This window comes from Arvicanthis niloticus, chromosome 10, assembly GCF_011762505.2.
Source record: "Arvicanthis niloticus isolate mArvNil1 chromosome 10, mArvNil1.pat.X, whole genome shotgun sequence".
Lineage (NCBI taxonomy): Eukaryota > Metazoa > Chordata > Mammalia > Rodentia > Muridae > Arvicanthis > Arvicanthis niloticus.
The window spans coordinates 7,421,633-7,493,721 of NC_047667.1; the positions used below are offsets into that span (position 1 = coordinate 7,421,633).

The window sequence follows — 72,089 nt, forward strand, 5'->3', positions numbered from 1 at the left end:
CAGTTGCAGACTTCAATTAATTCTCAGTCCATCTGTCCATCTCTCTTGTCCCTCCCCACACCTGATTCTGAACATCTCTATTCTCACTCATCTCCTCTCCCTCTCAGGTCCCTCTCTCCATCTCCTTTCTTATTGAGAATTTTATGATTGGCAAATAAATTCACATAAACACTGCTGAATAAAATAACTACTAAAACTGTGGTTTTCACTGGGTAACTTTTAAAATATTTAATAATAATTTAATTAATATATAATATAGTTAAATGATATATAATTCAATTAAATTAACTATAATTTAATTAATATTTAATATTCATTTACAAAAACCAATTAACAGTACTTAATCTTGGTTTGGAGTCATGACTAACTGGATAAAAGCATTATTTAAAGTTTTAAAGTACAGGGACATAATTTTGAATGTTTGAGTCTCTAGATACTAACAGACCTCCAATATGGCTTCTGAAATTTTGTCATGTGTGTGTGTGTGTGTGTGTGTGTGTGTGTGTGTGTGTGCATATGTATGTTTTGAGACATGGTTTCTCTGTGTAACAAGCCCTGGCAGTCCTGGACTTTGTAGTCCAGGCCAGACTTGAACTCACAGAGATCCTCCTGCTTCTTCCTTTCAGGTCCTGTGATTAAAGGTATGCAATGTCACACTCTACACCAGAAACTCCAGAAACTCTATCTTAAAAGAAGGAAGTGAACAGGACATTTACATCTTAACTGACCTCTATGCACAGGCACATCAGAATACCAACTTCCTTTGAGTTGAAGCACATCAGATTTAATGGAAGTTCTTTTAGCATCTGGATGTTCTAAAGGGGGTAAAACACTCCACCCTCCATGGAACCATTTTAAAACTCAGAACAAACATATTTCAAAAACTTCAGAATGCCCCTAAAACTGACCAGATTCATTAGGTTCCTCCTTCCCCAAGCATATAAGCAGCAAATACTAATAAGAGATACTTTCAGACAAGCACAGATGTCTAGAAGATCCTGAAAGCAGCTGAATTTTATAGTAGAGATACTATGTGACATGTTGAACTGCCCACAAGTCATACAGTCAGGTTCAAGTTTCAACTTTTCATGAGCTACTCACATCAGGGTAAGCTTTGGTTATACAGCTGTCTTTGAGGTACTTATGCCCATTTAAGTAACTCCACACCCACATACCTCTAAAGAATTCCAATAAAAGCCATTTGTTTAGCAAGCTGGAATTTGTAGTATACTTAATTTGGTCTGTCCTTGTTTCCCTACCTTAGGTGTGTAAACCTCTGTACATGTCTCCCTAGGGATAGTGTTACACAACAACATACTGGCATGATCACATACACAAACAAACAAATGCACATACCACATACACATGCATATACTATACATATATACTACACTCCTGTGCATATAACATTTAAAAATATGACACACACATTTGTATGCTACACATGCATTGTTTCCCTGACACAAGAGCAATACTCAGTCTTATAATGTAGTAGATGAGAATTGATAATGTAATAAAGATCATGGCTTTAACTAAAATAACATTGAATAAAAAAGTACTGGAATTTGTCTTTTGCCTTCCTTGTTTCTTGGAGGAGGGGTAATTCTAAGACCCAAAGACTTTACAACAGTCTGAGGGCCGAGAGGTATAATTATGCTGGAGACATTAAAATTATGCCTACTTCCCTCCATGAGTTATAAGTATACCTGCTGACAAAAATATTGTTCAATTTGTTTTGATTACTTTACATCCAAAGTTGTTAAAAATGAGATGCTTTGGATTCCTCTAATATATGTAACAATTATTAGAGGATAAAGTTGGTTTTTATCCGATATTCTCACTCAGCTAAAAAAGATTGGTTATTAAATTAATCCAAAACAAAGTTCAAACTTAAGATTTATGAAACTAATGGGGCAATACAGCCTGACTTGCCTACTCCAGCTGCCATTCCAGTAAGTGCTTATAGAATTATTATAGATATAAAAGATATTTTTTATACCATCCCTTTACATTTCTGGTAAAGGTGAGAGGTTTATATTCAATAAATTTGCTCGTAATTTTTGAGAGCCCATGAAGCGTTAGAAATGTTTGCCTTAAAGAATAGTTAATTGCTTTACAATATATATTATATTGTTGTTGCTTTAATACAAAATATTAAGAGTTTAAATCTTTTAGTGTATATTATTCATTATGGGATACTTTATTGGCGAATTTCTCTGAAGAGGTTTTTCTGCAAGCCTTTGCTCCAATATAACGAGCTTTAAAAATTTTTGGAGTACTCATTGCTCCAGAAAGAATTCAAAGGCAGTATCTTTTCAATATTTGAGACCTCAGTTATATCCTAGGCAGATTGTGACATGGAAAATCCTAATTTAAAAAAAGATAGTTGGGGCTAGAGAGATGGCTCAGCCATTAAAGGCTAGACTTAAAATTAAAAATGGAAAAATTGAATTCCCAGCAACCACATGCGGGCTCTCAACCATTTGTGTTGGGGATCTAGCACCGACTTCTGGCTTGTAAGTGTACATGCAAAACGAAAATGGTTTGCTTTTAACCTTGATTTGTGTTTAATGATTTTAAAAACTTGTTAAGAGATATTAGCCTTCCGCCTCTGGTCCGGATACCAGTGGCTCGAGCAGTCTCCCAGCTGATCTGCTCCCCTCTGGAAACTGAGTTCGGAGGCACCCTAGGGAAGGCACAGACCACAGAGCTGCAGAGGCACCCAAGAGAGGTCAAGGACCTTAGAGCTGCAGGCATCCTAGTGAGGACACAGCCCTCAGAGCAGCAGAGCAGGGAACACCATAACTCTAAGCATCCTAGAGGAGCAACTACATTCAGAAGAGCAAACACCTAGCTGGTCTACCACTGTGGAGACTTCATATCCTGAAATATCCTAGAAGAGCCACTGATCCCAGAGCAGCTGGAGCTCAGGATCATAGAGTCATCCATACCCCGAGGAGGTCTGATACAACAAAGATAACTGAAAAGGCAGACTCCAGTCAGAACCAGTGAGTTCGAGTAGAACTACAGCTAACCAAATGGATACAAAAATGTGGTACATTTACACAATGGAATATTACTCAGCTATTAAAAATAATGAATTCGAGAAATTCTTAGGTAAATGGATGGAACTAGAAAATATCATCCTGAGTGAGGTAACCCAAACACAAAAGAACACACATGGCATTTACTCACTGATAAGCGGAGATTAGCCCAAAAATTTGAAACAACAAAGATTCAACTACCAGACGACAAGAAGCTCATGAAGAAGAAAGAACAAGTGAGGATGCCTAGGTCTTTCTTAGAAGGAGTAACTAAATACCCAAGGTAGCAAATATGGACACAAAGTGTGGGTCAGAATCTGAAGGGGGGGTTGTAAGGAGACCATTCCATCTGGGTATTCATTCCATGGGCAGTCACCAAAAATAGACGCTGATAGGGATGTCAGAATGGGAAAGCTGACAGCAGCCTGATAAGGCTGTCTCCTTAGAGGTCTCCCAGAGTCGGACATACCCAGAGACAGACACCCACAGCTATCCATTAATCTGATCAAAGGTTCCCAATGGAGGAGTTAGAGAGTAAATTGAAGGAACCTTAAGGGCTGGTGGCCCCGTGAGGAGAGCAACAATACCAACCAGCCAGAGCTCCCCAGGGTCTAAACCACCAGCCTAGGAGCACATATGGAGAGACACATGACTCCAGCTGTATATGTAGGGGAGGATGGCCTTGTTGGGCATAGGTGGGAGACAAGGTCAATGGTACCCTGAAGGCTGAGCACTGGGGGGGGGGGAATCTGAGGGTGGGGAGGGGGCTGGGGGTAGGTGGATAAACACCTTCATAGAAGCAGGAGGAGGGGGATAGGATAAGGGGTTCCTGGGTGGTGGGGGATATATGGTAAGGGGATAAAATTTGAAATGTAAATATTATATCCAATAAAAGAGGGGAAAAAATAGAAAAGCGGGTAGAACCAACATTCTTAATAAAATGTCAGCCCTCTTTAAAAAAAAAAACTATCTTGATACTAAAATTTGTTTTGAGAATTGTATATTGCAGAATGATCAGCCTTGGTATATCTACTCAACAAGCAAGCTGGGCAGACCTGCTCAAACCTCTGAGGTCCGTGAATTCCATCTGGAGGCAGCATCAGAGGATTGTCAATTTGCTCTCCACCACCCCCCCCACTCCTCTTCTAATATCTCAACGCCCATAATCAGCTTGAAGAAGCTAATGAAGAGTCAGCACCCCTATTCCCTGGGCTTGGGGACTAAGGTGGTAAATGTTGGGCTGTTTCTCTAGGGAAAATTAGTGGTTTTGTGGGAATAGAGAGGATTACCTAGGGCTTATTGCATAGCCATAACCTATTAGTAGAAATCTGTATAATTAATATCAAGATGAAGATATAAATTCTTAAATAGCACCAATTTACTTTGTTTTCAAATTTTAAGGTTTTCATTGGCATGAGCTTCTTAGTGATATAAGAGTGAGACGAATATTGTTACTCTCATAGGCATTGTACCAGTATAACACATTTAGGAATACAAAGCTTAGACCCAGTCCTTCTTTAACTTTTTTTAACTGATTTGAGATGGTCAGCCTGTGAGTTAAGGAACTATAGCAAATTCATGACTTGGAGTTTATTATAAGGGTGTTCTCTATGTTTTATTTAGAACTAGCTGAGTGGAGTTAACAGACAACAGTCCAGATTACCTTACATGGATAGCTGGTTTTCAAAACATCAGAAATCCTTAGAATTGACATGACAAACATTTGAGTATTAATGTTCATTTTGATTAGAGACCTGTCTGCTCCGGACAGCTTCCTATATTGAAATCTAAGAAGAAATTGAACATCTTTGAAGTTACTCCAGTTGTGGTGAGACAGCCACTAGACAAGAATTGCCACTCTCCTTCTACAGACAAATTACTGTCCAGAAAAGGACATACTTACAGAATAGTCGACTGATTATATTTGCCTAGACAGAGTAATCAGCCCTTAATAATTCTGCAGCACTAAGGTCTGTCAGATGATCCTGGGCCAGAAGGCAGAAGAACAGATGCTCCAACGTTTTGAAGTAGAGCGAGTGTCCAGGTGTTCAGAGGTCTCTATAAATTGGCTAAGTTTTAGAAACTACGATTTGTACTTCCCACATTTATAGTTAACTCAGTCATTATGGATTTCTGATGGGGTTGAAAACATATAGCTATTGACCTTAAGAGAAAAGATTTGAGTGTACGGTCGTCAGCTGACATTCATCCTAAAGCCAGGTTCAGAATTAAATGTTCTAGTTAGAATAGATGACAGAGGAGCTGGTTAGTCAACAAAAGGATGGACTGGGTATTAGGACTATACTGTACCTCACTGGCACAAATTGGCATAATTATGCTCTAATTGTATTTTGAGAGAAAAGTTTCATTTTAACAGGAAGAGTGATGTGTAGGAGGAGCTAAGGTAGGAGGAGTACTGAGAGGAAGAAAAGGAGTAAGAAGAGGAGAAGAAGAAGGAGAGGAGAAGCTAGGTGATGAAAGAGAGAAAGAGTGGGGAGACAGGGAGGCAGATATTCATGTATCTCCACCAGTCAAAGATAGTTGTTATATCTAGGTCGGTCAGTGGGTTACACCTCTGATTGAACAATTCCAAACTTATAAAGCCTATGATTAACATTTTTTTTAAAAAATGTATAAATGCAAAAAGGAAAAGGGGGCATGGGATAGGGGTTTCCTAAGGGGGGGGAGGAGAATGGGAATAGGGGATGCCATCTGAAGTGTAAATAAAATATCTAATTAAAAAAAAAGAATTTGAGGAGAACACAGGTAAACAGGTAGAAGCCCTTAAAGAAATGCAAGAAAACATAACCAAACAGATGAAGGAATTAAAACTGTCCAGGATCTAAAAATGGAAGTAGAAGCAATAAAGAAATCTCAAAAAAAAGAGACTACTCTGGAGATAGAAAACCTAAGAAAAAGACCAGAGGTCATAGATGCAAGCATTACCAACAGAATACTAGAGATAGAAGAGAGAATCTCATGTGCAGAAGACACCATGGAAAACATTGACAAAACTGGCAAGGAAAATGCAAAATGAAAAAAGCTCCTAACCCAAAACATCAGGAAATCCAGGACACAATGAGAAGACCAAACCTAAGGATAATAGGTATAGATGAGGATGAAGACTCCCAACTTAAAGGGCCAGTAAATATCTTCAACAAAATTATAGAGGAAAACTTTGCTAACCTAAAGAAAGAGATGTCCATAAATATACAAGAAGCCTACAGAACTCCAAATAGACTAGACCAAAAAAGAAATACCTCTCATCACATAATAATCATAACATGAAATGTGCAAAACAAAGACGAGATACTAAAAGCAGTAAGAAAAAATGGCAAAGTAACAAATAAAGGCAGACCTATAAGAATTACACCAGACTTTTCACAAGAGACTATAAAAGCCAGACGTTCCTGGACTGATATCATACAGGCCCTAAGAGAATACAAATGCCAGCCCAGACTACTATACCCAGCAAAACTCTCAATCAATATTGATGGAGAAATTAAAATATTCCATGACAAATCCAAATTTACACAATATCTTACCACAAATCCAGCACTTCAAAGGATAATTGGTCGAAAACTCCAAAACAAGGAGGGAAACTACAACCTAGAAAAAGCAAGAAAGTAATCTTCCAACAATCCTAAAAGAAGGTAGCTATACAAACCTAACTCCACTGCCAATAACAAAAATAACAGGAAACAACATTCATTTTTCCTTAATATCTCTTAATATCAATGGACTCAATTCCCCAATAAAAAGACATAGATCATCAGACTGGACACATAAGCAGGACCCAACATTTTGCTGCATACCGGAAACGCACCTTTGTGAAAAAGACACACACTACCTCAGAGTAAAAGGTTGGAAAACAATCCTCCAAGCAAATGGCCCCAAGAAACAAGCTGAAGGAGCAATTCTAGTATCAAATAAACTAGTTTTTCAACTAAAAGTAATAAAAAGAGATAAAGAAGGACACTTCATATTCATCAAAGGAAAAGTGAACCAAGAGGAACTTGCAATTCTGAACATCTATGCTCCAAATGCAAGGGCACCCACATACATAAAAGAAACTTTACTAAAGCTTAAAGCATACATTGGACCTCACACAATAGTAGTGGGAGATTTCAACACCCCACTCTCAGCTATGGACAGATCATGGAAACAGAAACTAAACCAAGACACAATGAAACTAACAGAAGTTATGAATCAATTGGACTTAACTGACATCTATAAAACATTCCATCCTAAAACAAAAGAATATACCTTTTTCTCAGCACCTCATGGTACCTTCTCCAAAATAGACCATATAATTGGTCACATAACAGGCCTCAACATACAAAAAGATTGAAATAATCCCTTGTACCCTATCAGACCACCATGGACTAAGACTTGTCTTTGACTTGGACAAAAACAACGAAAAGCCCACATATACATGGAAACTGAACAATGCTCTACTCAATGGTAACTTGGTCAAGGAAGAAATAAATAAAGAAATTAAAGACTTTTTAGATTTAAATGAAAATGAGGACACATCATATCAAAATTTGTGGGACTCCATGAAAGCAGTACTAAGAGGAAAACTCATAGCTCTAAGTGCCCACAAAAAGAAAATGGAAAGAACGTACATTAATAAATTGACAGCACACCTGAAAGAGTTAGAACAAAAAGAAGCTAGTATACCCAAGAGGAGTAGATGACAGGAAATAATCAAACTCAGGGCTGAAATCAACCAAGTTGAAACAAAAAGAACTATACAAAATAGCAACAAAACTAGGAGCTGGTTCTTTGAGAAAATCAACAAGATAGACAAACCCTTAGCCAGACTAACCATAGGGCGCAGAGACAGTACTCAAATTAATAAAATCAGAACTGAAAAGGGAGACATAACAACAGAAACAGAGGAAATTAAAAAAAATCGTAAGATCCTACTACAAAGGCCTATACTCAACAAAACTGGAAAATCTGGATGAAATGGACAATTTTCTAGATAGATACCGGGTACCAAAGTTAAACAAGGAGCAGATAAACCATCTAAACAGTCACATAACCCCTAAAGAAATAGAAGCAATCATTAAAAACCTCCCCACCAAAAAAGTCCGGGACCAGATGGGTTTAGTGCAGAATTCTATCAGACCTTCCAGGAAGACCCAATACCAATTCTCTTCAAACTATTCCACAGAATAGAAACAAAAGGAACAATACCCAACTCATTCTATGAAGCTACAATTACACTCATACCTAAGCCTCACAAAGACCCAACAAAGAAGAACTATAGACCAATCTCTCTTATGAATATCGATGCAAAAATACTCAAGAAAATTCTCGCAAACCGAATCCATCAACACATCAAAGCAATTATCCATCATGATCAAGTAGGCTTTATCCCAGGAATGCAGGGACGGTTCAATATTCGGAAATCCATCAATGTAATCCACTACATAAATAAACTCAAAGAAAAAAACCACATGATCATCTCACTAGATGCTGAGAAAGCATTTGACAAAATACAACATCCCTTCATGTTAAAAGTCTTGGAAAGGTTAGGAATCTAATGTCCATACCTAAACATAGTAAAAAGCAATATACAGCAAGCCAGTAGCCAACATCAAACTAAATGGAGAGAAACTTGAAGCAATCCCACTAAGATCAGGGACTAGACAAGGCTGCCCACTCTCACCCTACCTCTTCAATATAGTACTGGAAGTCCTAGCTAGAGCAATTAGACAACAAAAGGAAGTCAAAGGGATACAAATAGGAAAGGAAGAAGTCAAAATTTCACTATTTGCGGATGATATGATACTATACTTAAGTGACCCTAAAACTTCCACCAGAGAACTCCTAAACCTGATAATCAACTTTAACAATGTGGCTGGATATAAAATCAACTCAAACAAATCAGTAGCCTTCCTATACTCAAAAGATAAACAGGCTGAGAAAGAAATTATGGAAATGACACCCTTCACAATAGTTACAAATAATATAAAATATCTTGGAGTGAATCTAACAAAGCAAGTGAAAGATCTGTATGACAAGAATGTCAAGTCTCTGAAGAAAGAAATTGAAGAAGATCTCAGAAGATGGAAAGATCTCCCATGCTCCTGGATTGGCAGGATTAATATAGTAAAAATGGCCATCTTGCCAAAAGCAATCTATAGATTCAATGCAATCCCCATCAAAATTCCAAAATCAATTCTTCATAGAGAGAGAAAGAGAAATTTGCAAATTTATTTGGAACAACAAAAAACCCAGGATAACAAGAACTATTCTCAACAACAAAAGAACTTCTGGGGGAATCACCATCCCTGACCTCAAACTATACTACAGGGCAATAGTAATAAAAACTGCATGGTATTGGTACAGAGACAGGCATGAAGATCAATGGAATAGAACTGAAGATCCAGAAATGAGCCCACATACCTATGGTCACTTGATCTTTGACAAAGGAGCTAAAACCATCCAGTGGAAAACGGACAGCATTTTCAGCAAATGGTGTTGGTTCAACTGGACGTCAACATGTAAAAGGATGCAAATCGATCCATTCATATCTCCTTGTACAAAGCTCAAATCCAAGTGGATAAAAGACCTTCACTTATAACCAGATACACTGAAACTAATAGAAGAGAAGGTGGGAAAGACCCTTGAATACCTAGGCACAGGGGAAAAGTTCCTGAACAGAACACCAATGGCTTATGCTCTAAGATCAAGAATTGACAAATGGGACCTCATCAAATTGCAAAGCTTCTATAAGGCAAAGGACATTGTCAATAAGACAAATCGGCAGCCAACAGATTGGGAAAAGATCCTAACCAATCCTACATCCGATAGAGGGCTAATATCCAAGATATACAAAGAACTCAAGAAATTATACTCCAGACAACCATATAACCCTATTAAAAAAATGGGGTACAGAGCTAAACAAAGAATTCTCAACAGAGGAAACTCGAATGGCTGAGAAACACCTTAAGAAATGCTCCACATCCTTAGTCATCAGGGAAATGCAAATCAAAACAACACTGAGATACCACTTCACACCAATCAGAATGGATAAGATCAAAAACTCAGGTGATAATAGATGCTGGTGAGGATGCAGAGAAAGAGGAACATTCCTGCATTGTTGGTGGGATTGCAAGATGGTACAACCACTCTGGAAATCAGTCTGGCGGTTCCTCAGAAAGCAGGACATAGCATTACCTGAGGATCCAGTGATAGCACTCCTGAGCATATACCCAGAAGATGCTCCAACATATAATAAAGACATATGCTCCACTATGTTCATAGCAGCCTTATTTATAATAGCCAGAAGCTGGAAAGAACCAAGATGTCCCGCAACAGATGAATGGATACAAAAAATGTGGTACATCTACACAATGGAATATTACTCAGCTATTAAAAATAATGAATTTGAGAAATTTTTAGGTAAATGGATGGATCTAGAAATTATCATCTTGAGTTAACCCAATCCCAAAAGAACACACAGGGTATTTACTCACTGTTAAGCAGATGTTAGCCCCAAAGCTAGGATTAGCGAAGACTCAACCAGCAGACCACATGAATCTCATGAAGAAGGAAGACCAAGAGGGGATGCCTCAGTTCTACTTAGGACAAGTAACAAAAATGTTCAAGGGAACAAATATGGAAACAAAACATGGGACAGAAACTGAAGTAGGGGCCATCAGGAGACCACTCCACCTCTGTATTCATCCCATGTACAGCCACCTAAGCTAAACACTGTTGTGGATGGCTGGAAGTGCATAATCTGAGGAACATGATATAGCTGTCTCCTTAGAGGTCTGCCAAAGACTAACACACTCAGAGGAAGATCCTCACAGTTAACCACTGATATGATCAGGGGGTTCCCAATAGAGAACTTAGAGAGAGGACTGAAGGAACAGAAAGAGTTTGTGACCCCAAGAGGAAAGCAAGAGGAATACCAAACAACCAGAGCCCCCCAGGGTCTAAACCACCAGCCAGGGAACACATAGGGAGGGACCCAAGACTCCAGTAGTATATGTAGGGGAGGATGGCCTTGTCGGGCATAGGTGGAAGAGGAGTTTCTTGGTCCCATAAAAAAATAAACACAGAGTGTGGGGGGGAATGTGAGGGTGGGGAGGGGATAGTGGGGGGATAGGTGCAGTCACTGCCTCATAGAAGCATGAGGAGGGGGATGGGATGGAAGGTTTCTGGGTGGTGGGAGGAAGTGGGGTTAGGGGATAAAATCTGAAATATAAATATTACAAACAATTTTAAAAGGTGGGAAAAGTTGTTAGAACCAACATCTTTTAAAAAAATATCAGTCCACTGGGGGGGGGGGAATTCTTTTTTCTTGATACTAAAATTGTTCTGAGAATTGTATATTGCAGAATACACAGCCTTGGTGTATCTACTCATCAAGCATACTGAGCAGACCTGCCCAAACCTCCAATGTCCTGGAATTCCATCTGGATTCAGTGAAGACACAGCATCAGAGGCTTATCAACTTACTCTTTCCCCCACCCCTCTTCTAATATCTCAACGCCTGTAATCAGCTTGAAGAAGTTAAAGAAGAGTCAGCGCACCTATTCCCTGAGCTTGGGGACTAATGTGGTTAATAATGGTCTGTCTTTCTAGGGACAAGTAGTGGTTTTGTTGGAACAGGGGGGATTAGCTAGGACTTATTGAATAGCCACAACCTATTGGTAGAAATCTGTATAATTATTATCAAGATGAAGTTATAATTTCTTAAATGGTACAAAATTTACTTTGATTTCAAATTTAAGGTTTTCATTGGTACAAGCTTCTTATTAATATAAAAGTGAGATGAATATTGATACTCTCATGGGCAATGTGCCTGTATAACACATTTAGGAATACAAGGCCTAGACCCAGTCCTTCTTTAACTTTTTTAACTGATTTGAGACGGTTAACCTATGAGTTAAGGGACTATAGCAAATTTATGGCTTTGAGTTTATTGTTAAGAGGTTTCCCATATTTTATTTAGAAATAGCTGAGAGGAGTGAACAGACAACAGTCCAGGTGACCTTACATGGATAGTTGGTTTTCAAAACATCAGAAGTCCATAGGATTGATGCTACAAATATTTATATATTAATGTCCATTCTGATTAGAACCTGTCTGCTCCTGACAGCTTCCTGTTGTGGATTCTAAGAAGAAATTGGGCAACCTTGGAGTTATGCCAGTTGTGTGGTGACAGCCACTAAGCAAGAATTGCCTCTTTCCATCTACAGACAAATTACTGTCCAGAAAAGGACACACATGCAGAATAGTTGACTGATTATATCTGCCTAGACAGAGTAATCAGCCCTTAATAATTCTGCATCACTAGGTCTGTCAGATGACTCTGGGCCAGAAGGCTGAAGATTTGATGCTTGAACGTTTGGTAGTATAGGAGCTCTTCAGGTGTTCAGAGGTCTCTATAAATTGGCTAAGCTTTAGAAGCTACGTTTAGTGCTTCCCATAACTTCAGTTAACTCAGTCATTCTGGATTTCTGACGGGGTTGAAGACCCATAGTCTCATAGCCAATCCCGGCTATTTACTTTGAGAGAAAAGATGTGAGTGGATGGTTTTCAGCTGACATTCATTATAAAGCCAAGAAAAAAGCCAGGTTCAAAAGTAAGTGTTTTAGTTAGGAGAGATAACAGAGGTTCTGGTTAGTCAACAAAATGATGGACTGGGTATTAGGACTATCTTGTACCTCACTGGTACAATTAGGATTAATTATGCTCTAATTGTATTTTGAGAGAAAAGTTTTATTATAACAGGAAGGGTGATATGTAGGAGAAGCTAAGGGAGAACGAGTTCCAAGTGGAAGAGATGGAGTAAGGAGAGGAGGAGATGAAGGAGAGGAGAAGCTAGGTGATGAGAGAGAGAAAAAGAGGGGGGCATGGAGGCAGATGTTCACATGTCTCCACCAGTCAAAGATAGTTTATATATCTAGGTTGGGTATTGGGTTACACTTCTGATTGAGCATTACCAAACTTATAAAGCCTTCATTAACATTTAATAAAAAATAAAATAAAAGATATGGATGATACCATCCAAGCATAAAATAGATACTAATCCAATAAGGCAATATTAATAAAAGACAGTTGGAACATATTTATTAATAACTGTAAGAAAGAAGAGACTAGTTTTAGGTTAAAAATTAGTCTATAAAAGCTTAAAGACTAACACCACAATAATCATCACAAAGTATATATCTCACAAATCACAGTATTCTACCAAACTAAATTATACAGAACTTTATGCAAGAGGTTTGTATAAAAATGTACAATGATATTTTTTGGCTTAAATGCTTACCATTTAAAATACAAGTTTGAAAATTTATTCTATATCACCATTAATCAATGATGTCAGATTAACACTGGGTGAAAGATATTTTCATATTTTATAGTTATTAAAACAATTTAAAATGAATATTTGTCATTTCTGAGTGAAAATATTTCCAATTAATACCAAGTATAAGACTAACCTGTGGGAATTGTCTGATAATGAGTAAGGTATCAATACTGATTACATACTTACAACAATATTTCTCTTTTTAAATAACATGTTTCTATATAAATATTCAGAAAGCAACTACCTATCAAGTTAGTCTGCTATATTGATGGATTTCATCCAAAGTTTGAGCTTGTGAACTAAATGATTTGCCATATAGTTGACATTTTTAAGGTTTGTCTCCAGTATGCATGTTGTGCTATGTTTGAGGACATGATTTCTGTGAAAAAAAATTCACAACCTTTAAATAGTAATGCTTGTCCCCAAGATATATTCTGTGGTGATCTTGAAGGAATGGGGACAAGAAAAGTATTTCACACATTCATTGCACTTGGAATAGGAAAGGCTGCTTTCCAGAATAGATTCTTTGATGCACATGGAGAGTTGAAGACCAGGTTAAAAAAAAACTGACTACTTTCTTATTCAAGAAGACTACCTCTTGTATGGATTCTGTAGTGAACTTGAACATTTGAGGATGGGATAAATGATATTCCATGTTCATTATATTTGTAACATTTATGTCCAGGAAGGATTTGGTGTTAAACTTTAAGATCTGAGAACTGTGTAAAAGGTTTGCCACATTCAATGTATTTCTAAGGTTTATCTCCATTATGGATTCTATGTTGAACTTGAAAATTTGAGGAATCTGTAAATGATTTCACACACTTATATATTTGTAAGTTTTGTTTTCAGTGTGAATATTTTGGTGAACTTTAAGTTGGAAAACTGATAAGTTATTTTCTACACTTATTTTATTTATATGGTTTATCTCTAGTATGTAATCTATTGTGAGTTTTAAGACTTGAAGACTGTGTAAAAGTGTCCCCACACTCATCCACTTTTTAAGGATTGTTTCCAGTATGGATTCTATGGTGAACTTTAAGATCTGAAGACTGTGTAAAACATTTGCCACATTCATAACATTTGTAAGGTTTGTCTCCAGTATGGATTCTGTGGTGAACTTTAAGTTTTGAGGACTCCTTAAAAGATTTCCCACATTCATAACATTTGTAAGGTTTGTCTTCTGTATGGATTCTATGATGAACTTTAAGATTTGAAGAGTGAGTAAAACATGTGCCACATTCATTACATTTGTAAGGTGTGTCTCCAGTATGGATTCTATAGTGAACTTTAAGATTTGAAGACTGTGTAAAACATTTGCCACATTTACTACATTTGTAAGGTTTGTCTCCAATATGGATTCTGTGGTGAACATTAAGTTTTGAGGACTTGTTAAAAGATTTCCCACATTCATAACATTTGTAAGGTTTGTCTCCTGTATGAATTCTGTGGTGAACATGAAAAGTTGATGATTGTATAAAAGATTTCCCACATTCGTTACATTTGTAAGGTTTGTTTCCAGTATGGATTCTATGATGAACTTTAAGACTTGAAGACTGTGTAAAGCATTTGCCACATTCACTACATTTGTAAGGTTTCTCTCCAGTATGGGTTCTGTAGTGAACCTTAAGTTTTGAGGACTGTTTAAAAGATTTCCCACATTCATTACTTTTGTAAGGATTGTCTCCGGTATGGATTCTATGGTGTACTTTAAGTTTTGAGGACTGGTTAAAAGATTTCCCACATTCATTACATTTGTAAGGTTTGTCCTTGGTCTGAATTCTATGGTGAACTTTAAGTCTTGAAAACTGTAGAAGCAATTTTCCACATACATTACATTTGTAAGGTGTCTCTTGAGTAGAAATTCTGTAGTGAGCCTTAAGATTTGAGGACTCAGTTCTCTCAGGAGAAGTATCTGGAACTTCCTGATCTGTTTCAGGAATGAAACCATTTTTTCTTGCAAACAGATGATTTCCATAATCACATATATCACACCCTTCACTGGCATCTCTATATTCCCAGAATTTGTTTCTATGTAGAGGTGAAAGTTCAATACATGCAAATTTTTGTGTTATTTCCTTCGAAAAATAATCCTGTGTAAATGCCTTTGTGAATAGGTTCTTGGTATGATCACAAGATAGACCTGAAATTAATGAGATCATGTCATTATTTGACATTTTACAATTTGCTGAAAATGATACACATGCATAATTGAAGAAATAGCAGTAACCTGAGGAGAATCATAGCAAAAGCATACAACACAGAACTGCAGTAATTTTATTCCAAAGAAACAAATGCCAAAAATATAATATAATGTGTTAGGAGATATTTCATGATATATATATATATATATATATATATATATATATATATATATCCATCATCAATAATTATTCCGTATAACAGATAACTTGAAACAAACTTGTTGCAACTATCATGCAGTAATAACAAAAGATATCTACTCAGTATGAAATTCAATTACCAATATAGATGCAAGTAATTATTCCAAAGACAGATTAATAAAGAAGGAACTAGAATAACTTTATTGGAATTGAACACTACTGTAAAAGTAAATAATAGATTTAGTATCAATAAGACTATATATTAAAAATAAGGTAATAAATATAATAAAATTTTTAATGTTTCAGGTAAAAAGCATGGCACATGCATGAGAAAAAGGATTTTAAAATGTGCACAAACCTTGTGGAACAAAATACAACATACAGAAAAAGCAAGTCATGCCTTGGGTGAGCAGTGAATACAGAGCAAATACAATAGAAGAAATTGATAGATTAGATAAAGAAAAGGTAGCATATAAGAAATTTATGACACATAACATCCTGGAAATCAAGGATACTATGATAAGACCTAAGGTAAAAATTATAAAAGTAGAAAATTGTGTTGAGCCCTTCTGCCCCTCTCCGGATCCATCCTGGTAGAGGGAGCAGACACCCAACGGGGTCTGCACCCTTGGGGAGATTGTATCCTGAGCCATCCCTGGAAGTCCAGTGCCCTCAGGGAGACAGGTAAGGCCAGTGGCGCACCACTCTAAGAACCAGACCCACAGCTTGGAGTAGGAAGCTCGCAGTACCTCCCCACAGGTACCCAACCCCCCTCCACGAAACTCCACTCCCCTTCCCCCCCCCTCCAGATCCATCCCGGTAGTGGGAACAGACACCGAGAGGGTCTACACCCTTGTGGAACCTGTATCCTGAGACATCCCTGAGAGACCAGTGTCCTCAGGGAGGCAGGTAGGGCCAGTTGTGCACCACCCTACGCACCAGAGCCACAGCTGGGAGTAGAAGAAACCTCTAAGGACCCCCCAGGTACCGAAACCCTGCCCTTGTTGAATTTCACTCCCCTTCTGCCCCTCTTTGGATCCCAGTGACAAGAGCGGGCATCCAGTGGGTCTGTACCCCTGTGAAAACTGCATCCTGAGTCAGTCCAGAGTGGCCAGTGTCCTCAGAGAGGCCGACACCCAGTGGGTCTGCACCCTGATGGAAACCATATCCTGAGACCTCAGAGCAGGGGACACCGTACCCAGAGTCATCCTAGAGAAGCCACGGAACCCAGAGCAGTAGTCACCTTATCCTGAGACATTCTAGAGGAACCACTGAACTCAGAGCATCGAACACCTAATTGGTCTGCTCTCAAAAAGACACCTTACCCTGAGATATCCTAGAGGAGACACTGCACTCAGAGCATCTGGAGCTCAGGATCATAGGATCACAGAGACATCTGGACCCTGATGAGTTCTGATACAAGCCAGATAACTGGAAAGACAGTCCCCAGTCAGAACCAATGAGAGAGGGTAGCACTAGAAATAACCAAATGGCAAAAGTCAAGTGTAACAATGTAAACAACAGAAACCAAAGTTACTTGGCATCACCAGAACCCACTTCCCTTACAATAGCAAGTCCTGAACACCACAACACACCAGAAAAGCAGGACTCAGAAATAAAATCACTTCTCATAATGATGATGGAGGACTTTAAAAAGGACATAAACAACACTCTCAAAGAATTTGAGAAGAGCACAGGTAAACAGGTAGAAGCCCTTAAAGAAATGCAAGAAAACATAACCAAACAGGTGAAGGAATTACACAAAACTATCCAGGATTTAAAAAATTGAAGTAGAAACAATAAAGAAATCTCAAAGGGAGACTACCCTGGAGATAGAAAACCTAGGCAAAAGATCAGGAGTCATAGACTCAACCAGAATCTCATGTGCAGAAGACACCATGGAAAATATTGACACAACTGTCAAAGAAAATGCAAAAAGCTCCTAACCCAAAACATCAGGAAATCCAGGACACAATGAGAAGTCCAAACCTAAGGATAATAGGTATAGATGAATGTGAAGATTCCCAACTTAAAGGGCCAGTAAATATCTTCAACAAAATTATAGAGGAAAACTTCCCTAACCTAAAGAAAGAGATGTCCTTAAATATACAAGAAGCCTACAGAACCCCAAATAGTCTAGACCAAAAAAGAAATACTTCCCGTCACATAATTATCATAACATCAAATGTACAAAGACAAGATACTAAAAGCAGTAAGGGAAAAAGGCAAAGTAACATATAACAGCAGACCTATAAGAATTGCACCAGATTTCTCACCAGAGAATATAAAAGCCAGAAGATCCTGGACTGATATCATACAGGCCCTAAGAGAATACAAATGCTAGCCCAGACTACATACCCAGCAAAACTCTCAATTAATATTGATGGAGAAACCAAAATATTCCATGACAAATCCAAATTTACACAATATCTTACCACAAATCCAGCACTTCAAAGGATAATTGGTCGAAAACTCCAACACAAGGAGGGAAACTACAACCTAGAAAAAGCAAGAAAGTAATCTTCCAATAATCCTAAAAGAAGGTAGCTATACAAACCTAACTCCACTGCCAATAACAAAAATAACAGGAAACAACATTCATTTTTCCTTAATATCTCTTAATATCAATGGACTCAATTCCCCAATAAAAAGACATAGACCATCAGACTGGACACATAAGCAGGACCCAACATTTTGCTGCATACCGGAAACACACCTTTGTGAAAAAGACACACACTACCTCAGAGTAAAAAGTTGGAGAACAATCTTCCAAGCTAATGGCCCCAAGAAACAACCTGGAGTAGTGATTCTAATATCAAATAAAATCATTTTTCAACCTAAAGTAATCAAAAAAGATAAAGAAGGACACTTCATAATCATCAAAGGAAAAATGTACCAAGAGGAACTTGCAATTCTGAATATCTATGCCCCAAATGCAAGGACACCCACATACATAAAAGAAACATTACTAAAACTTAACGCATACATTGCACCTCACACAATAGTAGTGGGAGATTTCAACACCCCACTCTCAGCTATGGACAGATCATGGATACAGAAACTAAACTGAGACACAATGAAACTAACAGAAGTTATGAACCAATTGGACTTAACTGTCATCTATAGAACATTTCATCCTAAAACAAAAGAATATACCTTCTTCTCAGGACCTCATGGTACCTTCTTCAAAATAGACCATATAATTGGTCACAAAACAGGCCTCAACATACAAAAAGATTGAAATAATCCCTTGTACCCTATCAGACCACCATGGACTAAGACTTGTCTTTGACTTGGACAAAAATAATGGAAAGCCTATACACGTGGAACTGAACAATGCTCTACTCAATGATAACTTGGTCAAGGAAGAAATAAAGAAAGAAACTAAAGACTTTTTAGAGTAAAATGAAAATGAGGACACATCATATCAAAACTTGTGGCACTCCATGAAAGCAGTACTAACAGGAAAACTCATAGCTCTAAGTGCCCACAAAAAGAAAATGGAAAGAACGTACATTAATAAATTGACAGCATACCTGAAAGAGTTAGAACAAAAAGAAGCTAGAATACCTAAGAGGAGTAGACGACAGGAACTAATCAAACTCAGGGCTGAAATCAACCAAGTTGAAACAAAAAGAACTATACAAAATAGCAACAAAACCAGGAGCTGGTTCTTTGAGAAAATCAACAAGATAGACAAACCCTTAGCCAGACTAACCAAAGGGCGCAGAGACAGTATTCAAATTAATAAAATCAGGACTGAAAAAAGAGACATAACAACAGAAACAGAGGAAATTTAAAGAATCTTCAGATCCTACTACAAAGGCCTATACTCAACAAAACTGGAAAATCTGGATGAAATGGACATTTTTCTAGACAGATACCAGGTACCAAAGTTAAACAAGGAGCAGATAAACCATCTAAACAGTCTCGTAACCCCTAAAGAATTAGAAACAGTCATTAAAAATCTCCCCACCAAAAAAGTCCCTGGCCAGATGGTTTCAGCGCAGAATTCTATCAGACCTTCTAGGAAGACCTAATACCCATTGTCTTCAAACTATTCCACAGAATAGAAACAGAAGAAACACTACCTAATTTGTTCTATGAAGCTACAATTATGCTCATACCTAAGTCTCACAAAGACCCAACAAAGAAAGAGAACTACAGACCAATCTCTCTTATGAATATTGATACAAAAATACTCAATAAAATTCTCACAAAGTGAATCAAGAATATATCAAAGCAATCATCCATCATAATCAAGTAGGCTTTACCCAGGAATGCAGGGATGGTTCAATATTTGGAAATCCATCAATGTAATCCACTACATAAATAAACTCAAAGTAAAAAAACCACATGATCATCTCACTAGACCCTGAGAAAGCATTTGACAAAATACAACATCCCTTCATGTTAAAAGTCTTGGAAAGATTAGGAATTCAAGGTCCATACCTAAACATAGTAAAAGCCATATACAGCAAGCCAGTAGCCAACATCAAACTAAATGGAGAGAAACTTGAAGCAATCCCACTAAGATCAGGGACTAGAAAAGGCTGCCCACTCTCACCCTACCTATTCAATATAGTACTGGAAGTCCTAGCTAGAGTGATTAGACAACAAAAGAAAGTCAAAGGGATACAAATAGGAAAAGAAGAAGTCAAAATTTCACTATTTGCAGATGCTATGATAGTGTACTTAAGTGACCATAAAACTTTGGCCAGAGAACTCCTAAACCTGATAAACCACTTCAGTAAAGTGGCTGGATATAAAATCAACTCAAACAAATTAATGAAACTAGAAATTATCATCCTGAGTGAGTTAACCCAATCACAAAAGAACACACATGGTATTTACTCACTGTTAAGCAGATGTTAGCCCCAAAAGCTTGGAATAGTGAAGACTCAACCCGCAGACCACATGAAGCTCATGAATAAGGAAGACCAAGAGGGGATGCCTCAGTTCTACTTAGAACGAGTAAAAAAATTCTCAAGTGAGCAAATATGGAAACAAAACATGGGACAGAAACTGAAGGAGGGGCCATCAGGAGACCATTCCACCTGGGTATCCATCCCATGTACACTCACCTAAGCTAGACACTGATGTGGATGGCTGGAAGTGCATGCTGTCAGGAACATGATATAGCTGTCTCCTTAGAGGTCTGCCAAAGACTAACACATTCAGAGGACGATGCTCACAGTCAACCACTGATATGATCAGGGGTTTCCCAATAGTGAACTTAGAGAGAAGACTGAAGGAGCAGAAAGAGTTTGTGACCCCAGGAGGAAAGCAACAATACAAAACAACCAGAGCCCCCCCCCCCCCGGTCTAAACCACCAGCCTGGGAGCACATAGGGAGGGACCCGTGACTCCAGCAGTATATGTAGGAGAGGTTGGCCTTGTAGGGCATAGGTGGGAGAGGAGTTTCTTGGTCCCATAAAAAGCGAACACGGAGTGAGGCAGGGGGTAATATTAGGGTGGGTGGGGTAGGTGTGGGCACTGCCTCATAGAAACATGAGAAGGGGGGGTGGGATAGGAGGTTTTTGGGTGGTGGGAGGAAGTGGGGTAAGGGGATAAAACTGAAAGGTAAATATAATACCCAATTTAAAAAATAAAATAAAAGAGATTAAAAAAAGGGGGAAAATAAAGAAAGAAAAAATAGGAGATTTAATAACACAAAGGGAAGGATTTAGAAATTTAGGAGGCAGTTTATGTTAATGGAAACAGCATCATAGAAACTGGAAAATCACACACTCAAAGAAGCACAAGGAGGGGGAATGGGATAAGGGGTTCCTCGGTGGTGGGGGGAATGGGATAAGGGGATAAATTTTGAAATATAAATATTACAACCAATTTTAAAAAGGGAAAAAAACAAAAAGAAAAAAGAAAAGTTGTTAGAACCAACATCTTTTTTAAAAATGTCAGCCCTCTAGGAAAAATTTTTTTTTTCTTGATACTAAAACTTGTTCTGAGAATTGTATATTGCAGAATACACAGCCTTGGTGTACCTTCTCATCAAGTATGCTGAGCAGACTTGCCCAAACCTCTGGTGTCCTGGAATTCCATCTGGATTCAGTGAAGAAACAGTGTCAGAGGCTTATCAATTTACTCCCCCCCACCCCCACCCCTCTTGTAATATCTCAACACCCGTAATCAACTTGAAGAAGTTAAATGTTAGGAACCACACTAGTCCCAAGTTCGGGTGCCAAAAAATGTTGAGGCCCAAGCTGCCCCACTTTGGGTAGCCAAAAATGTTGCAGCCCTCTCCACTCCACGCTTGGTGGCCACTGTATCCCGGCCCAAGCTGCCACTCCAGTCCAAGGGTCGGGGTTCAGCAAGAGAGAGAGTGAGGACAGACTCGAAGAATGGAGATCAGACAGTGTTTCAATCCTGTTTATTCTTCAGTCTCTCTTCCTAGTCCAAGTCCCAAGTCTTGAGTTCCTAGTTCCTAATTCCTAGTGGTACTCCTTGTTGTTCTCTTCCAAGTGTCTAATGTCTATTCCTACTCCTAGTGTCTGAATCTCTGTTACTCCAAATTATTCTATGTTGTAATCTCTAAAGTGTCTGATTCTCTCATCTATTCTGTCTGCCTCTCACTTTTATATGTCTCACTTCTAAGCCATGCCTCTAAGTCACACCTTTAATCATGCCCTTAGGTCTTGTATTTAAATCTGATTTCTAAGTCACACTCTTAAATTACACACCTTTAATCTCACACACTTTTAATCTCACACACCCAAGGTATCTAAACCAAGATTATCAGAGTGTTCTCAGCTGTTGTAGGCTATTGTAATACAAGTCTCACATCAGGGTATTTGGCTCAAGATGGCTGCAAAGCTGATAGCCGCTTTCTGCTAAAAGTCAGTTCCCAACAGTTAAAGAAGAGTCAGCGCCCCTATTCCCTGGGCTTGAGGACTAAGGTGGTTAATATTGGTCTGTCTTTCTAGGGAAAAGTAATGGTTTTGTTGGAACAGGGAGGACTAGCTAGGACTTATTACATAGCCATAACCTATTGGTAGAAATCTGTACACTTAATATCAAGATGAAGCTATAATTTCTTAAATGGTACAAAATTTACTTTGATTTTAAATTTATGGTTTTCATTGGTACGAGCTTCTTATTGATATAAAAGTGAGATGAATATTGTTACTCTCATGGGCATTGTGCCTGTATAACACATTTAGGAATACAAGGCTTAGACCCAGTCCTTCTTTAACTTTTTTAACTGATTTGGGATGTTTACCCTATGAGTTAAGAGACTATAGCATATTCATGGCTTTGAGTTTAATGTTAGGGTGTTTTCCATATTTTGTTTAAAAATAGCTGAGACGAGTTAACAGACAACAATCCAGGTTACCTTACATGGATAGTTGGTTTTCAAAACATCAGAAGTCCATAGAATTGACATTACAAATATTTCTATATTAATGTTCATTTTGATTAGAGACCTGTCTGCTCCTGACAGCTTCCTGTCTTGGATTCTAAGAAGAAATTGAGCATCCTTGGAGTTAAGCCAGTTGTGCGGTGACAGCCACTAGGCAAGAATTGCTTCTTTCCATCTACAGACAAATTACTGTCCAGAAAAGGACACACTTGCAGAATAGTCAACTGATTATATCTGCCTAGACAGAGTAATCAGCCCTTAATAAATCTGCATCACTAAGGTCTGACAGATGATGCTGGGCCAGAAGGCTGAAGATTTGATGCTCCAACGTTCGGTAGTATAGGGGCTTTCCAGGTGTTCAGTGGTCTCTATAAATTGGCTAAGTTTTAGAAGATATATTTAGTGCTTCCCATAATTTCAGTTGACTCAGTAATTCTGGATTTCTAAAGGGGTTGAAGACCTATAGTCTCATAGCCAATCCTGGCTATTTACTTTGAGAGAAAAGATCTGAGTGGATGGTTTTCAGCTGACATTCATTATAAAGCCAAGAAAAAAGCCAGGTTCAGAACTAAGTGTTTTAGTTAGAAGAGATAACAGAGGTTCTGGTTAGTCAACAAAATGATGGACTGGGTATTAGGACTATCTTGTACCTCACTGGTACAATTAGGAATAAGTATGCTCTAATTTGAGAAAAAAGTTTTATTATAACAGGAAGGGTGATATGTAGGAGGAGCTAAGGGGGAAGGAGTACCGAGAGGAAGAGATGGAGTAAGGAGAGAAGATGAAGGAGAGGAGAAGCTAGATGATGAGAGAGAAAAAGAGAGAGTAAGAGAGAGGGGTATGGAGGCAGATGTTCATGGATCTCCAACAGTCAAAAATAGTTTAAATAATCTAGGTTGGGTATTGGGTTACACTTCTGATCGAGCATTTGCAAACTTATTAAACCTTTGATAAACATTTTTTAAAAATTGTATAAAAGCAAGAAGGAAAAGGGGGCATGGGATAGGGGTTTTCTAGGGAAGGGAAATGGGGAAAGGGGATGACATCTGAAATGTAAATAACATGTAAATAAAAATAATAATAAAATGAAATAAATAAATAAATAAATAAATAAATAAATAAGGAAAGACAATAGAAAACAAAAAGAAAATTGTGAAGAGTCCAAGCTCCAAGGCACAGATAACATTTTCAATGAAATCATACAGGAAAACTTTCCTACTTAAAGAAAGTGATGCTTCCTCCTGCCAGTCTGCAACTCCAAATGTATTTGTGTCAGATGAGGGTGCCAGCCCCCTATCCAATCACACAGCCTAGCTGTCTCAATGTACATCTGCCATAATCAGGAAGAGAGGTTGACTTCCCTTCCCCAAGACCACAAAGCCAGCAGGTCTCCAAGGAGGTCTGCCTGAACCAGGGACACAAGGATGTTGGGGGCCGACTTATAACAGAAAGCGGCTATCAGCTTTGCAGCCATCTTGAGCCATATACCCTGACATGAGACTTGAATTACAATAGCCTACAACAGCTGAGAACACTCTGATAATCTTGGTTTAGATACCTTGAGATTAAAGGTGTGTGAGATTAAAGGTGTGTGAGATTAAAGGTGTGTAACTTAAGAGTATGATTTAGAAGTATAGAGATCAGAGTTAGAGACAAGACCTAAGGGCATGATTAAAGGTGTAACTTAGAGGCGTGCCTTAGAAGTAAGACATATAAAATGCAGAGACAGACAGTAGGATTCAGACATTAGGGAGACACAGCAGAGAGAAGACATTAGGGAGACTATAGAAGACAGAACCAGACATCAGATCAGAGAGAGAGATTCATACACATCAGATATTAGGTAGAATCTGCCCTCATCCTCGCTCTTGCTGAAACCCAACCTGCAGACCGGAGCAGCAGCTTGGGCCAGGATACAGTAGCCACCCAAACGTGGGTCGGCCCGGGCCTCAACATTTTGCCTGGGCTGCAACATTTATTTTGGCCGCCCCAACTTGGGGCTAGTGTGGTCCCCAACACAAGGACACTGGGACACAGGGACACAACTGCTCTAATCCAGCTCTAATCTGAGACAGAGAAAGCCTGCCCTAACCAACAAATGCACGTCCTCTCTCCCAAATGACCTGTTCTAACCAGGAGATATATCTCTACCTGCATCCATGGAGTCTGTTCCAGTCCAAGACACCCAGGACAGTTTAACCAGACAGATACCAGGTGGCAAAAGTCAAGCACAAGAACATTTTTTAATTTGACATCACCAGAACTCAGTTCTCATACCAAAGCAAGGCCCAGATATCTGAACACACACAAAGATCAAGATTCTAACCTAAAATCCCATCTTAGGAAGATTATAGCCATATTAAAGATATACATACCTCCCTAAAGAAATACAGGAAAACACATGCAAACAGGTAGAAGCCCTTAAAGAGGAATCAAATAAATTCTTTAAAGAAAAACAGGAAAATACAATCAAACATGTGAAAGAATTGAAAGAAGAATCTGCCAAAAAGCTAAAATTGAAATAGAAACGATAAAGAAGTCACAAACAGAGGCAGCCCTAGAGATGAACAACATAGGAAAGTTGTCAGGAACTACTTGTATAAGCATAACCAGCAGATACAAGGGATGGAAGAGAGAATCTCAGGTGTAGAACATACCAATGAAGATCTTGACACATGGAACAACAAAAACACAAGGGATAAAATGTTACTAACAAAAAACATTTGGGAAATTTGGGACACTGGGAAAAGACCAAACTTAAGATTTATAGGAATGAAAGTATAAGAAGAGCTGGGCGGTGGTGGCGCAGGCCTTTAATCCCAGCACTTGGGAGGCAGAGGCAGGTGGATTTCTGAGTTCAAGGCCAGCCTGGTCTACAGAGTGAGTTCCAGGGCAACTGGGACTACACAGAGAAACCCTGTCTCAAAAAAAAAAAAAAAAAAAAAAAAAAAAAAAAAAAAAAAAGAACGAAAAAGAAAAAGAAAGTATAAGAAGAACCTCAGTTCAAAGAACCAGAAAACACCTTGAACAAAATCATAGATGAAACTTGCCTAACCAGAAGAAAGAGATGGCCATAAATGTTAAAGAAGCCTTTGGAACACCAAAGAGATTGAACCATTAAAGAAAATCCCCTGACACATAAAAATAAAAACACTAAACTTACAGAACAAAAAAAAATAATATTTAAAAGGTATAAGAAAAAAGGTGAAGTAACATAAAGTCAGACGTGTCAGAAAAACACTAAACTTATCACAAAAACTCTAGAAGACAAAAGATCCTGATGAGTTGCTTGCAAATTGTGAAAAACCAGAGATGACAACTGAGGCTACATTACCCAGGAAAACTCTCAATCAACATAGATGGAGAAATCAAGGTATTCTGTGATAAAACAGAAAGTGAGCACTATCTTTCTACAAATCCAGGCCTACAGAGTGTAATAGAAGCAAAACTTCAACACAGTAGGATAAAAAACACCCAAGAAAACATGCACCAAAAAAAAACACCTAAAAAAATCCCCCCAAAATATATTCATATGCACATAATAACACCTACAAAAAAAGTAACAAGAACTAACAATCATTGATAACTATTGTCTCTCAAAATCAACAGACAATATTCCCCAGTAAAAATACACAGATATGCATACTGGATGCAAGATTTTGCTGCATAAAAGAAACACACCTCAACCACAAACACCAAGATGACATTGTAAAAATGGACTTAAAAAAAAAAAGATTTGAAAAATATTTCTAAACAAAGGGTCCCCAAAACAAGCTGAAGGACCCAGCTACTAAGAAGGACACCATGAATTTTGCAGGCAAATAGATGGAGCAAGCAAATATCATCATGAATGAGGTAAAGCACACCCCAAATAAAATGCATGGTGTCCACTAATAAGTGGAAAGTACCTTAAAAGTACAAAATAGGTCAGTCCCTCTATCTCCTATGTGATATATGAAGATATGGGCTGGCCCAGAGCTCTGATATTGCACTGCCTCATGTGTTTACAGCAAGCTGGTCTCTCATGAGTTTTTTTTTTTTTTTTGGAGGGGGGGCACTGTCCTGAGACTTGAGTGAGAATCCCCCTTTGAGTCCTTTCATTTTGGTTCCCTAACCTGGAAAAACTCATCCAGGATTTGTGTGACCACCCAGGACTCCCGAAGACCCCTTGGAGGTAGGTTTATGTCTGTGTGTGTGTGTCTTGGTGTCTGAGTGTGCAGCTGCTGAATCTGTGTCTTGTTGTCTGAGTGCAATACTGCTGATTTTGTTTTCTGGATTCTGGTTTCTGGTTTCTGGCAGCTGCTGCTGTGATTCGTGAGAATCCAGTGGCTTGCATAGGCAGATGTGCTTGAGGCCCTCAGGCTGCACCATGGGAGACATCGCATGGGTAAAACGAGGGGGGGGGGAGGTTGTACAGGGGAAGGTATGAGGACCTACCCCATCAGAACTGGCATTTGGCTGGCTGTTAACTCCAGACACTGATGAGTGTGTTTAACTGTAATAGGGTCCTGTGTCTTTAAATTGTTTCTGTGTTTCTTCCATCACTGTTAGACTACATCCAAGATGGCAGCCGGACTGGGAACTAGATTTCCCAGCAGGCCTTGTGGCTCTGCCCACTACATCCAAGATGGCAGCTCTGACAGTGTGACTAAGACAGATGGTTTTCTGATAGTCTTTCTATGTCCTGACTATATAATTTAGTCTCTGTGTGGCCCATGGCAGGGGTGGGCTGTCTGTGTTGCTTGTTCTATATGTTCTTAGACTCTGACTGATGATTTTTTGTTCTTGTTTTTGTTTGGACTGAAACTACTGTGTAAAACATCCTGAGTTAAAAAGAGATAACATGACCACTAGCAGAAGAGGAGATAGAGCCACAAGTGAGTGCTGCTATAGAGCAGAGAGGTGGGCAGGTCCTTTGACAAGGGGCACTGAAGTTTGGTTGGCCCGCCCACAACAACCAGGCAGTTTTCCACCAGGCACCTATGAAGATAGATAAGGCCCAGGTGATTAAAAACCTAGCAGAAGAGAGAGACATCTTCCCTGAGCCAAGCTGGACAAAACAGCCCCAGCAAGATTATTCACCTGAGAGTTATAATTATTTATTTTAAAAAACTGGTTAAAACTGCTTACTTAATTTAGTTTTTTTTTTTCATTTTTTATTGGATATTTTATTTATACTTCAGATGCCATCCCCTTTCCTCATCACACCCCCTTAGAAAACCCCTATCCCATGCCCCCTTTTCCTCTTTGCACTTATACATTTTTTAAAAATGTTAATCAAAGGCTTTATAAGTTTGGTATTGCTCAATCAGAGGTATAACCCACTACCCAACCTAGATATATCAACTGTCTTTGACTGGTGGAGACAGATGAACATCTGCGTCCCTATATCCCGCCTCTTTCTCTCTTTCATCACCTAGCTTCTGCTCTCCTCTTCTCCTCTTCTTACTCCTTCTCTTCCTCTCAGTACTCCTCCCACCTTAGCTCCTCCTACATATCACCCTTCCTGTTAAAATGAAACTTTTCTCTCAAAATACAATTAGAGCATAATTATGCCGATTTGTACCAATGAGGTACAAGATAGTCCTAATACCCAGTCCATCATTTTGTTGACTAACCAGAACCCCTGTCATCTATCCTAACTAAAACACTTAGTTCTGAACCTGGCTTTTTCCTTGGCTTTAGGATGAATGTCAGCTGAAAACCATCCACTCACATCTTTTCTCTCAAGGTAAATAGCCAGGATTGGCTATGAGGCTATAAGTTTTCAACCCCATCAGAAATCCAGAATGACTGAGTTAACTATAATTGTGGGAAGCACAAAGCATAGCTTCTAAAACTTAGCCAATTTATAGAGACCTCTGAACACATGGACACTCCCTCTACTACAAAACGTTGGAGCATCTGTTCTTCTGCCTTCTGGCCCAGGATCATCTGACAGACTTTATTGCTGCAGAATTAATAAGGGCTGATTACTCTGTCTAGGCAGATATAATCAGTTGACTATTCTGCAAGTGTGTCCTTTTCTGGACAGTAATTTGTCTGTAGAAGGAAAGTGGCAATTCTTGCCTAGTGGCCATCTCACTACAACTGGAGTAACTCCAAAGATGCTCAATTTCTTCTTAGAATTCAACATAGGAAGCTGTCAGGAGCAGACAGGTCTCCAATCAAAATGAACATTAATACAGAAATGTTTATAACGTCAATTCTGTGGATTTCTGATGTTTTGAAAACCAACTATCCACGTAAGGTAATCTGGACTGTTGTCTGTTAACTCCACTCAGCTATCTCTAAATAAAACATAGAGAACACCCTTATAATAAACTCCAAGCCATGAATTTGGTATAGTCCCTTAACTCACAGGCTAACCATCTCAAATCAGTTAAAAAAGTTAAAGAAGGACTGGGTCTAAGCCTTGTATTCCTAAATGTGTTATACTGGTACAATGCCTATAAGAGTAACAATATTCATCTCACTTTTATATTAATAAGAAGCTCGTACCAATGAAAACCTTAAAATTTGTAATCAAAGTAAATTGGTGCCATTTAAGAAATTATATCTTCATCTTGATAATAATTGTACAGATTTCTACTAATAGGTTATGGCTATGCAATAAATCCTAGCTAATCCTCCCTATTCCCACAAAACCACTACTTTTCCCTAGAAAGACAGCCCAACATTTACCACCTTCATTGGTACAAGCTTCTTAATTTAGTTTAAAACTTACTTGAGAGACAGTCTCAATTTACACAAGAAAAACTGATAATTTGCCCTGCTCTGTGCCCAGGAGAAGGGCATCAACAGAAAGAACCTTGAAAGAATTTAGTGTTTTCAGAAGCGCTCTTAGAAGAGGGCTAGCAGTTTTTTTGGCTTCTGTAATAAGAAAGTTGATAGTGGTTTTTCCCAGTTTAATAATAAAGGAATACTTTTTTCTTAAATTACACCTAAAAAAATTACAGGCTGTCTTGAGTCAGAAATATATATATGGGCTTCTGTTTTGATAGACTTTCTAGCCATTGCTGTCTGAGACAATTTCATTATTTATATGAGACTTTCATCAAGATTTGGTTCAAAGTTGAGAGTTCAGACAAGATAAAATTGAAGAAGTGGTGAAGACTTGTGCTCTTATGTTAGATATAAAAATGTTTACTTTCTTGTTCTTGTTGTGTATCACTTCTAAAATAATATTCTAATCAGAAATAACTCTTTAAAAGGCTTTTTTATAGAACTGTGACCAAAGTTTGTATTTTGCCAAAAGTTAAATTCAAATAAGTGTCAAATGTAACTCAAGTTGCCTTCTAAAAATTGTTAATACTGTATGAGCCTTCAATATTTTAATAGTCCTTGCTGTGAAATGCTGTAGATAATGCTATTCACTCTGATTTAGTTTCTTTCTTAGAGCTTCAGAGGTGAGCTCACATTACACCCGTAGACAAGGTACTGTTTGCAGACTGAACTAGGTTGTGGTTTCTAGTGTGATGTAAACAACAGTCTTGCAGCCTCCCAAATACATCAGTCTGTACAGAGTTCTAGAAGACTATCTACTGCTTTTACAGGTGGCCAAAGCAATAAATAAGATAAAAGCCTTTCTTCCCCAGGACCTTTATAGGTTCTGATTTTCAGGATTGCTCTTCAAGATGAAAGAGCAGGAGAAGATACTAGAAAAAGAAACGTTCTTTCAGATATGGAGACCCCACCAATTGATCAGGTGGTGGTCTACAGAAGTTTACTTCTGACCAGATGTGACTGAGACCTTCATGTGACAGAAGGTAAGGGACACCTGAAGGCCAATGGCAGAACCCATTGGCAGGTCTTAAGAGAGAGCTACATTGATCAAGGCACATGGGGTTAAACAGAGATCAGATGAGTTGCCCACAGCCTTTCTAGACTAGCTCACAGAGATATTCTGTCAGTGTAGGCAAGGCTAGAGAGATTATAAGATAAGTCATTAAAAGATTTAGGAAATATACTATAGTAGAGAGAAAATAAAGGAGTCATAAAAAGAAAAGAAATAAGATAAAAGGTTTAGTGTAAGTTGCTGAGAAAGTCTACCATATCAGGGACATGATAAAAGAGGCAGAGAAAGAGAGAGAGAGAGAGAGAGAGAGAGAGAGAGAGAGAGAGAGAGAGAGAGAGAAGAGAAGAGAAGAGAAGAGAAGAGAAGAGAAGAGAAAGAAAAGGGCTGAAAATGAACAAAAAAGAAAAGAGACCAGTGTGCATATTACAAATAAAAGAGCCAGCTGCGGAGAACAAGAGTGCCCTAACAAATACAAGCAAGGGTCAAGAAATCCCAGGCCTTGAAAAAACATCCTAAATGACAAAGGTATTAACTCTGTGTGAAGACTGTGATTGAGATAGATGGGGCTTGGACCCACCCAACTCTTGATAGACACAGAGTCCTCCTCCAAAATATATTTATGGACTACCCGAAAAATGATAGACCAAGAGATGGGCTGGGTATTCCATTCATTCATGGTCATTCTAGACTGTCCCTACCCTCTGTTGGGTCAAGACTTACTCCCCAGGATGGGGGACCAGATACATTTCCTACCTGACAGGCTACAACTAACTGGCAAAAACTCACGGGTAAAAGAAAGACTTCTTCTACTGACTCCAGCCAGGAGCAGAGACAACCAACTTTACAGACGGGAGCAGTTTTCTCCTTGCTGGTCAGAGACAACCTGGCACTGCTACGACACAAATGTCATCTGGGCTGACTCCCCAACCCTGGCCGACAAGAAAATCAATGTTTACATAGACAGCCGGTATGCTTCTGCCACAGCCAATGTCTGAAGGGCTATATACCAAGAGAGAGAGAGGACTGCTCACATCAGAAGCTCAGATCTCTTGGAAACCCTGATGAAGCCAACAACTTGTGAGTACTTGTTGCCCAGGACACCAGAAAGAAAGACTCAGTGGCCTGAGACAATAATCAGACAGATCAAGTGACTTGATACAAGAGCCTGTCCCAGTTATGGACCTAAGAGATGGCCTTACTTAAAACACAGAAAAAAAGAAAGAACTCAGATTGCTAACCATCCTGCCAACTACTATCTAGAAGAAAAGAGACAATGGTGCACACAAGAAGAGAGAACTATACTCCCCAGAAAACAAAAGACTTACTAGGCTAAATACACAGATGGACTCTTGAGATATAAATATAACCAGTCAAGAGATTTAAAACATATGATAGACCTCAGGTTTCGGGCCAGAGAAATAATAAGACAGTGTAAGATATGCCAGCAAACAAAGGTCTATGAGACTTAAAATAAATAGGAAAACACCTAGGAGAGAACAGCCTAGAATATATACAGAGAGACAACCAAGAAGATATTAATAGAGATCTTCCCGAGGTTTCAAGTGTCTGAGATAATTAAATCAGATAGCAGTCTTGCTTTTGTTTCTAAGATAAGTCAGGAATTGTCAGAGATATTAGAGACTAATTAGAAGCTCCAATGTTCGTACTGTCTCCAGAATTCAGGACAGATAGGGAAAATAAACAGAGACATTACCTAAATTACCCTCAGGAATTGGCGCTGGCTGGGGGTGTCCCTTCCCTTGTCCCTGTTCCAAACCCAGAATGTTCCTCTTGTGTGAGAAATGATTTTTTAGGATACTAAGAGACTGTTCCTGGTGCTGTTGACCATCCGATCTCCATTAAAGTTCACCAACACCTGTGCCTGATGCTACTGAAGACCAGCCAGACACCTGAACAACCCCCTCAAGCTCAAGATCACCAGCTTTTCTACAAGGCCAAAGAGCAACAGGCCTTGACTCCTGAGATATCCCCACCCTAGAGACATAGAGGTACTACAATCTTAAAGGGCGGGGCTTAAGATATATACACCCAAAGTTAAATAACTCTTTTGGCCTACAATAAGATGACTCTAGAACCTAAAACAGATAATTTTAAGATTAAAATTATTCAGAAGAAAAAGGGGAAATAAAAGAAAATTTTGAAATAGGCCCAAACTAATAAAATAACAGGGCCCTGTGATTCCTTTTCCTAACCTAAATAGTTAAAAATGCCTGTCAGCAGGTTTGGGCCCAGTTAATTAGTTACAGAAAATATAGAGTTATAAGACAAGGACAAAGGCCTGTAAAGCCTTCCAGAAACTGACTGACCATGAAAGATAAAAAGTATGCAAGGACATCCTTAGAAAAACAGAGATATGTCCAAGTGAGTAATAGGCCATCTGGTGTTCCTCCAAACCCTTTCCCCCTCCCTTTGAGGTCTTCTCAAGGTCCAAGAAATTGCAATTTAAGTTTAACTGGATACTATGATAACTAAGCTTCTGCCTACAAGAACTGCCCTTCTGACCCATCGACCAATACAGTCTGCTGATGTAAAACAATCAATCATGTGTACCTACATAAAAATCTCCCAATTCCCCCACACCTTGGCTATAAAAGTCCTCATTCTTAGAGCCTCGAGATCAGTCCCTCTATCTTCTATGTGAGATATGGATATATGGGCTGGCTCAGAGCTCTGATATTACACTGCCTCATGTGTTTACAGCAAAAAAAGTACAGAATACCTAGTATACAATCCACAGACTGCAATAAGTTTAAAAAGCAGAAAGGCACAAGTGAGGAAGCTTCAATACCACTTTTAAAGGGGAAATTAAATAATCATGAGAGACAGTGGGATTGAGTGATCTCAATGGGAGAAGAAAAGGGGAAAACAGGAACAAGATCAGGTTTTAGAGCTTACACCTGAAAAAAGAGTAGAGGGCCAGTAGAATGAATGGAAATATGGAATGTTGTGGACTCTATTGTATGTTATGTTACATATCCATATCCTATCAAAGATCACCAACATATGCAGAAGATAAAACAGAGGAATTGTAAAGAATACAGGTGCTGAAACATGCACAATTTTTTAAGACAAAGCAAAGGTAATGCCCATATAAACACACTGAAAATGAGGCATGCAAAATACCAGTACAAAGTTCAAAGCAGGCAAAACCCCAGCTACAAAAAGGAGATAGAAGTAGAAAGTATCACTCAAGGTAAGAACCTATACATAGTACATAGTTTCTTGAACAGGAACACTAAATTTTATTTAAATTTTATTTGATATATACCACTGGGTCAATAAATCATATTCCATGCCTTATATTCAGGAGCAGTTGCCAGCACAAAAATGCAAAAACATTAAGAGAAATCATGAGTCAGGCAGTGGTGGCACACGCCTTTAATCCTAGCACGTGGGAGGCAGAGGCAGGTGGATTTCTGAGTTCAAGGCCAGCCTGGTCTACAGAGTGAGTTCCAGGACAGCCAGGATTATACAGAGAAACCCGGTATTGAAAAAAACAAAAAAAGAAAAAAGAAAAAGAAAGAAATCATGATATTGATTTGGTATAAAAAGTTAGTTTTGTCTTTAAGGAGATAAAAGCTAGAAAATATGGCCAAAATATACACTATAAAATTGTTAAAATAGTAAGAAAATAATAAATAACCTAAATCTAGTCATCATTCAAATGCAACAGAAAAATACTGAGAGTTAATAGAATACAGAGAAATTGCTTACTACTTTGTAGAAGAGGTATACCATAATATTTACAGTCCCAACAATTCAGATAGAATAAGGCAAAAATTATATATCATACATTATACGATGTTTCTTTGGTTCATTATTCTAAAGTAAATTCCAAGAAATAATTTCTATTGAAATGCATCAGATCTAGATTGTTCTTTGGATTATACTCATTACCTGTTACTTCACTTCAGATTACCTAGTTCCCTTCTTTCTGTATCCTTTCTATCAACAATCCACAGTACTTTGTTTTGTTCAAGACAGATGATTACCTCTGGATTTGAACCCAAAATATTTTACTTTAAATGGACATGCAGAAACACGATTAAACTTATCTGTGTACTATTCATTAGGTTGTGACATGTAAAAGACATATGAATGACATTTTATAGTCACTGCCTCCAAAAATGTTTTAGAGTCTTTATAACTGAATTCTTTTTAAAATTCTGAATTCCTTTGTAAAACTGCCACATTAGAGAAAGACAACTAGAGCACTGAGCAGATCTTGGGTGGCAGCTCTACCCCCAATATCCAAGAACACAGAGGAAGCAGGGATCCCAGGCACTCTAACTTGGGCAGTATCTTAGGTAAGCAGACAGCAAGGCCCACCCCAAACAGGGAGTAACTGGGACCTACAATGACCCAGGAATTCACTCCCCGCCCTGAACACTGGTTCCTTCCTTCCAAGAAAGTCCTGAATTTCCCATATCACTAGGAAAGCAAGATTCAGATTTAAAATAACTTCTAATGATGATGATAGAGGACTTCAAGAAGGACATAAATAACACTCTTGAAGAATTTGAGGAGAACACAGGTAAACAGGTAGAAGCCCTAAAAGTGGAAACACAAAAATCCCTTAAAGTCTTACAAGAGAGCACAACCAAACAGGTGAAGGAATTGAACAAAACCATCCAGGTCATAAAAATGGAAGTAGAAACAATCAAGAAATCACAAAGGGAGACTACCCTGGAGACAGAAAACATAAGAAAGAAATCAGGTGTTGTAGACACAAGCATCACCAACAGAATACAAGATATAGAAGAGAGAATCTCAGGTGCAGAAGATATCATAGAAAATATTGACACAACTGTCAAAGAAAATGCAAAATGCAAAAAGTTCTTAACACAAAACATAAAGGAAATTCAGGACACAATGAGAAGAACAAACCTAAGCTTAATAGGTATAGATGAGAATAAAGATTCCCAACTTAAAGGGCCAATAAATATCTTCAAAAAAATTATAGAAAACTTCCTTAATCTAAAGAACGAGATGCCCATAAACATACAAGAATCCTATAGAACGCCAAATAGACTAGACCAGAAGAGAAATACTTCCCGTCACATAATAATCAAAACACCAAGTGCAGAAAACAAAGAAATACTATTAAATGCAGTAAGGGAAATAGGCCAAGTAACATATAAAGGCAGACCTATCAGAATTACACCAGACTTCTCAACAGATACTATAAAAGCTAGAAGATGCTGGACAGATGTTATACAGACCCTAAGAGAACACAAATGCCAGCCCAGGCTACAATAGCCAGCAAAACTCTCAATTACCATAGATAAAGAAACCAAGATATTCCACAGCAAAACCAAATTTACACAATATCTTTCCACAAACCCAGCATTACAAAGGATAATAGCAGGAAAGCGCTCTCCCTGGGCTGCCTGCTGGTGTGTGCACCCCAGATCCCGCCGGAGACATTCTGGAGGCTCCACAGATCCCACAGCCAGAGTTAGCTAGTTAGTTAACTAGCCAGAGTTAGTTCCTTCTGCCCATCTCCCAGATCTGAGGCCTGGACCAGACCTCTGCCAGGTCTGCTGTTGTGTGGAGCCCGGATTCCACCTGAGACATGCTGGAAGGTCCAGTCAACCCAGAGCCACAGAGGAACAACTGAACTCAGAGCGACAGACAACATATCCTGAGATATCCAAGAGGAGACACTGCACACAGAACAGCAAACACCTAGCTGGACTGCCACCTTGGAGGCACCATATCCTGAGGCATCCTAGAGATACCACTGTAATCAGTGCAGCTGGAAAAAAATCACAGAGACATCTGGACCCCTAAAAGACCAGACACAAGCGAGACAACTGGAAAGGCAGGCTTCAATCAGAGACAGAAGTACAGGTAGCACTAGATTTAACCAGATGGCAAAAGGCAGGCACAAGAACATAAGCAACAGAAACCAAAGTTACATGGCATCATCAAAACCCAGCTCCCCCATCATAGAGAGCCCTGCACACCCCATCACACCAGAAAAGCAGGACCCAGAATTAAAATCACTTCTCATGATGATGATAGAGGACTTTAAGAAAGACATAAATAACACTCTCAAAGAACATATAGAAGCCCTTAGAGAGGAAACACAAAAATCCCCTAAGGAATTGCAAGAAAATGCAACCAAACAGGAGAAGGAATTAAACAAAACCATGCAGGATCTAAAAATAGAAGTAGAAACAATAAAGAAATCACAAAGGGAGAATGCCCTGGAGATAGAAAACCTAAAAAAAAGATCAGGAGTCATAGACACAAGTATTACCAACAGAATACAAGAGATGGAAGAGAGAATCTCATGTGCAGAAGATACCATGGAAAACATTGACAAAACTGTCAAAGAAAATGCAAAATACAAAAAGCTACTAACCCAAAATATATAAGAAATCCAAGACACAATGAGGCCAAACCTAAGGATAATAGGAATAGATGAGGGGGAAGACTCCCAACTTAAAGGACCAGTAAATATCCTCAACAAAATTATAGAGGAAAACTTCCCTAACCTAAAGAAAGAGCTGTCCATAAATATACAAAAAGCCTACAGAACTCCAAATAGTTTAGACCAGAAAAGAAATACTTCCCGCCACATAATAGTCAAAACATCAAATGTACAAAACAAAGAAAAAATACTAAAAGCAGTAAGGGAAAAAGACAAAGTAACATATAAAGGCAGACCTATAAGAATTACACCAGACTTCTCACCAGAGACCATAAAAGCCAGAAGATCCTGGACCGATATCATACAGACCCTAAGAGAACATAAATGCCAGCCCAGACTACTATACCAAGCAAAACTGTCAATCATTATTGATGGAGAACCCAAAATATTGCATGACAAATCCAAATTTACACAGTATCTCAACACAAATCCAGCACTTCAAAGGGTAATTGGTGGAAAACTCCATCACAAGGAGGGAAACTACAACCTAGAAAAAGCAAGAAAGTAATCTTCCAAAAACCGTAAAAGAAGGTAGCTACACAAATATATCTCCACTGCCAATAACAAAAATAACAGGAAACAACACTCATTTTTCCTTAATATCTCTTAATATCAATGGACTCAATTCTCCAGTAAAAAGACATAGACTATCAGACTGGATACGTAATCAGGACCCAACATTTTGCTGCATTCAGGAAACGCACCTCTGTAGAAAAGACAGACACTACCTCAGACTAAAAGGTTGGAAAACAATCTTCCAAGCAAATGGTCCCAAGAAACAAGCGGGATTAGCAATTCTAATATCAAATAAAATCAGTTTTCAACCAGAAGTAATCAAAAAAGATAAAGAAGGACACTTCATATTCATCAAAGAAAAAATGTACCAAGAGGAACTCGCAATTCTTTGTTGGGCCTTGGATGAGGTAACTTCGTTTAACCTGCCACCTTTAGTCACGTAGGATACAGGTAGAGGGCTTGATTAACAAGTCTCCACCTCCAGAGATTTAAATATTAATGAATTATCAAAAGGCCAGGGGTGTAGCTAATTAAGTTATTCCCTCCCCTTTCTCCCTTCCCTATAAGATTGATCTCCCCTGGCTTTTGGAGGGGGGAAGCACATACCACCTACATCCATTTACCATGTCATGAACAATAAAAGCTTTGGAAAACCGAACTCCACGAGTCCAATGGTCTCTTCGCCAAATTCCCAGCTTTTGGAATCCTGGAACCTTGCCAATGCAGCCGCCAGCCCGCCTACAGACAGCTGCGGGAATATGGAACCCTCCGCTGGTGGCGTGGGAAGCCCGCCCGGGACCCTGATGGCAGACCACCGCCGAGAACCCACTGCCGGACTCCCTCCCCCCGCCCGCGAGATTTCTTCCCCACAATTCTCAACATCTATGCCCCAAATGCAAGGGCACCCACATACATAAAAGAAACTTTACTAAAGCTTAAAGCACACATTGCACCCTACACAATAATAGTGGGAGATTTCAACACCCCACTCTCAGTTATGGACAGATCATGGAAACAGAAACTAAATTGAGACACAATGAAACTAACAGAAGTTATGAACCAATTGGACTTAACTGACATCTATAGAACATTTCATCCTAAAACAAAAGAATATACCTTCTTCTCAGCACCTCATGGTACCTTCTCAAAAATAGACCATATAATTGGTCACAAAACAGGCCTCAACAGATACAAAAAGATTGAAATAATCCCAAGTACCTTATCAGACCACCATGGACTAAGACTTGTCTTTGACATGGACAAAAACAACAGAAAGCCCACATACACTTGGAAACTGACCAATGCTCTACTCAATGATAACTTGGTCAAGGAAGAAATAAAAAAAGAAATTAAAGACTTTTTAGATTTAAATGAAAATGAGGAAACATCATATCAAAACTTGTGGGACTCACTGAAAGCAGTACTAAGAGGAAAAATCATAGCTCTAAGTGCTCACAAAAAGAAATTGGAAAGAGCATACATTAACAACTTGACAGCAAACCTGAAAGCATTAGAACAAAAAGAAGCTAGTATACCCAAGAGGAGTAGACGGCAGGAAATAATCAAACTCAGGACTGAAATCAACCAAGTCGAAACAAAAAGAACTATACAAAATATCAACAAAACTAGGAGCTGGTTCTTTGAGAAAATCAACAAGATAGACAAACCCTTAGCTAGACTAACCAAAGGGCGCAGAGATAGCATTCAAATTAATAAAATCAGAACTGAAAAGGGAGACATAACAACAGAAACAGAGGAAATTAAAAAATCATAAGATCCTACTACAAAGGCCTATACTCAACAAAATTGGAAAATCTGGATGAAATGGACAATTTTCTAGACAGATACCAGGTACCAAAGTTAAATGAGGTCATAGGCATTGTACCAGTATAACACATTTAGGAACACAAAGCTTAGACCCAGTCCTTCTTTAACTTTTTTTAACTGATTTGAGAAGGTCAGCCTGTGAGTTAAGGGACTATACCAAATTCATGGCTTGGAGTTTATTATAAGGATATACTCTATGTTTTATTTAGAAATAGCTGTGTGGAGTTAACAGGCAACAGTCCAGATTAACTTACATGGATAGTTGGTTTTCAAAACATCAGAAATCCTTAGAATTGACATGACAAACATTTCTGTATTAATGTTCATTTTCATTAGAGACCTGTCTCCTCCAGACAGATAAACCATCTAAACAGTCCCATAATGCCTAAAGAAATAGACACAGTCATTAAAAATCTTCCCACCAAAAAATATCTGGAGCCAGATGGTTTTACTGCAGAATTCTTTCAGACCTTCAAGGAAGACTTAATACCAATCTTCTTCAAGCTATTCCATCCAATAGAAACAGAAGGAACACTACCCAATTCGTTCTATGAAGCTACCATTACACTCATACCTAAACCACAGAAAGACCCAACAAAGAAAGAGAACTACAGACCAATCTCTCTTATGAATATTGATGCAAAAATACTCAATAAAATTCTCGCAAACTGAATCCAGCAACACATCAAAACAATTATGCATCAAGATCAAGTAGGCTTTATCCCAGGAATGCAGAGATGGTTCAATATTCGGAAATCCATCAATGTAATCCACTACATATAAATAAACTCCAAGAAAAAAACCACATGGTCATCTCACTAAACACTGAGAAAGCATTTGACAAAATTCAACATCCCTTCATGTTAAAAGTCTTGGAAAGATCAGGAATTCAAGGCCCATACCTACACATAGTAAAAGCAATATACAGCAAGCCAGTAGCCAACATCAAACTAAATGGAGAGAAACTTGAAGCAATCCCACTAAGATCAGGGACTAGGCAAGGCTGCCCACTCTCACCTTACCTATTCAATATAGTACTGGAAGTCCTAGCTAGAGCAATTAGACAACAAAAGGAAGTTAAAGGGATACAGATAGGAAAGAAAGAAGTCACAATTTCACTATTTGCAGATGATATGATAGTATACTTAAGTGACCCTAAAACTTCCACCAGAGAACTCCTAAACCTGATAAACAACTTTAGCAATGTGGCTGGATATAAAATAACTCAAACAAATCAGTAGCCTTCCTATACTCAAAGGATAAACAGGCTGAGAAAGAAATTAGGGAAATGACACCCTTCACAATAGCCACAAATAAAATAAAATATCTTGGAGTGAATCTAACCAAGCAAGTGGAAGATCTGTATGACAAGAATGTCAAGTCTCTGAAGAAAGAAATTGAAGAAGATCTCAGAAGATGGAAAGATCTCCCATGCTCCTGGATTGGCAAGATTAACTTAGTAAAAATGGCTATCCTGCCAAAAACAATCTACAGATTCAATGCAATACCCATCAAAATTCCAAATCAATTCATCATAGTGATAGAAAGAGCAGGAAAGCTCCAATACAAGGAGGGAAATTACACCCTAGAAAGAGCAAGAAAGTAACCCTCTTCCAACAAATCCAAAAGAAGATAGCCACACAAAGATAACTTCACCTCTAATAACAAAAATAACAGGAGACAACAATCACTGTTTCTTGATATCTCTTAATATCAGTGGACTCAATTCCCAAACTAAAAGACATAGGATAATGGACTGGATGCATAAACGGGAGGAGAAATGGGGAAAGGGGATGGTATCTGAAATGTAAATAAAATATCCAATAAAAAATAAATTTAAAAACAAGGAAAAAAGAGAAAGACAACTATGGGAGTCAAAGTACAGTCACATATAAATCAAGTGGCTGCCTATTCAAAAAGAACATAAGATTTACTGGTCAGCAGGTTGAATGTAAAAACAAGATAAAGGTGTACAACATGTTACCTATAACCAGAGAGAAATCAATACTGATAAAAACTTATGAGAAAGAAAAAATGATAAAAGAAAACACAGATGGATGCAACCCTGGAGATGGACAACTTAGGAAAGAGATCAGGAGATACAGATGCAAGCAGCACCAACACAATGTGAAAGAAGGAAGAGGGAATCTCTGATATAGAAGATGCCTTAGAAGCTATTGACACAACGGTTAAAGAAAAATCCAAAGTAGAAAAGTTCCTAAACAAAAATATCCAGGATATGTGCTGAAAGATATCTGTACTCCTCCAGAACACCTATGCTCCTGTGTCATCCCCTTCCCCACATTCTGCATTTTTGTGTTTATAACCCCCGTGTTAAAAAGTAAAAATTATGATTTGATGATGATGATGATGATAATGATAATGATGATGATGATGATAATAATAATAATAATAATAATAATAATAATAATAATAATAAAAGAAATAACAAAAAGATATCCAGGATATTCAGAAAACAAACCAACAAATAATAGGAATAAAAGAGGGTTAAGCTTCCTATTAACTAACTAAACCACCCAGAGTTCCCAGGGATTAAAACACCAACCAAAGGATATACATGAAAAGAGCCATGCTTCCAGATACAGATGTAGCAGACCATGGCCTTATCTGAGGCCTATGGGAGGGGAGGGAAGCTTAATGTCCAGAGTAGGGTGATGATAAAGGAGTGAGGCAGAAGGTTATCAATCGGTGGAGAAGCACTCACTCTCATAGAAGAAAAGGGGAAGGGGGAGATAGAGAATGGAATGGGGTATTGTGGAGATGTAACCAGTGAGGAGGATATCATTTAAAATGTAATTTATTAAAATGATTAATAAAAAAGTAGTATATTGCACACCAACAGTCAACATCAAATTAAATGGAAATAAACAACAATCCAAATAAAATCAAGACAAGGCTCTCCACTCCCACTCTATCTAGTCTATATAGTACATGAAGTTCTAGTTAGAACAATTAGACAACAAAAGGAGATCAAGTGGATACAAATTGGAAAGGAAAAAATCAAAATATCAATATTTACAGATGATATGATAGTATACATAAGCAACCCCAAAAATTCTACCACAGAACTCTACAGCTTACAAGCAACTTCAGCAAAGTAACAGAAAATGCAATTAACTCAAAAAATCAGTAGCCTCCCTTTATACAAATGATGAACTGGGTGATAATGAAATTAGACAAACAATACCCTTCACAATAGCAAGAAATGCTAGAAAATATCTTGGTATAAATCTTACCAAGCAAGTGAAAGATCTTTATGAGATAAATCTCTGAAGAGACAAATCAAAGAAGACCTCAAAGGATGAAAAGTTCCCCCATGCTCATGGATTGGTAGGATTAACATAGCAAAAATGGACATTTTACCAAAAGCAATCTACATATTCAATGCAATCCCAATCAAAACTGCAACACAATTTTTCACAAACATGGAAAGAGCAACTCTCAGCTTCATATGGAAAAACAAAAAATCCAGGGTAGCCAAAAGAATTCTCAAGAATCAAAGACATTCTGGTAAATCACCATCCCTGACCTGTACTACAAAGCAAAAGTGACAAAGACCACATGGTATGGGTACAGAGACAGATATGTTGATCAATGGAATATAACTGAAGTCCCAGAAATAAACTCACATACCTATGGAAACTTGAACTTTGCCAAAGAAACCAAAAACATACAGTGGTAAAAAAGAATGCATCTTCAGTAAATGATGCACCTCTAACTGACAGTCTGCATGTAGAAAAATGAAAACAAATCCATATTTATCACTTTGCACAAAGCTCAAGAACATGTGTGTTGGAGACACCCCACAGTAAGCTAGAGATGCCTGGGAATTCTGATGACAAGGAACGATATCCTGCTGGGGGTACCATGGTTCAGAACTCGAGGCTATGGCCTCTGGAGGGCCCTAGTATGACTTCTGAGAAGCCCCCAAAATTGGTTCTTGAGTGAAAGCCAAGATGATTGCCATTTCTGCAACTATTCTTAATACTTCACCTTATCTATTCTTTTTATCATTCTTCTTATCTAGTTACTCTTTATTCTTTTGTCTCCTTTCTTTTTTACAACAGTATTTGGTGACATGGCAAGACCTAGAAGGAGCCCACTTGATGTCCACAAACTGGATGTTACCAATAATATTAAAGTAAATGCAGTTCATGAATTCAAGAGAAATGTAAGTATAGAGGAAGCTCTAAAAATTTGGTGAAATTACACCCATTGTAAAATTAGATATGGTGATAATCACAACATATTGGGAAATTTTGATATGTTACAGTCATTCAGTCAAGGTGAAAATGAAAGTAACCTAGAGTTGTAGGCAGAGATGAGTAAATCTGCAGCTGGTCCCTAGTCACACCAGTAAAACAAAAACAAAGAAAGAGAGAGAGAGAGAGAGAGAGAGAGAGAGAGAGAGAGAGAGAGAGGAGAGAGAGCAAGAGAAAAATCTCTTACACATATATGCACACATGCAAACTACGACCAACATCAAAATAAGAGAAATTAAGAATCATTGTCAATACTACCTCAAAACATAAATGAATTCAATTTCCCCCAGTAACAAGACACAGGCAACCACAGGGCATGTGACAGCAGGATCCAACATTTTTCTGCATTAAAAAAGAAATAAAATCAAATAAAAAAGAAATAGAATCAAAAGTAATGACTACATCTGAGAAAATGGCTGGAAAACAAACAGACCCAAGCAACAGGCTGGAGTAGGCATTCCAATGTCTAATGAAATTGAAAATCAATCAAAAATAATCAACAATAGAGAAAGAAACTTCATGTTCATGAAAGGAAAAATCAATGAAGGTCACATCACAAACCTGAATATATATGCCAAAATTCAGGGGCAACCACATTCATAAAATAACATTACTAAAGCTTAAATCATTTATCTAAGCCAATATATTAATGGTGCCAGATTTCAGCACCCACTATCACCAGTAGAGAGGTGACCACAAGAAAAACCAAACCATAGAATAATGAAAATAACATATATAAGTAAATAAGTGGAACTTACACATATCTGCAGAATATTTCACACCAAAAATTATACACACACAGACACACACAGACACACACTCCTCTCAGTAGTGCACAGAACCTTCCTCAAAACTGAACATAAACTCAGTCACAAAGCAGGCAGCAAGAGGTAGAAGACTGAAATAACTCCTGCATCTTTACAAATCACCATGGATTAAAGTTGGACTTCAACAACATTCAGGAATCAGAATGCCCACAAACTCATAGGGATTGAAAAATTCTTTACTCTCTGACTATTGGGTCAAAGAACAAAGAAAGAAAAATAAGAAAGACAGACATGAAGGAAGGAAGGAAGGAAGGAAGGAAGGAAGGAAGGAAGGAAGGAAGGAAGAAAGGAAGAAAGGAAGGAAAAGGAAGGAAAGGAAGAAAAGGAAAGGAAGGAAAGGAAGAAAAAGAAGGAAGAAGTTAAAGACTTTGTAATTCATTGAAAAAAAAGAAGGCAGAAATGCCCACACTTATAGGACAATGAAAGCAGTGCTAAAATGAAAAGGTCAATTTCTCAATTTCTTCTTGACTCTTATTGCCTTCTTAAAGAAAATGGATATATCTCATACTAGAAATTAAACAGCACACTGAAAGCTATAGGACAAAAAGATGCAAACACAGCAAAGGGGAGTAAATGACAAGAAATATATAAACTTGAGGCTACAAGCAATGAATTACAAACAAAGAGAAAAACATTAAAAATCAACAAAACCAAGAGATGGATCTTTTGGGAAAATCAATACCATAAAAAAACCCTTAGCCCAACTAATTAAAATTCAGGAAGTCCATATCAAAAACAAGAGAATTAGAAATGAAATGAGACATAATATCACTGAGGAAATCCAAAGAATCTTTATGTCTTATTTCAAAAGCCTGTATAACATAAAATTGGAAAAATTAAATAAAATTAACAAATTTCTGAATAGATTCCACTTACCAATATAAAATCAAGATTAGAAAAGCAATCTAAAACTTAGCCAATTTATAGAGACCTCTGAACACATGGACACTCCCTCTACTAAAAAACGTTGGAGCATCTGTTCTTCCGCCTTCTGGCCCAGGATCATCTGACAGACCTTAGTGCTGCAGAATTATTAAGGGCTGATTACTCTGTCTAGGCAGATATAATCAGTCGACTATTCTGCAAGTGTGTCCTTTTCTGGACAGTAATTTGTCTGTAGAAGGAAAGTGGCAATTCTTGCCTAGTGGCTGTCTCACCACAACTGGAGTAACTCCAAGGATGCTCAATTTCTTCTTGAGCATTCAATATAGGAAGCTGTCCGGAGCAGACAGGTCTCTAATGAAAATGAACATTAATACTGAAATTTCTGATGGGGTTGAAAACTTATAGCTATTTACCTTAAGAGAAAAGATTTGAGTAGATGGTCGTCAGCTGACATTCATCCTAAAGCCAGGTTCAGAACTAAATGTTTTAGTTAGGATAGATGAGAGAGGAGGTGGTTAGTCAACAAAAGGATGGACTGGGTATTAAGACTATCTTGTACCTCACTGGTACAAACTGGCATAACTATGCTCTAATTGTATTTTGAGAGAAAAGTTTCATTTTAACAGGAAGGGTGATGTGTAGGAGGAGCTAAGGTAGGAGGAGTACTGAGAGGAAGAAAAAGAGTAAGAAGAGGAGAAGAAGAAGGAGAGGAGAAGCTAGGTGATGAAAGAGAGAAAGAGGAGGGAGACAGGGAGGCAGATATTCATGTATCTCCACCAGTCAAAGATAGTTGTTATATCTAGGTTGGTCAGTGGGTTATACCTCTGATTGAACAATTCCAAACTTATAAAGCCTATGATTAACATTCTTTTAAAAAAATGTATAAATGCAAAAAGGAAAAGGGGGCATGGGATATGGGTTTCCTAAGAGGGGTGGGGGGGGGGAATGGTGATAGGGGATGCCATCTGAAGTGTAAATAAAATATCTAATAAAAAAAAGAAAAAAAGGAAAAAAAAAACAAATAATCATCTCACTAGATGCTGAGAAGCATTTGGCAAAATTCAACATCCCTCCATGGTAAAAGGCTTGCAAGAAAAAAGACAGGTTCAGAACTAAGTGTTTTAGTTAGGAGAGATGACAGAGGTTCTGGTTGGTCAACAAAATGATGGACTGGGTATTAGAACTATCTTGTACCTCACTGGTACAAATACGAATAATTATGCTCTAATTGTATTTTGAGAGAAAAGTTTTATTTTAACAGGAAGAGTGATATGTAGGAGGAACTAAGGGGGAAGGAGTACTGAGAGGAAGAGAAGGAGTAAGGAGAGGAGAAGAAGAAGGAGAGGAGAAGCTTGGTGATAAGAGAGACAAAGAGAGAGAAAGAGGGGGGGCATGGCGGCAGATGTTCACGTGTCTTCACCAGTGAAAAATAGTTTTTATATTTAGGTTGGGTCTTGGGTTATACTTCTGATTGAGCATTACCAAACTTATAAAGCCTTTGATTAACATTTTAAGAAAATTGTATAAAAGAAAAAGGGGGCATGGGATAGGGGTTTTCTAGGGAGGGGAGATGGGGAAAGGGGATGGCACCTGAAATGCAAATAAAATAGAAAAAGAAATAAAATAAAAAAGAAAAGAAAAACAAACAAAAAACAAAAACAAAAAGAAAAGGCTTGGAAAGATCAGGAAGTCAAGGCCCATATCTAAACATAATAAAAGCAATATACAGTAAACCAGTAGCCAACATCGAACTAAATGGAGAGAAACTTGGAGCAATCCCACTAAGATCAGGGACTAGACAAGGCTGCCTACTCTTGCCCTATTTAATATAGTACTGGAAGTCTTAGCCAGAGTAATTGGACAAAAAAAAAAGGTTAAAGCAATACAAATTGTAAAGGAAGAAGTCAAAATATGACTATTTGCAGATGATATCATAGTGTACTTAAGTGACCCTAAAACTTCCACCAGAGAACTACTAAACCTGATAAACAACTTCAACAAAGTGGCTGGATTTAAAATCAACTCAAACAAATCAGTAGCCTTCCTCTACACAAACAATAAGCAGGCTGAGAAAGAAATTAGGGAAATGACACCCTTCACAATAGACACAAATAATATAAAATAACTTGGTGTGAATCTAACCAAGCAACTGAAAGATCTCATGAAAACTGAAAGATCTCTATGAAAGTCCCAGAAGAAAGAGATTGAAGATCTCACAAGATGAAAATATTTCCCATGCTTATGAATCGATAGGTTTAATATAGTACAAATGGCCATCTTGCTGAAAGCAACCCAAAAATTCAATGCAATCCCCATCAAAATTCCAACTCTATTCTACACAGAGTTAGAAAGAGCATTTCTCAAATTCATTTAAAATAACAAAAAAACTAGGATAGCGAAAACTATGCTCAACAATAAAATATCTTCTGGGGGAATCACCATCCCTGACCTCAAGCTGTACTATGAAGCACTAGTGATAAAATTTTTAAAAAACTACATGGTATAGGTACAGAGACATGCAAGGAGATCAATGGAATAGAATTGAAGACCTAGAAATGAACCCACACACATATGGTCACTTGATCTTTTACACAGGAGCTAAAACCATCCAGGGGGAAAAAAAGACAGCATTTTCAAAGAGTGGTGCTGGTTCAACTGGAGGTCGTCATGTAGAGGAATACAAAGGAATCCATTCTTATCTCTTTGTACAAAGCTCATGTCCAAGTGGATCAAGGACCTCAACATAAAACAAAATACACTAAAACGAAGAGAAATGAAAGTGGGGAAGAGTCTCCACACATGAACACAGGGGAAAGTTCCTGAACAGCATACCAATGGCTTATTATCTAAGATCAAGAATTGACAAAAGAGACCTCATAGAATTTATAAAGCTTCTGTAAGGAAAAGGACACTGTCAATAGGACAAAATGGCAACCAACAAATTGGGAAAAGATCTTTACAGTCCTACATATGATAGAGGGGTCTTATCAAATATATACAAAGAACTCAAAAAATTAAACTCCAGACAATCAAATAACCCTATTTAAAATGGGGAACAGAAATAAAGAACAAATTCTCAGCTGAGGAAACTGGAATAATCAAAAAGCACCTAAAGAAATGTTCAACATCCATAATCATTAGGGAAATGCAAATCAAAACAACCCTGAGATTCTACTTCACACCACTCAGAATGGATAAAATCAAAAACTCAGGTGATAGCAGATGCTGGCAAGGATGTAGAGAAAGAGGAACACTCCTCCATTGTTGGTGGGATTGCAAGCCTGAACAACCACTTTGGAAATCAGTCTGGCACTTTGTCAGAATATTGGACATAGTATTACCTTAAGACCCAGTTATGCCACTCCTGGGCACATACCCAAAATATGTTCCAACATATAACAAGGACACATGTTCCATTATGTTCACAGCTGCCTTATTTATAATAGCCTGAAGCTGGAAAGAACCCAGATGTTCTTCACTCTGGTTTTATTTATTTTGTTTTGGTTTGGTTTGTTTGGTTTGGTTTTTTGGTTTTTTGGTTTTTTGAGACAGGGTTTCTCTGTATAGCCTTGGCTGTCCTGGAACTGACTGTAGACCAGGCTGGTCTTGTACTCAGAAATCCACCTGACTCTGCCTCCCAAGTGCTGGGGTTAAAGGCATGCGCCAGTGAACCAGAGGTGGCACAGCACATAAGGAGGCCACCTGCAGAGGGCACGGAGCCCTCTGCACTCTCTCTCTACCTGAGCGTTCGCTTGTCTCCTCCAGCATCCCGTCCTGTTTGTCTCCTCCAGCATCTCATGGAAAAAGGCGTGCCCCACCACTGCCCAGCAGTCCCAGATGTTCTTCAATAGAGGAATAGATAAAGAAACTGTAGTACATTTACACAATGGAGTATTACTCAGCTATTACAAACAATGAATTCATGAAATTCTTAGGCAAATAGATGGATCTAGAAAATACCACCCTAAGTAAGGTATCAAAATCACAAAAGAACACACATGGTATCCACTATATTAGCCCAAAACCTCACAATACCCAAGATGCAACTCACAGACCACATGAAGGGATACAAGGCCCATGCCTAGACACCAAAATGGGAATACAAAAAAGCAAATATCCATCATCAAATTAAAAGGAGTGAAACTTAAAGAAATCTCAGTAAAATCAGGGACAAGGTAAGGCTTTCCACTCTCTCCTTATTTACTCAATATAATACTTGACATTCTAGTTAGAGCAATAATATATATAAGGAGACCAAGAAGATAGAATTTTGAAATGAAGAACTTAAAATATTGCTATTTGCAGATGATATGACAGTATATGCAAATGACCACAAACTTCTACCAGAGAACTCCTAAAGCTAAAAAACTTGTTCAATAAAATGGCTACTTAAAAAGTTGTCTCAAAAACTCAGTACCCAACTTTTATTCAAATGATAAATAGGCTGAGAAAGAAATGAGGGAAATAACTGCCGTCATCATATCCAGAAGTAAATACAATAAGTTGTTGTAACTCTAATCGACCAAGGCAAATTCCTGTTATAACATGATGTTGAAGTCTCTGAAAAACAAAATTGAAGAAGATACTAAAAGATGGAAAGATTTCTCAAGTTCATGGATTGGTATGATTAAATAGTAAAACTTGTCATCATACCAAAACCAATCTAGAGATTCAATGCAATGTCTATCAAATTTCTGATACAATTTCTGAAAGGAAAATTCTAAACTTCCTTAAAAAAGAGAAAAACCCAGGATTGTTAAATGAATCCTAAAAAAATACAAGTACATTTAGAGGAATAAACATCTCCAACTTCAAGCTGTACAAAAGAACAATAGTAATAAAATCTGCTTCCTATTGGTATAAAAACAAAGCAATAGATCAATGGAATCAAATGGAAGTCCCAGAAATGAATCCAAACAACTATGGACACTTCATTTTTTAAAAAGAAACCAAAACCATAAATGAAAATTAAAAATCATCAACACTCTTTCATTGCTGGTAAGATTGTAGACTGGTACAACCATTCTAGAAATCTATCTAGAGATTCTTCAGCTAACTGCAAATAGAACCTGAATACCCAGCTATACAGTTCTTGGGTATACACTTTAGGGATTCCCCACCATGCTATGGGGACATATACTTCATCATGTTCAAAGTGGCTCTACTTGTGATCGTCAGAAGCTGAAAACAACCTAGATGTCCCTAAAAGAAGAATGGATACAGACAATTTGGTTCATTTGCACAATTGCATACTACTCAGGTATTAAAAATGAAGACATCATGAATTTTGCAAATAAAAAAAAAAAAGAACAGAAAACAACGACCTGAAAGCCTGTAAGATAGGCAAGGTGAAGAACTAGCAGGGTTAACCCTAAGAGCCTTGAGAGCAGAAATACTAGAAGTACCAAAGCTACTCTTATCCACTTCAGAATCTGAAGAATTCACTGTGTTCAGCTTTACAGAAAATCACACCAATTATAGATTAAGTAGACGGCTAGTGGATACACTAAAAGGAGCATAGGAGTGCTTTTTCACTAAAATGGCACAGAAAGGAACGTGCCCTCAAAACAGTACCCTCTAACTTGCTTTCCTATGTGCTCCAAGAAATGGAAAAGAATATGAATTTACTGGTACTAAGTAGACAGAGATGAGAGAAAATGGCCTAGTAGTTGTAATCAAGAAGGTTCCATTCATATTGTCTGAGTGACTAATGAAACCTCTAGTCATAAATTTAAAGAGACCTTGACCTGTTAATATTTCCAGACACCTAGAAAGAGTAAACGGGTCCCTTGAAAAGGAGTGCATCCGTGTCCTTGATCGCAAAGAATGTATTCAAATTATTTTATAAAATAAAAGTGAACAGATAAGAATCAGCAAATATAACAAGCAAAAAAAAAATATTTGAGGGAAGTAACTCAGATCCAAAAAGGACACGCATGGAATATACTCAAAAATAAGTGGATATTAATTTTAAAAAAATACAGGAAACCTAGTACACAATCCAGAGAACACAGGAAGGACAACAAGAAAAAGGTCCCAAGTAAGGATGCCTCAATACCACTTGGAAGGGAAAGAAAAGCAATCTTGGGAGGCAGAGGAAGGGAGTGACTTGGGTGAGAGAAGGGCAGGAAGTGGAAAGGGGGAACATGATCAAGTACTGGGGTGGAGGAGAACTAAAGACCTAAGGACCAGAAGGAAAAATGGAAACAGGCAACTATAGGAGGTAGGAGGTGAGGAGAGCCACTGGAAAGGACTGGAGATCTGGGGGCGATAGACTCCCAGGACTTAATGGGAGCAACCTTGGGTGAAATGGGCTGGGTAGATTTTAGAGTCCACATCCAGTGGAGGGACAGGACATCAAGTGGAGGGATAGGGTTGCCATCCCACAGTCACAAGGTCTGATCCAGATTTTTTCCTGTCTGAAGGAACTGCAGGGACAAAAATGGAAAAGAGCATAAGAGAAAGGAGGTCCACCAATAGTCACTAATTGGGATCCAGCTCAAGGAGAGGCCCAGGTGCCTGACATTCTTACTGATGCTGTGGTGTACTTGCAAAGAGGAGCCTAGCATGGCTGCCCTCTGAAAGGCCCAACAAGCAGATGAAAGAGTCAGATGCAGATACTAGCACCCAATCAGTAGATTGAAGCCAGAAGCCCCTGTTGTTGAATTGCAGAAAAGCTGGAGGAAGCTGAGTAGGGGGATGGGCCCATGGGAAGACCAGCAGTCTTAACTAAACTAAACCTCCAAGATGTCTTCAACACTCAGCCACTAACTAGGTATCATACACCAGTGTATATGACACTCCCATCAAGTATGCACCAGAGGACGTCCTGGTCTGACCAAAGAGAAAGAAGTCATAGCTAATCATTTAGAGACTTGAGGCCCAAGAGAGTGGAGAGTTCTGGTGGGATAGGAATGTCAAAGTGGGGACATCCTCTTGGAGAAGGTGGATGGTGAAGAGGTGTGGGATAGAAAGCAGTTGGGGAGCCATAAAGGTAGGGGAATAAAGACTGATCTATAAAAAAGGATTAAAGAATAAAAAGAAAAAATACTGAGTTGAATTAGAATATGAAATAGTCTTCTACAACTTTTTAAACTATATATAATATGCCCCATTTGAAATGATCTCTGTTTTGTTCAAATAAGTCCAAAATCATATAATATCCATGGTGTAATATTCCATTTCTATATTATCCAAAAAGAACTTCTTAGAAATGATTTTGATTGAAGACTTTTTCTAAGCAGGACTAAATTTTTCCCTGATTTAGAATCATCACAGAAAATGTTTCTTCCCTGTAGATTACCTGGTGCTCTTCCTTCTGTCTCATTTCTATCAACAATCCAGGGTTCTTTGTTTGCTTCAAGGCAGGTAATCATCTCAGATTTTGAAACAGCAACACCTGTACATTCAAAAGCACATACAGATATGCTATTAAATGTAGTTGAATACTAACACAGTATTCTGCCATGTAGGTAAACTCACAAAGTATAAATGATGCATGAATGACTTTTGTTATGATTACATCCTTCAAAATGTTTTAGTCTTTATAACTCAATAAATGGTAAATTTCTGAATTTCTTTTTTAAATTACATCCCTAATAAAAAAATGACTGTGTGAGTCAACGTGGATTCACATATAAACACTGCTGAACGCTTATTCCAAAAACATATAAGACAGAAGGATCATTATGTTAAATGTAAAATCAAGGTAAAGGTACATAACATATTAGCTAGAAATAAGAAAGTAACCAATAACTATAAAAATTTTGGACACTGTCTAATGGAAGTCAGACAAAAACACTACTAGGATTTTTACACATCCCAAACGTGTTGTAGAAAATATAGAAGAAAAATATTCTTACCCACAGAAACAAGGTTGTTGTAATTCTCCAACATGACATCTCTGTACAAAGCCTTCTGAGAAGAATCCAGACATTCCCACTCCTCCTTAGAGAACTTGATAGCCACATCCATGAAAGTTAATTGACCCTGAAATTAAAATTAACAGTATCCCCTTGTGTTCATTGGCCAAGTTCTATACTTCACCCAAAGGTAAGATTGGTTAATTATACAACTTAGTCTGCTATCAATAACTAGTATGTATTTCTGATAAGTTATCCCCTCAGTGAGGTAATGATGAGACATCTCTGCAAAGATTCAATATGCCATCAATTGTCAATCTATGAGTGGTAACCCCTTTGGGGATCAAATGGTAGGATCCCCTAAATGATATGATGGTAGTTGCCTAAGGAACCACAAAGCAGAGATATTTGAATTAGGCCTTGTACAGTAGCAAAATTACAAATATGAGTTGTCAATAAAAATTAAATTATACTTGGGTTCAACACACCATAAGGAACTGAATTATAAGGCTGCAACAGTAGAAAACTGGGAATTACTGCAATAGGTATTCAGATATAAGATTCATGAAACATGGGCCATATCCACAGACAAATAAAGACCCAAGTGCCTCTGTGTAGAAATCAATTATACGTTCATCATAGCCATCATGTATATTCACCTTTGCTATCAGAAACTTTATGACTTTCAGATTATATTTTCATTTCTAAAAGTTATATTGAAAAAATTATATTGGATTCAGGAAAAAACTGTCTTTAGCACACCAGTAAAATAAATATTGAAGACTTAATACTGAAAGTAATATGAAAAAAATAGTTCTGTAAATGTGATTGAGCATAGGGAAGGGTTGAAAGTTCTGATAATGAAGTATTTCTGTAAGAACATTCAACCTTTCTGATAATCATGCATACATTTACCTGAGAAGAAGCCATCTTTCCTTTCTCCTTCAGAATGAAATGTAACACAAGCTTGACATTTCACATTCCTGAAATCACTGTCTTTAGAGGGAGCAGATCCTTCCTGTCCCTCTTAAAACTGAAGAGTAGAAAGCAGAAATCAAAACTGACCACACACCATGACTTGTCACAGAGAAAGGATGCAGAAACAATGATCTTCTAAAGACAGAAACAGACGAATGGTTTTCATTTTCTGCACTTAGGTGCTCTGCTTTTCCAGAAGCTGTTGTATTCCTATACAGACCTGAGTATGTGACTGCAGTGACCTGCTATACACTTAATACAGGCAGATCAGTATTGTAAATGCAGGCTCAACACAGCTGTCAGTAGAAATTGATTTTCACCCTTTCTTTTCTTACCTTTACCTGAGGCATCTATTTGCAATAATTAGCAGAATCTCTGAAGTAATCCCAGCTGAATATATTTCTATTACTGGTTAAGCAATATAGTTTCCTGGGGCCAATAAAGCAAAGTAAACATTCCTCCCTTACCACTGTACCCAGAGAGATAGTAGTTTGGGAGTCTATGTTGAGTTCTAAAGGACCATGATTTGTGATCTTGAAAGAGATTGCAGTACTGTATTATGTCATCAGTTTCCCTTTTTGGATATTTTATTTATTTACATTTCAGATGTCATACCCTTTCCCATTTTCTCTCCCTAGAAACCCCCTATTTCATCCAACCTCTTCCATTTTGCATTTATACTATTTTAATTACATGCAAGTATTCAGCTCAGTTCTAGGTTGAGGAACTAGCAATATAATATGTGCAAATAATCGAGGAACAAACAAGACAATAAACACAAAATAGTCAAAGAACAAGCAAGGCAATAAACAAAGTCCTGTGATCACTGTTTCTAAAGGCTTAACAGGATGACCAAAATATCTGAGCCTACTTCCCTTTCCTAGCCCAAAGTCATTTTCGTACCTGAAGCCTACTTGAACTTTCAGTAGTTATTTTACTCAGCAGTCTTTATATTCATTTATTTACCAATATTAACATTTTCCATTGGTAAGAGCTTTATTAGGATTTAATTCAAACATTATTTTTTATTTTTTGCTACAACAAATTACTAACAAAATTAGTTTCTGAAAACAATAAAAGTTTATTCTCTCACAGACCTGAAACCAGAAGTCCAAGGTCAACATGATAAGTCACAATCAGGTGTTGGCAAGACCACAGCCTCAATGAAAGGTTGCCTTCAAGTGGGTGGTATGCCTAGCATTACCAATCTCTCTCTCTCTCTCTCTCTCTCTCTCTCTCTCTCTCTCTCTCTGTCTCTCTCTCTCTCTCTCTCTCCGCTTCTATTCTCTTCCCTCTCATCACCTAGCTCTTCTTCTTCTCCTCCTCTCCTTACTCCTCCCACCTTAGTTCCTCCTACATATCACCCTTCCTGTTAAAATAATACTTTTCTCTCAAAAATACAATTAGAGGATAACTATAACAATTTGGGTTAGTAACGGACAAGATAGCCCTAATACCCAGTCCATCATTTTGTTAACTAACCATAACCTCTGTCATCTCTCCTAACTAAAACACTTAGTTCTGAACCTGGCTTTTTTTCTTGGATTTAGAATGATTGTCAGCTGAAAACCATCCTCTTAAATCTTGTCTCTCAAAGTAAATAGCCAGGATTGGCTAGGAGACTATAAGTTTTCAACTCTGTCAAAAATCGAGAACTACTGAATTAACTGAAATTATGGGAAGCACAAAGCATGCCTTCAAATAGTTAGCCAATTTATAGAGACCACTGAACACCCGGACAGTCCCTATACTACAAAAGGTCAGAGAGTCTGATCATCTGACAGGATCATCTGAAAGACCTAGTGATGCAGAATTATTAAGGGCTGATTACTCTGTATTGGCAGATATAATCAGTCAACTATTGCGCAAGTGTGTCCTTTTCTAAACAGTAATTTGTTCAATCTGTTCAATCTGGACAGTCCCTATACTACAAAATGTTGTCCTACTACAAAGTGTGTCCTTTTCTGGACAGTAATTTGTCTGCAGATGGAAAGAGGCAATTCTTGCTTAGTGGCTGTCTCACCACAACTGGAGTAACTCCAAAGATGCTCAATTTCTTCTTGGAATCCAAGACAGGAAGCTGTCAAAAGCAGACATGTCTCTAATCAAAATGAAGATTACTACAGAAATGTTTGTAAAGTCAATTCTGTGGACTTCTGACATTTTGAAAACCAACTATCCATGTAAGGTAGTCTGGACTGTTGTCTGTTAACTCCTCTCAGCTATTTCTAAATAAAATATAGAAAACACCCTAACAATAAACTCAAAGCCATGAATTTGCTATAGGCCTTTAATTCACAGGCTAAGCATCTCAAATCAGTTAAAAAAAATTAAAGAAGGACTGGGTCTAAGCCTTGTATTCCTAGATGTGTTATACAAACTCAATTCCTATGATAGTAACAATATTCATCTCACTTTTATATCAATAAGAAGCTCATACCAGTGAAAACCTTAAATTTGGAATCAAAGTAAAATTTGTTCATTTAAGAAATTATAACTTCATCTTGATAACAATTATACATATTTCTACCAATAGGTTATGGCTATGCAATATATCCTAGCTAATCCTCCCTGTTCCAACAAAACCACTACTTTTCCCTAGAAAGACAGCCCAATATTAACCACCTTAGTTCCCAAGCCCAGGTAATAGGGGTGCTAACTCTTCATTAACTTCTTCAAGCTGATTACGGGCATTGAGATATTAGAAGAGGGGTGGGGGGAAGGTTAAATTGATAAGCCTCTAATGCTGTGTTTTCACTGCATCCAGATGGAATTCCAGGACATCAGAGGTTTGAGCAAGTCTGCTCAGCTTGCTTGATGAGTAGATACACCAAGGCTCTGTATTCTGCAATATACAATTCTCAAAACAAATTTTAGTATCAAGATAATTTTTTAGAGGGCTGACATTTTATTAAACATGTTGGTTCTAACATATTTTCTTTTTTCCCCATTTTTAATGGATGTTATATTTGTATTTCAGATTTTATCCCCTTACACCATTCCCCTCACCACCCAGGAACCACATATCCCATCCCCCTCCTCCTGCTTCTATGAGGGTGTACCCCCACCTGCCCCCCACTCCCACCACCATACCCTCAGATCCCCCCCACCCAGTGTTCAGCCTTCATGGGAGCAAAGATCTCCTCTCCCACCTATGCCCAAAAAGGCTATCCTCCCCTACATATATAGCTGGGTCATGGGTCCCTCCTGATGTGCTCCTAGGCTGGTGGTTTAGACCCTAGGGAGCTCTGGTTGGTTGGTATTGTTGCTCTCCTCATGGGGCCACCAATCCTTTCAGCTCCTTCAGTCTTCTCTCTAACTTTTCCATTGGAAATCCTTGATCAGATCAATGGTTATCTGTGAGTATCTGCCTCTGGGTATGTCAGACTCTGGGGGACTTCTAAGGAGACTGCCATATCAGACTCCTGTCAGCATGCACTTTCTGTCATCTATATCAGCGTCTATATTTGGTGACTGTACATGGGGATAATACCCAGGTGGAATGGTCTCCAGACATCCTCTCCTTCAGTTTCTGTTCCACACTTTGTCTCCATATTTGCTCCCTTGGGTATTTTGTTACTCCTTCTAAGTAAGATGTAAGCATCCACACTTGTTCTTCCTTCTTCATGAGCTTCATGTGGTCTGTTAGTTGAATCTTTGTTGTTTCATACTTTTGGGCTAATATCCGCATATCACTGAGTAAATACCATGTGTGTTCTTTTGTGATTGGGTTACCTCACTCAGGATGATATTTTCTACTTCCATCCATTTACCTAAGAATTTCTCAAATTCATTAGTTTTAATAGCTGAGTAATATTCCATTGTGTAAATGTACCACATTTTTGTAACCCTTCCTCTGTTGAAGGGCATCTGGGTTCTTTCCAGCTTCTGGCTATTATAAATAAGGCTGCTATGAACATAGTGGAACATATGTCCTTGTTATATGTTGGAGCATTTTCTGGGTATATGCCCAGGAGTGGTCTAGCTAGGTCCTCAGGTAGTGCTATGTCCAATATTCTGAGGAACCACCAGATTTATTGCAAGAGTGGTTGTACCAGCTTGCAACCCCACCAACAATGAAGGAGTGTCCTCTTTCTCCACATCCTTGCCAGTATCTACTGTCACCTGAGTTTTTGATCTTAGCCATTCTGACTGGTGTGAGGTGGTATCTCAGGATTGTTTTGATTTGCATTTCCCTGATGACTGAATATGTTGTACATTTCTTAAGGTGCTTCGCAGCCATTCTAGTTTTCTCAGTGGAGAATTCTTTGTTTACCTCTGTACCCCATTTTTAATGGGGTTATTTTGTTGTCTGGCGTCTAATTTCTTGAGTTATTGTATACATTCAATACTAGTCCTCTATCAGATGTAGGATTGTTAATGATCTTTGCCCAATCTGTTGGTTGCCGTTTTGTCTTGTTGACAGTGTCCTTTGCCTTACAGAAGCTTTGCAATTTGATGAGGTCCCATTTGTCAATTCTTGATCTTAGAGCATAAGCCATTGGTGTTCTGTTCAGGAACTTTACCCCTGTGCCTAGGTATTCAAGGGTCTTCCCCACCTTCTCTTCTATTAGTTTCAGTGTACCTGGTTTTATGTGAAGGTCCTTTATCCACTTGGACTTGAGCTTTGTACAAGGGGATAAGAATGGATTAATTTGCATTCTTCTACATGCTGACCTCCAGTTGAGCCAGCACCATTTGCTGAAAAAGCTGTCCTTTTTCCACTGGATGGTTTTAGCTCCTTTGTCAAAGGTCAAGTGACCATAGCTGTGTGAGTTCATTACTTGATCTTCAATTGTATTCCACTGATCTTCCTGCCTGTCTCTGTACCAATACCATGCAGTTTTTATCACTATTGCCTTGTAATACAATTTGAAGTCAGGGACGGTGATTCCCCCAGAAATTCTTTTATTGTTGAGAATAGTTCTCACTATTCTGGGTTTTTTGTTATTCCAAATGAACTTCCAAATTGCCCTTTCTATCTCTATGAAGAATTGATTTGAAAGTTTGATGGGATTGCCTTGAATATGTAGATTGCTTTTGGCAAGATGGCCATTTTTACTAAGTTAATCCTGCCAATTGAGGAGCATGGGAGATCTTTCCATCTTCTGAGATCTTCGATTTCTTTCTTCAGAGAATTGAAGTTCTTGTCATACAGATCTTTCACTTGCTTGGTTAGATTCACTCCAAGATATTTTATATTATTTGTGGCTATTGTGAAGGGTGTCATTTCCCTAATTTCTTTCTCAGCCTGTTTATCCTTTGAGTAGAGGAAGGATACTAATTTGTTTGAGTTAATTTTATATCCAGCCACATTGCTAAAGTTGTTTTTCAGGTTTAGGAGTTCTCTGATGGAGGTTTTAGGGTCACTTAAGTATACTATCATATAATCTGCAAATAGTGAAATTTTGACTTCTTCCTTTCCTATCTGTATCCCTTTGACTTCCTTTTGTTGTCTAATTGCTCTAGCTAGGACTTCCAGTACTATATTGAATAGGTAAGGTGAGAGTGGGCAGCCTTGCCTAGTCCCTGATCTTACTGGTATTGCTTCAAGTTTCTCTCCATTTAGTTTGATGTTGGCCACTGGTTTGCTGTATATTGCTTTTACTATGTTTAGGTATGGGCCTTGGATTCCTGATCTTTCCAAGACTTTTAACATGAAGGGGTGTTGAATTTTGTCAAATGCTTTCTCAGCATCTAGTGAGATGACCATGTGGATTTTTCTTTTAAGTTTATTTTGTAGTTGATTACATTGATGGATTTCCGAATATTGACCATCCCTGAATTCCTGGGATAAAGCCTACTTGATCATGATGGATGATTGTTTTGATGTGTTTTGGGATTCAGTTTGCGAGAATTTTATTGAGTATTTTTTGTCAGTATTCATAAGAGAGATTGGTCTGTAGTTCTCTTTGTTGGGTCTTTCTGTGGTTTAGGTAGGAACATAATTCTAGCTTCATAGAATGAATTGGGTAGTATTCTTTCTGTTTCTATTCTATGGAATAGCTTGAAGAGAATTAGTATTAGGCCTTCCTTGAAGGTATGATAGAATTCTGCACTAAAACCATCCGGTCCCAGACTTTTTTTGGTGGGGAGACTTTTAATGACTTCTTCTATTTCTTTAGGGTTTATAGGACTGTTTAGATGGTTTATCTGCTCCTGATTTAATTTTCATATCTGGTACCTATCTAGAAAATTGTCCATTTCATCCAAATTTTCCAATTTTGTTGAGCACAGGCCTTTGTAGTAGGATCTGGTGATTTTTTTTTAATTTCCTGAATTTCTGTTGCTATGTCTCCCTTTTCAGTTCTGATTACATTAATTTGGATACTGTCTTTGTGTCCATTGTTTAGTCTGGCTAAGAGTTCATCTATCTTGTTGATTTTTCTCAAAGAACCAGCTCCTGGTTTTGTTGATATCTTGTATAGTTCTTTCTGTTTCTACTTGGTTGATTTCAGCCCTGAGTTTGATTATTTCCTCTCCTCTACTTCTCTTGGGTATATTTGCTTCTTTTTGTTCGAACACTTTCAGGTGTGTTGTCCAGTTGTTAATGTGTGCTCTCTCCAGTTTCTTTTTGTAAGTACTTAGAGCTAGGAGTTTTCCTCTTAGTACTGCTTTCATAGTGTCCCACAAATTTTGATATGATGTGTCCTCATTTTCATTAAATTCTAAAAAGTCTTTAATTTCTTTCTTTCTTTCTTCTTTGACCAAGTCATCCTTGAGTAGAGTGTTGTTCACTTTCCACGTGTATGTGGGCTTTCGTTGTTCTTGTCAACATTAAAGATGAACCTTAGTCCATGGTGTTCTGATAGGGTACAAGGGATTATTTCAATCGTTTTGTATCTGTTGAGGCCTGTTTTGTGACCAATTATATGGACTATTTTGGAGAAGGTACCATGAGGTGCTGAGAAAAAGGTATATTGTTTTATTTTAGGATGACATATTCTATAGATATCAGTTAAGTCTAATTGGTTCATAACTTCTGTTACTTTCATTGTGTCTCAGTTTAGTTTCTGTTTCCATTATTTGTCCATTTCTCAGAGTGGGGTGCTGAAATCCCCCACTATTATTGTGTGAGGTGTGATGTATGCTTTGAGTTTTAGCAAAGTTTCTTTTATGTATGTGTGTGCTCTTGCATTTGGGGCATAGATGTTTAGAATTGAGAGTTCATCTTAATACATTTTTCTTTGATGAGTATAAAGTGTCCTTCTTTATCTTTTTTGATTACATTTGGTTGAAATCAATTTTATTTGATATTAGAATTGCTACTCCAGCTTGTTTCTTGGGAGCATTTGCTTGGAAGAGTGTTTTCCATCCTTTTACTCTAAGGTAGTGTCTGTCTTTGTCACAGAGGTGTGTTTCCTGTATGCACCAAATTCTGGATCTTGTCTATGTATCAAGTCTGCTAGCCTATGTCTTTTTATTGGAGAATTGAGTCCATTGGTATTAAGAGATATTAAGAAAAAATGATTGTTGCTTCCTATCACTTTTGTTATTGGAGGTGGAATTATGTTTGTAAGTATATTTGGAACTATCTTCTTTGGGATTGTTGGGAGATTACTTTCTCTTTTTTTCTACGCTGTAATTTCCCTCCTTGTGTTGGAGTTTTCCATCCATTATCCATTGAAGGGCTGGATTTGTGGGAAGATATTGTGTAAATGTGGTTTTGTCATAGAATATCTTTGTTTCTCCATCAATAGTGATTGAGAGGTTTTCTGGGTATAGTAGTCTGGGCTGGCATTTGTGTTCTTTTAGGGTCTGTATGATATCAATCCAGGATTTTGTGGCTTTTATATTCTTTGGTGAGAAGTCTGGTGTAATTCTTATAGGTCTGGCTTTATATGTTACTTTGCCTTTTTCCCTTACTGCTTTTAGTATTTTTTCTTTGTTTTGTATATTTGATGTTTTGATTATTATGTGATGAGAGGTATTTCTTTTTTGGTCTAGTCTATTGGGGGTTCTGTAGGCTTCTTGTATATTTAAGGACATCTCTTTCTTTAGGTTAGGGAAGTTTTCCTCTATAATTTTGTTGAAGATATTTACTAGCCCTTTAAGTTGGGAGTATTCACCCTCATCTATACCTATTATCCTTAGGTTTGGCCTTCTCATTGTGTCCTGGATTTCCTGGATGTTTTGGGTTAGGCGCTTTTTGCATTTGGCATTTTTTGACAGTTGTGTCAATGTTTTTCATGGTATCTTCTGCACATGAGATTCTCTCTTCTATCTCTTGTATTCTGTTGTTGAGGCTTGCATCTATGACTCCTAGTCTTTCTCTTAGGTTTTGTATCTCCAAGGTAGTCTTCCTTTGAGATTTATTTATTGTTTCTACCTCCATTTTCAGATCCTGGATGGTTTTGTTTAATTCCTTCACCTGTTTGGTTGTGTTTTCTTGCAATTCTTTAAGGGATTTTTGTGTTTCCTCTTTAAGGGTTTCTATCTGTTTGTCTGTGTTCTCCTCAAATTCTTTGAGAGTGTTATTTATGTCCTTCTTTAAGTCCTCTAACATCATCATGAGAAGTGATTTCAATTCTGTATCCTGCTTTTCCGGTGTGATGTGGTGTTCAGGGCTTGCTATGGTGGGAAACTGGGTTCTGGTGATGCCAAGTAACTTTGGTTTCCGTTATTTATGTTATTGCACTTGCCTTTTGCCATTTGCTTAACTCTAGTGCTACCCTCAGTCACTGGTTCTGACTGGAGACTGTCTTTCCAGTTATCTTGCCTGTGTCAGAACTCCTCAGGGTCCAGATGTCTCTGTGATCCTGTGATTCTGTGATCCTGAGTTCCAGCTGCTCTGAGTGCAGTGTCTCCTCTAGGATGTCTCAGGGTAAGGTGTCTTACTGAGAGCAGACCAGCTAGGTGTTCGCTGCTCTGATTGCAGTGGTTCCTCTAGAATGTCTCAGAATATGGTGTCTGCTGTTCTGCGTTCCATGGCTCCTCTAGGATGTCTCTGGGTATGGTGTCCCCTGCTCTGAGGTTGGTGGCCTCCCTAGGATGCCCCAGGATACGATTTCCACAAGGGTGCAGACCTGCTGGGGGTCTGCCTCTCTGAGGACACTGGCCTCTCTGCGATGTCTCAGGATATGGTTTCTACAAGGGTGCAGACCCACTGGGTGTCTGCTCCCACCCAAAAGAGGCAATTCTTGCCTAAGTGGCTGTCTCACCACAACTGAATTAACTCCAAAGATGCTCAGTTTCTTCTGAGCATCCAAGACAGGAAGCTGTCAGGAGGAGACAGGTCTCTAATCAAAATGAACTTTAATACAGAAATGTTAGTAATGTCAATTCTGTGGACTCCTGATGTTTTGAAAACCAACTACCCATGTAAGGAAATCTGGCCTGTTGTCTGTTAACTCCTCTCAGCTATTTCTAAACAAAATATAGAAAACTCCCTAACAATAAATTCAAAGCCGAGAATTTGCTATAGGCCCTTAACCCACAAGATAACCATTTCAAATCAGTTTTGAAAAGTTAAAAAAGGACTGGGTCTAAGAGTTGTATTTCTAAATTTATTATACAGTCACAATGCCTATGAGAGTAACAATATTCATATCACTTTTATATCAATAAGAAGTTCGTACCAATAAAAACCTTAAATTTGAAATCAAAGTAAATTTTGTAACATTTAAGAAATTATAACTTCATCTTAAAAACAATTATACATATTTCTACCAATAGGGTATGGCCTATGATATAAATACTAGCTAATCCTCCCTGTTCCAATAAAACCACTACTTTTCCCTAGAAAATCAGCTCAATATTAACCACCTCATTCCTTAAGCCCAGGAAATAGGGGCATCGACTCTTCATTAACTTCTTCAGGCTGACTATGGGCATTGAGATATTAGAAAAGGAGGGGGGAAGAGTAATTTGATAAGCCTCTGGTGCTGTGTCTTCACTGTATTCAGCTAGAATTCCAGGACATCAGAGGTTCAAGCAGATCTGCTCACCTTGCTTAATGAGTAGATATACAAAGGCAGTGTATTCAGCAATATAGAATTTTCAAACCAAATTTTAGTATCAAGATAATTTTTGTTTGAATTCTGGAATCTAGTCATCTGGAAGCCTGCCTCTGTCATGTCTAATCCATATAATTCTGGGAGTTGCTATGAGAGTATGCTCCCACCATCTTTCCATTTCTGCCACCATCTCTCAAATTCCCCAGTACTATGGAATCCAAACTTTCAGGCACCAAGGCCCTCCACTTCCATAGATGCCTAACCCCTTACCCAATCCCTGGTCCCCCAATTACTATGTGGGTGTGCTCCCGCCATCCTCTCATTCCTGCCTCCCTGCTCTTGAAATTCCCCAAAACTAGGGAATCCAAACTTTCAGGCAACAAGGCTGTCCTCTTTGATTGATGCCTGGCAAGGCCACCCTCAACTACCTATACAGGAGGAGCCATGAGGCCCTCCCTTTCTGTTCTCACGTTGGAGATTTTAGAATGGGTACTCCAGCTGGTTTCTTAGGACCATTTACTTGAAAATTGTTTTCCAGCCTATTACTCTAAGGTAGAGTCTGTCTTTATCACTGAGGTGGGTTTCCTGTATGCAGCAAAATGCTGAGTCCTGTTTATATACACAGAACATTAGCCTTTCTTTTAATTGGGGCATTGAGTCCATTGATGTTGAGATATTAAGGAACAGTGATTGTTCCCTCCTGTTATTTTTGTTATTAGAGGTAGAATTATCTTTGTGTGGCTATCTTCTTTTGGATTTGTTAAAAGGGGATTATTTTCTTGCTCTTGCTAGGGTATAATTTCCCTCCTTGTGTTGGAACTTTCCTGATATTATCCTTTGTAATGCTGGGTTTGTGGAAAGATATTGTGTAAATTTGGTTTTGCCGTGGAATATCTTGGTTTCTCCATCTATGGTAATTGAGAGTTTTGCTGGGTATAGTAGCCTAGGATGGCATTTGTGATCTCTTAGAGTCTGTATGACATCTGTCCAGCATCTTCTAGCTTTTATAGTATCTGGTGAGAAGTCTGGTATAATTCTGATAGGTCTGCCTTTATATGTTACTTGGCCTTTTTCCCTTACTGCATTTAATATTCTTTCTTTTTTCTGCACTTGGTGTTTTGATTATTATGTGATGGGAGGTATTTCTTTTCTGGTCTAGTCTATTTGGTATTCTATAGGCTTCTTGTATGTTTATGGGCATCTCGTTCTTTATATTAGGGAAGTTTTCTTTTATAATTTTGTTGAAGATATTTATTGGCCCTTTAAGTTGGGAATCTTCACTCTCATCTCTACCTATTATCCTTAGGTTAGATCTTCTCATTGTGTCCTGGATTTCCTGGATATTTTGTGTTAAGAACTTTTTGCATTTTGCATTTTCTTTGACAATTGTGTCAATATTTTCTATGGTATTTTCTGTACCTGAGATTCTCTCTTCTATCTCTTATAGTCTGTTGGTGATGCTTGCATCTATGACTCCTGATTCCTTTCCTAGGCTTTCTATCTCCAGGGTAGTCTCCCTTTGTGGTTTCTTTATTGTTTCTACTTCTATTTTTTATGTCCTGGATGGTTTTGTTCAATCCCTTCACCTGTTTGGTTGTGTTCTCTTGTAATTCTTTAAGGGATTTTATGTTTTCTCTTTAAGGGCTTCTACCTGTTTACCTTTGATCTTCTCAAATTCTTTGAGAGTGTTATTTATGTCCTTCTTAAAGTTCTGTATCATCATCATTAGAAGTGATTTTAAATCTGAATCTTTCTTTCCTAGTGTTATGGGGAATTCAAGACATTCCTGTGTGGGAGAACTGTGTTCTAATGATGCCAAGTACCCTGGTTTGCCCATGCTTATGTTCTTGTGCTTGCCTTTTGCCATCTGGATCTCCTTAGTGCTACCTGCCCTGTCTTTGACTGGATCTTTCCTATTATCTTGGTTGTATCAGAACTGTGTGGGTGTGTGTTACTACTGGTGTTGGAGATGGGGCACAAGATCTGCTCAGTGTTCAGGCCCAGACCTAAGGAACCAGTGCTCTGGGCCAGGAGTGACTTCCTGGGTCCCAGTGGGTCCCGGTTACTCCGTGTTTGGGGCAGGTGTTGCTGTCTGCTTACCTAAGATACTGCCTGGGTTAGAGCTCCTGGAAGGCCCACTTCCTCTGGATTCTGTGAGATTGCGGGCAGAGCTGACAACCAGGATCTGTTCAGTTCTTTGGCCCAGACCAGAAGGGAGGATGATATTTTCTAATTCCATGTATTTGCCTGCAAACTTCATTATGTCCTTATTTTTGACAGCTGAATAAATTTCCATTCTGTAAATGAACCTATATTCTATATACATTTTTCAGTTGTGGGGCATCTGCTTTTTCTTGTCTAAAGCTAAACACTGAAGAGATGGAGAGGCCCTCTCCCAGATCTGAGGCCTGGCACAAACCACCACCTGGTCTGCTTCTGTGTGGACGCTGGATCCCAAGACATCCTAGAGGGTCCACTAAACCAAGAGCGGCAGGTAAGAACACCCACACACTGCCTTATGCCCATAGCTGAATGCAGAGAGCGCTCAGATTCCAGCAGACACCCAAACCCCATCCCTGTGGAATACCACTCCACTTCTGCCCCTCTCCCCGATCTGAGGCCTGGAGCAGACCCCACCTGGTCTGCTCCTGTGTGGACACCATATCCCAAGACATCCTAGAGAGACCACTGAATCCTGAGCAGCAGAGGAACAATTGAACTCAGAACGACAGACAACAAATCTTGAGACATCCTAGAGGAGCCACTGCACTCACAGCAATGGACACCTTATCCTGAGACATCCTAGAAGAGACACTGCACCTAGAACAGCAGACACCTAGCTGGTCAGATACCTTGGAGACACCATACCCTGAGACATCCTAGAAGAACCACTGTACTCAGAGCAGCTGGAGCTCAGGATTAAAAGAACATAGAGACATCTGGACCCTGAGGAGATAAGACACAAGCAAGATAACTGGAAAGGCAGGCTCCAGTCAGAGACAGTGAGTACAAGTAGCACTAGAGTTAACCAGATGGCGAAAAGCTTCACCCATTTTGTTGTGGTTTTTTTTTTTTTTTTTTTTTTTTGTATTTCTTTAAGGGAATTATGTGTTTACATAATTAGGCTTCTGTCTACCTGTGTTCTGTATTTCTTTAAGGGGGTTAATTGTTTTTTTTATAAAAGTCCTCTATCACCATCTTGACATATGATTATAAATTAGAGTCTTGCTTTTCTGGTGTGTTGGGGTATCCAAGGCTTGCTGTGGTGAATGAACTGGGTTCTCATGATGACAAGTATCCTTGGTTTCCGTCAATTTCATTTTGGGCTTGCCTTTCACCATCTGGTTATCTCTGGTGTTAGCCTATCTTATTGTCTCTGAATGGAGACTGTTCATCCTGTGAACCTGTGTACCTGTAATCTTAGGTGTGTCAGCACTCTTGGGAGGCCAGCTGTCTCCAAGGGGGGGGGGTTGGTTATGTGACACAGGGTTATATCTGAGGCACAAATAGAAACCAGAAGGATCCAATCCTCATATGTTGAATGGTTCCTGTGCTATGTGTGCTCCTGGAAACAGGCAGCCTTGGGAGGTAAGAGGTAGGGGCAGAGTTAATGGTTTGCATATGGTTTTATTTGTTTTCTTTTTGTTTCTTGTTTTTGTGGGGTTTTGCGACAGAAAGAGATTTTATATCACTAAATATTATACACTTCACTTTATAAAAAAATAAAATTGTACTACACTTTAAACAATTTTATAACTTAAAGGGATGCTAAATTCACATTGAATTGGACAAAAAACATTTTAAGCACTAAAGAAACAATATTTTCTTGGTTACTAGAGGAGTCATCTTTCTCAATTTTAAGAATTGTACAAAGTACATAGCTTGTGTGATGATACATTGAAAGACACAATTCTAAGAATCAGGTTCATTTAGAAAAGCTTATTTCTGTGAATTTGTGTTCATAAAATAAACATAAAGTCATAAACTGTAAAGTCATGCTGATATAATCATTACTGCCTATTGCACAATGATTTTCCACCCTAATAAATTATGAATAAATATTATTTGAAAGATACAAAATATTCTTCTTGTTAAACAAAAAATATTTTTCTAAAATTGTCATTTTGGGTAGTAATCTAAATGTTAGGCTGGAACAAAGAAGTAGGCTTCAGACATGAAAGTGACTATGGGCTAGAACAGAGAATTAGGCTCAGATATTTTGGTCATCCTGAGAAGGCCTTAGAAACAATGGTCACAGGACTCTGTATATTGCCTTGCTTGTTCTTTGACTATTTGGATTTATTTTCTTGATAATTCCTTGACTATTTTCATCTATTGTATTGCTAGTTCATCAACCTAGAACTAACCATAATACTTCCATGTAATTAAAATGGTATAAAAGTAGGTTTGGGAAAAAAGGAAAAAGAACAAAACAACGGAACAAAAAAAAAAAAACAAACAAAACACACACACAAAAATTGTTATTTCCAGAATATTTCCATGAATGGACCTGTTGTGTCAGGGCAATATTTAAAAGACAGAAAACAAGAAAGAAAGAACCTGTTTCAAATCTAGAATCTGGTAGGATCCTAGTGATATTGTTGGGCCTTGGATGAGGTAACTCCATTTAACCTGCCACCTTCAGTCATGTAACACACAGGTAGAGGGTGTGATTAACAAGTCTCCACCTCCAGAGATTTAAATATTAATGAGTTATCTAAAGGCCAGGGGCATAGCTAATTAAGTTATTCCCTCTTCTTTTTCCCCTCCCTATAAAATTAGGCTCCTCTGGCCTTTGGCGGGGGAAGCGCATACCACCTACATCCATTTACCATGCCATGAGCAATAAAAGCTTTGGAAAACCAGACTCCACGTGTCGCCTGATATGCCTGATATGCCTGATATGCCACCACCAGGTTCCCAGCCTTTGGAAACTTAAGCCGCTCACTGCCAGCCTGCGGTGGCTGTACCAATATGGGACCCTCTGCTGCCAGCATGGGAAGCCCACCCGAGACCCTGATGCCAGACCGCTGTGAGAGACCTGGCCCCCGGACTCCCTCATCCCCCCCTCCCGCGAGATTTATTCCCCACATGATATGATCTACATTGGTCAAACATTGCACCCAGAAAGTTCAGCAAGATTATTACACACAGATTAACAAGGAGCTCAGGTTATATCAGCAAGCCAGAAGAGAGCAAGAGGTAGTGTGTGTGGGTTTGGGGGGAGGGGGGTGCACGCACACATGTGTGAGAGTGCATTTGGCTCATGTTCATAGATATAGTTTCATTATAGGAGCAATAGTTTGCACAAAACTTCTGTGAGCAAGAATTCTATGATGTACCCTGTCTCGAAAAAAAACAAAAAAAAAAGAATTCTATGATGTACAATATGCACCACACATTGTGACTGTCAATAATTTAGTTTGGCCCAAGGAGAATTTGTCATATTAAAGCTTCAACCCTCTCCTTCCACAATGGGTTCATATAGGATTTTCCATAGAACAGAGGCTATGTTCATTGAAATGCAAGTCACTTTAGCCACATAACACACACATGCATGCACAGAGAGAGAGAGAGAGAGAGAGAGAGAGAGAGAGAGAGAGAGAGGGAGAGAGAGACAGAGAGAGGGAGAGAGAGACAGAGAGAGAGACAGAGAATCAAGAAACCTCAGGGTTTCCTTGGTGTACCATATATAATCTTCCTAATTACTGTCTGGTATCTGTCTAAAGCAAGCAAATTTATCCTTTTGTGGTGTGTTTCTATTGTCATCATCAATCAGAAAATGGAAGATATGAATGATACCATCCCAGTATAAAATGGATACTAATTACACCAAGGCAGTAGTAATAAAAGAGAGTTAGAACATATTTATTAATAACTGTAAGAAAGAAGAGATTAGTTTCAGGTTAAAAATTACTCTATAAAAGCTTAAACACCACAATCATCATCACAAAAAAATATATCTCACAAATCACAGTATTCTACCAAACTAAATTATACAGAACTTTATGCAAGAGGTTTGTATAAAAATGTACAATGATATTATTTTGGCTTAAATGCTTACCATTTAAAATACAAGTTTGAAAATTTATTCTATATCACCATTAATCAATGATGTCAGATTAACACTGGGTGAAAGATATTTTCATATTTTATAGTTATTAAAACAATTTAAAATGAATATTTGTCATTTCTGAGTGAAAATATTTCCAATTAATACCAAGTATAAGACTAACCTGTGGGAATTCTCTGGTAATGAGTAAGATATCAATACTGATTACATACTTACAACTATATTTCTCTTTTTAAATAACATGTTTATATATATATATCTAGAAAGCAACTACCTATCAAGTTAGTCTGCTATATTGATGGATTTCATCCAAGGTTTGAGCTTGTGGACTAAATGATATGCCATATAGTTGGCATTTGTAAGGTTTGTCTCCAGTATGCATGTTGTGCTGTGTTTGAGGATATGGTTTCTGTGAAAAAAAAATTTCACAACCATTACAATAGTAATGCCTGTTCCCAAAATATATTTTGTGGTCATCTTGAAGGAATGGGGACCAAGAAAAGTAATTCACACATTCATTGCACGTATAAGGCTATTTTCCAGAATAGATTCTTTGATGCACTTGGAGAGTTGAGGACCAGTTTAAAAAAATTGCCCAATTTTTTATTCAAGAAGACTGACTACCTCTTGTATGGATTCTGTAGTGAACTTGAACATTTGAGAATGGGATAAATTCCACATTCATTATATTTGTAATATTAGTTTCCAGTATGAATTTGGTGGTGAACTTTAAGATCTGACAACTGTGAAAAAGATTTGCAAAATTCAATACATTTCTAAGATTTATCTCCATTATGGATTCTATGAAGAACTTGAAAATTTGAGGAATCTGTAAATTCTTTCTCACACTTATTGTATTTGTAAGATTTGTTTTCGGTGTGGATTTTGTGGTGAACTTTCATTTGGTAAGACTGGTAAATTGTTTTCCACACGTATTTTATTCATATGGTTTATCTCTAGTATGTAATCTATTGTGAGTTTCAAGACTTAAGGACTGTGTAAAAGATTCCCCACATTCATCCTATTTTTAAGGTTTGTCTCCAGTATGGATTCTATGGTGAACTTTAAGACTTGAAGACCAGGTAAAAGACTTCCCACATTCATTACATTTGTAAGGTTTGTCTCCAGTGTGGATTCTATGGTGAGCTTTAAGATCTGAAGACTGTATAAAACATTTGCCACATTTACTACATTTGTAAGCTTTGTCTCCTGTATAAATTCTGTGGTGAACATTAAGATCTGATGACTGTGTAAAAGATTTCCCACATTCATTACATTTGTAAGGTTTGTTGCCAGTATGGATTCTATGATGAACTTTAAGACCTGAAGACTGTGTAAAGCATTTGCCACATTCACTACATTTGTAAGAGTTGTCTCCAATATGGATTCTGTGGTGAACCTTAAGTTCTGAGGACTGAGAAAAAGATTTCCCACATTCATTACGTTTGTAAGGTTTGTCCTTGGTATGAATTCTATGGTGAACTTTAAGTCTTGAGAACTGTAGAAACAATTTCCCAC

General features: G+C 38.1%; 1 protein-coding gene across 1 annotated transcript; it reads right to left on the bottom strand.

Annotated features, from left to right (window-relative positions):
• Positions 1-14,278: 14,278 nt before the first annotated feature.
• On the bottom strand, positions 14,279-54,494 carry LOC117716420 (uncharacterized). The gene is given in 4 exon segments (XM_076941733.1): positions 14,279-15,313; positions 53,006-53,101; positions 53,565-53,691; positions 54,480-54,494. Coding segments are annotated over 4 exon segments (1,257 nt in total). The 3' UTR covers positions 14,279-14,294.
• Positions 54,495-72,089: the final 17,595 nt, after the last annotated feature.